Consider the following 72,089-nt stretch of genomic DNA (forward strand, 5'->3'; position numbering starts at 1 on the left):
CAGGTATTATTTACCCTATTTCTGACAGTCCTTAGGTAAGTCCTGTGCAGGTAGTTCCCAAGAAAGGAGGGATGATAGTGATCAAGAATGAAAAGAATGAGTTTATTCCTACAAGAACAATCACAGGATGGAGAATGTGTATAGACTACAGGAAGCTTAACACTGCTATAAGGAAGGATCATTTCTCCTTGCCTTTCATTGATCAAATGCTTGAGAGGTTAGCTGGTCATTGATAAACCCCATTTTTAGGGTTTATCTTGTATTGAATTTAGAGTGTTTTGATAACCTTTTGTCACATTTAGCCTATGAATTAGCATGGTTTTGTTATCTCTCCCATATTTGTGCTTAAGTGTAAAAACATGCTTTTTAAGCCTTATTTTGATGAATTCTAATTCCTCCTTGATTCCATAAGATGCCTTGATGTGTTTGCTAGTAATTCCAGGATTGAAATAGGCTAGGCATGGATCAAAGGAGCAAGGAAGGAAGCATGCAAATGGAGAGAAGCACAAAAGACAAAAGAATTGATCTCAGCCAAGCACGCGCACGCGCACAAGGCGCTCGCGCGCACATTGCAGAATCGGCCAGGGACGCGCACGCGTACCGTGCGCGCACGCGTCGATGACCGCACATGACTTCATTAATGCAACACGTGCCTGGCGATTTGAGAGGGTTTCTGAACCCATTTTGGCGCCAAATGCTGATAGAAAGGAATAAAAGAATCAAGGATTGAGGGGAAGGCATCATTATTGAATCTAGGGAATCATATAGCATAATTAGGATTAGTTTAGAGTTAGTTTTTAGAGAGAGAAGCTCTCACTTCTCTCTAGAATTAGGATTAGGTTTAGGTTAATCTCTCTTCTTCTTAGATCTAGGTTTAATTCATGCTTTGATTCACTTTTCATTTACCAAATTCTTAATCTTCTCCTCCTCCTCTTTCTAGTTATGTGCTTTAATAATTGTAATTCTTCATTTTGTTTTGGATAGATTGTTGTTCTTTTATTTTCTTTCAATAATGAAATTTGAGGTAATTCATGATAATTGTGATTTCCTTGATTGTTGTTGTTAATTCTTTGCAATAATTGTTGTTAGATTCTATTTTTGTTCTCAATTTACTATGCTTTTCTTTTGTACCTTCCAAGTATTTGATGAAATGCTTGGTTGGATTTTAGTGTAGGTTTTGTTCCTCTTGGTCTAGGTAGAGTAATTAGTGACTCTTGAGTTATCTAATTCCTTTGTTGATTGATAATTAGAAGTTGCTAATTGATTTGAATGCCTCTAAAGCTAGTCTTTCCTTTAGGAGTTGATTAGAACTTGAGGAATCAAATTGATTCATCCACTTGACTTTCCTCCATGGTTAGAGGTTGACTAAGTGGGAGTAATACACAATTCTCATCACAATTGAGAAGGATAACTAGGATAGGACTTCTAGTTCTCATATCTTGCCAAGAGATCTATTAGTTGTTAGTTTATTTTCATTGCCATTTATTTTCATGCCTCTTATCAAAATCCTAAAATAACTCACAACCAATAACAAGACACTTTATTGTAAATCCTAGGGAGAACGACCCGAGGTCCAATACTTCGGTTTATAAATTTAGGGGTTTGTACTTGTGACAAACAACTTTTTTGTATAAAAGGATTATTGTTTGGTTTAGAAACTATACTTTACAACGAGATTTTATTAATGAAATTCTAAACCGTCAAAAATCCAATCATCAGTCATGCTTTTTATTATTTTCTAGATGGATATTCTGGATATAATCAAATTGCAGTGGACCCTCAAGATCAAGAGAAGATAGCATTCACATGCCCCTTTGGAGTATTTGCCTACAGAAGAATGCCATTTGGACTTTGTAATGCTCCAACAACTTTTCAAAGGTGTATGCTTTCAATTTTTGCTGACATGGTTGAAAAGTTTATTGAGGTAGTTATGGATGACTTTTCTGTTTTTGGTAATTCTTTTGAATCCTGCCTTAAGCATTTATTTCTTGTCTTGAAACGGTGTCAAGAATCAAACCTTGTTTTGAATTGGGAAAAATGTCATTTTATGGTCACAGAAGGTATTGTTCTTGGACACCGGATTTCAAGTAAGGGGATTGAGGTTGATAGAGCAAAGGTGGAGGTAATTGAAAAATTACCACCACCAGCTAATGTTAAGACAGTTAGGAGTTTCTTGGGCCATGCAGGCTTTTATAGGAGATTTATAAAGAACTTTTCTAAAATTGCTAAACCATTGAGCAACCTGTTGGTTATAAATGTCTGCATGCTTTTGAAACTCTGAAAGCAAACCTTACCTCTGCTCTCATTATAGCTCCCCCTGACTGGGATTTACCATTTAAATTGATGTGTGATGCCAGTGACTTTGCTATAGGAGCTATTTTAGGACAGAGGTATGGCAAGCTTGTACATGTCATTTATTATGCTAGCCGTGTGTTAAACGATGCTCAAAATAATTACACAACTATAGAAAAAGAATTATTAATTATTGTGTATGCTGTTGATAAGTTTAGGTCCTATTTAATTGGTTCTAAGGTTATTGTTTATACTGATCATGTTACTTTGAAGTACCTTCTAACCAAATAGGATTCTAAACCAAGATTAATCATATGGGTGTTGCTCCTTCAAGAGTTTGATATTGAGATAAAAGACAGGAAAGGGTCAGAAAATCAAGCAGCTGACCATCTCTCCAAAATTGAGCCTGAAGCAGGAGTACAACCACCCACAGCTGTGACTGAGACATTTCCGGATGAGCAATTGTTCCTCATTCAGCAGGCTCCATGGTTTGCAGACATTGCAAATTACAAGGCCATGAGTTTTATCCCAAAGGAGTACAGTAGGCAACAAGTAAAGAAGTTATTGACTGATGCGAAGTACTACATTTGGGAGGAACCATACCTTTTTAAAAGTGTTCAGATGGTATCATCCGGAGATGTGTCTCAGATGAAGAAACACAACAGATTCTTTGGCACTGTCATGGTTTTGATTATGGAGGCCACTTTGGTGGTGAAAAGACATCTACAAAAGTCCTTCAGAGTGGGTTTTACTGGTCGACTCTCTTCAGGGACGCAAGAGCGTTTGTGAAGCACTGTGACAGATGTGAAAGAGCCACGAATCTCCCTACCAACCATGAAATGCCACAGCAGGGAATTCTTGAGGTTGAGTTGTTTGATGTGTGGGGTATTGATTTCATAGGACCTTTTCCACCCTCACATTCAAACAACTATATTCTAGTGGCAGTTGACTATGTGTCCAAGTGAGTGGAAGCTGTGGCTTTACCCACCAATGATGACAAGGTGGTAATGAGCTTTCTTCAGAGATATATCTTTAGCCGATTTGGTGTCCCAAGGACACTCATTAGTGATGGAAGAAGCCACTTCTTCAACAGACAGCTGGACTCTCTTCTACAGAGATATGGAGTCCTTCATAAAGTGGCAACCCCCTATCACCCTCAGACAAGTGGACAGGTTGAAGTTTCCAACAGGGAACTCAAAAGGATTCTAGAGAAGACCGTCAGTGTTTCAAGAAGGGACTGGTCTAGGAAGCTTGATGATGCTCTCTGGGCATACCGAACAGCTTACGAGACTCCCATTGACATGTTCCCTTATCAGTTGGTCTATGGCAAAGCCTGTCACTTGCCAGTTGAGCTGGAACATAAAGCTTACTATGCAATCAGGTATCTAAATCATGATTCAGAAGCTGCAGGAATTAAGCGAATGCTTCAGTTAAATGAGCTTGATGAATTCAGATACTCATCCTATGAGAATGCCAAGCTCTATAAAGAGAGAACCAAGTTATTGCATGACAAGAAAATTGCCATCAGAGTCTTTGAGCCAGAACAGAGAGTGCTTCTGTATAATTCAAGGCTCAAATTCTTTCCCGGGAAGCTGAAATCCCGGTGGTCAGGACCGTTTGGGGTTACCAAAGCTTTACCATATGGTCATGTGGAAATATAGGAAGAGAATTATGACAGAAAATTTACAGTGAATGGCCAGAGGTTGAAGTACTGTCTTGGAGGCGAGATCGATCGCCAGAGGTCCGCTCATCTGCTGAATTAGCAGAACTGACCGTCAAGCTAGTGACGTTAAAGAAGCGCTTGTCGGGAAACAACCCAATAATTTCGTATCCTTAGTTATTTTCGTAGAAGTAGTTTTCTTATTTATTTGATTTTTATTGAGTTTTATCTTATCATGCAGCTATTTCAGAACAGGAACCGAAAAAAAAAGGGGGGAAGGAGGAGGAAACTTACCCGAGAGATGAGCAAGAATGGCGCTGGAACTATGCTTTGTGCACAAACAAGACCACGTGTACGCGTACCTCACGCGTGCGCATTGTTTGCGCCTTTAGCCATCCACGTGCGCGCGTCCCAGACGCGTACGCGTGACCTTGAAAATCGGCGTAAATAGGTGTTTTTGGCAAAGAGTTGTGCTGGCTTGGGGTTGGAAGTGTGTTAGACGCACAAACTTGTTCACACGTACACGTCCCTCACGCGTACGCGTCGCTTGCACTTTCAGCAGTCCACTCGTACGCGTCCCTGACGCGTACGCGTCGCCCTAGAAATTGGCGTAAATGGGTGCACGACCGAGAGTTGTTCTGGCCCCGTGCTGGTACTGTGCTAGCCGCGTAATTTAGACCACGTGTACGCGTCGCCCTCACCATATGGCCACCCACGCCGCCCTGTTTTTCATTCTTTCCCTTTCAAATCCTAATTCTCTCTTGTTCTTTTATCTTTTTCTTCTTCTTTCATCATAATATTCTTTTCTTCTTGTTTTTAGTTCTTTTTTTCTTGAGGACAAGCAAACCTTTAAGTTTGGTGTTGACGCTTCGCTTATGGCTTTTCTGTTTAGCACCAATGGGGGATGAATGTTCTTCATGGAGGAATGAGATGACCACCAGCATAACTGAGGTGGTTGAATTTCTTTCATTCTATTTCTCTTTCATTCCTATTTTGTTGTCCTCTATTTTCTGTTGCTTTGATTGCCTGCATGATCTTTAGTACTTTTAGTTCTTAGATTTAGATTTAATTATAATAAATTATCTCATGTACCACTCACTAAGCTTGAATCTAAAAAGAAAAGAATTTTAGTGATGTATTGCATGAGAAATTGAGTTATATTTAAGAGTAGTCTTATTTACTTAAATGTGGTGGTATTATTTGTGATTTTGAATGCATGATATGAACAGTGCATAGTTGAATTTGAATTAAAGGATGTTGATGTACAAGGAATAGAAATCTAGAAAGTTATTATGAATTCTCTGAAATAAGTAAAAGTTTAATCCTTGAAACAAAAGAAACAGCAAAATAATAATAATAATAATAATAATAATAATAATAATAATAATAATAATAATAATAATAATAATAATAAAAATAATAAAGAAGCAAGGTTCAAGACTCTGAGCATCAATGACTAGGAAAGTCAGACATGATTAAAAGCTCAAAGAGTTATTTCCTTAGTCATATGCTTGTGGTGTAATTGTGTCAAGTAATCCTTGAGACAGAACACTTAGAGTCGAGACCAAGTGCGTTTAACAGAGTATGCTAAAGGCTTTGAGCACTACTGTCTGGGAGTAACCGAAAGAAAAATCTGAACTTAAAGAGAGTTCCCAAGTTAAGTGCTTGTGGTGTTTCTGTATCAAGTAACCCTTGAGACAAAACATTTAAAGTCACAGCTAGGCTCAAGGTGCAAAGCACCAAAGAAAAAATAAATTAAAGAAAATTATGCTGTGTTCAAGGATTAAATTGGAGTATAAAGATCAGAGAATTCATAATATGATCCAGATTATAATTTCGAATAACATTGACATCCTTCTGATTCAAAGGAGAGTGAGATGTCAAAACTGTTTAAAATTGCAGTTGTAAACCCCACTATAAGAAGAGACATGAGCTTAATCGAACTCTCATTCTCATGCAAATTCACATCCTACGCCTATACTATTTTGGTTGCTTGAGGACAAGCAACAATTCAAGTTTGGTGTTGTGATGCGTGAGCATCTTTCCTATCTTTTTCTAGTGAATTTGCATTTAATTTGTTAAGTTTAATCAAGAATTAATTGTCTTTTAGCCACTATGAATGCTATTTTGAGTCTCGTACAATTCTGTTTATTTTAGGTAGCATTCGGTTCGATTTGATGGAGTTTCTGCAGCACAAGAATTAAAGGAGATGACAAAGAGGATCGACGCGTGCACGTACTTGACGCGTGCGCGTGATTTGGAGCTTTCCATGGTGACGCGTGCGTGTTCCTGACGCGTACGCGTGAAAAGCAAGGTTACACAGCGACGCGTGCGCATAATTGACGCGTAAGCGTGATTGACGTGTACGCGTGACATGCGCCACGTGCAGAAAACGCTGGGGGCGATTTCTGGGCTGTTTTTGACCCAATTTTCAGCCAAGAAAGCACAGATCAGAGGCTGCAGAATGGAGGAATCAGGGGAACACTTCTTATTACTTCCCAAGTTAGGCGTGGGTCCTACGAAGCAAGTGATCCCCATCCATCACTTGAAGACTTGCTGATTGCTATAATTAATTCTGATTTAAATTTAAATATTATAGGAAAAGATATTATTTTAGAAATTGGATTTTAAATTAATTAGGAGTAGATATAAAAAGAAAAACTTTTCTTTTAGGATTAATTCGATTCTATGCCAATTTACATTCCGTACTTTACAGTTTACCTGAATCCTTGTTTTCTCTCTGAACCATGAGCAACTAAACCTCCACTGTTAAGGTTAGGAGCTCTGTCTATTGTATGGATTAATACTATTATTTTTCTATTTTAATTCATGTTTTGATTTATATTTTAAGAATTGTTTTCGTTCTTTATTTTATGAATTTGGGTGAAAAAGAAGTATGACTCATGTTCTAATCGAGTTCTTGCATAACTTGGAAAAGCTCTTTACCTAAACAACAGTTTGAAAACAATTTCTCCTAAATTTTAATTATTTGGATTTAACGGGATACGTGACATATAATACTCTTATTTTTGGATAATTAGAATTTTTGTGGCATACAAATTGGAATTTGATCATCACCCTCTAATTGGAATTAATTGACCAAGGAATTGGCAGTTAATGAATTTTAGAGGAGACTAGGAATGTCTAAGGAATTAGGGTCTAATCACATATAGTTTGCCATGAATTAAATCTCACATGATTAAAATAATTTAATAAGAAAAGTCAATCCAGAAAATAGATATCTCTGAAACCTTAACTGTTTCTCTATATATATATTTCACAACTTATTTACTGCTTGCTTTCTGAAATTCTTAATTACTATTTAATGCAATTAAACTCTCAAACACTATTTTTTGTTTGCCTAACTAAGTAAGTCATTTAACCATTGTTGCTTAGTCCATCAATCCTCGTGGGATCGACCCTCACTCACCTGAGGTATTACTTGGGACGACCCGATGCACTTGCCAGTTAGTTTGTGGACTTTAAATTCCGCACCAAAGACCAAAGAAGAAGAAGATCAAGAAGAGGAGGGAGAGTGAGAGAAAAAAAAAGCAACATATATTTACAGACCTGGCTCAACCTTTGATGACTACTACTACAGCAGGTAATAGCTCTCGGTAGAATACTAACTGATGCACTATTTCGTTTCACTTCAATTCCATCATCACTATTTATAGCCCTTTGTTTCTTTGTCCATCTTTAAAAGGAGCTCTCATAAAAGAAAAAAAGTTGCTAACAAATTAAGCCCTCGAATGATTTTTTTTCTCAAAACAAATACTTGTCACGTACGAATTATAGTAAAACAATGCATCTTTTTCTTGCTAAAATTAAACCACACCTAACCACAAATAACAACTCCTGTTTTGTATTTACATTTTCATTTTGTTTACTAATATGCCTCTCTATAAAATCTATTATCCTTTTCAATCTAAAATTTGCCTAGAAAAATCATTCTAAAATATCTACTAAAGTAACATTTACGCAGCTTTATAGTTGTATTTTTCATTTTACAAACAAATAAAAATGAAAAAATAATCAATTTGTCAGAAATGGTATGTACTAATTGATTTTCATTTTTCAAAGCCTTTGGGGTTGTATATATGAATGTATGAGTATGATGTTATCTTCTTCATTCCTCAGTGTGGTACACTTACTTTTGACCCTTCAAAAGTAAGGGTAGATGTCGTCACTTGCCCCATTCGCTTCCCTCCTTGAATGGCTCCTTCTATATTCCTCCGTATAATGGGGTTCACAAAGAATTGAACTCTTGACCTTTCAGATCTAGAGCTCTGATATCATGTCATGATACTACTCATCCCAAAAGTTTGAGCTGATGGGAAACGGTAACACTAATGGTTATATCTCTAATACTACATCCCTAAACCTTCATTGTACACATTGTATAAATATTCCATTGGCTACCTATACTTCTTCATAAAATAAAATAAAATTTGCATGCAATAATACTCTATAGTTAAAATAGATAATTAAAAACTGTTAGATAATAATTTAGTTAAATTTTAAATTATCTGATAATTTATAATTATAAATTTTATATAAAGGCAATCTGTTTCAGAATCTGAGTCGATGTAGACCACCTCGGATAAGCAGCATTTTTTGGGTGCTGGATTTGGAGTATTTGCATCTAGAAATGTTACAACAGGCAGTTGGAGATTTTCGACCTAAGTAAATTGTTTGGATCACAGTAGTTGTAGTTGTAATTATCCAGGCTTGTTTGAGAAGATCATATTCCGAAGTCAACTTGGAGAGGCACTGTGTTGTTTTCACTCTATGTGCATGTGCCATTTATACTCCTCTAGAGATAGTATAAAAAAGAAAAAAAGGGTGAAAACTTGAAATATATCAATAAAAATACTATGTACAAAATATGCTGTAAAGATCTTCAAAAAGTAAGCAAGCAAACAATGATTTATTTGCTCCAACAATAAAACAGAACTCTAACTCTTCATTTCAAGAAAAATAAAAAAAGAAGACCAAAGAAAAAGAAGAAGCTCAAGAAGAGGAGGGAGAGCGAGAGAAAGAAAAAGCAACATATATTACGGACATGACTCAACCCTTGATGACTACTACTACAGCAGGCAATAGCTCTCGGTAGAATACTAACTGATGCATGAGTTAGTATTCTACCGAGAGCTATTGCTTGCTGTAGTAGTAATTATCAAAGGTTGAGCCAGGTCTGTAATATATGTTGCTTTTTCTTTCTCTCGCTCTCCCTCCTCTTCTTGATCTTCTTCTTTTTCTTTGGTCTTCTTTTTTTATTTTTCTTGAAATGAAGAGTTAGGGTTCTCTTTTATTGTTGGAGCAAATAAATCATTGATTGCTTGCTTATTTTTCCAAGATCTTTACAGCATATTTTATACATAGTATTTTTATTGATATATTTCAAGTTTTCACCTTTTTTTTTCTTTTTTATACTATCTCTAGAAGAGTATAAATGACACATGCACATCGAATAAAAACAACCCAGCGTCTCCCCAAAGTGACTTCAGAATATGATCTTAAACAAGCATGGATAATTACAACTACAACTACTGTTATCCAAACAATTAACTTAGGTCAAGACATTTCTAGATGCAAATACTCCAAATCCAGCGCCTAAAAAACGCTGCTTATCCGAAGTGATCTACGTCAACTCAGATTCTCCAATAGTTCTAGCAACGAGGAAGAGGATCCAATGAAGGAAGACCTAGAAAAAGACTCGGAAGAGGATCTGGAAGAGAAATCCCATGCAAAAGTATTGGAAGAAGATGGCAGATATTCCATATTTTGTTAAAAAATTGATTAAAATGGAGTATTCTAATTTTATAATCTGTTAATGTTTTTTAGTAAAATAATTAATGTAATTTTGTACCTCCGTTCTCAGCCTTTGTTTCCACACACACACACACACATATATATATATATATATATATATATATATATATATATATATATATATATATATATATTAATTTTTTAGATATATATAATGTGTCCTTAGTGACTCTGCTAAATGTTTATCAATAAATTTCGAAGAAATAGCTATACCAATAATTTTATTTATCGGATAACCTGTTTTAACTTTATTCGTTTAGGCTGTTTAAATTTGTAGAATAAGACGGAATAGAAGGAGAGGAAATAAATGTATTTTAGACTTGAATTCGGGGGCTTCAGAATTGACCTTTTTTACTATAACTAGTTGGCCATTTTTTAGAACTTTAGATTGAATAAAAATTAAATGTATATAATGGAAAGTCTCTCTTTATTTTGGACTTGATAATCGAAAGTCTAAATGATATATTCTTCTCTTCAGGAGGCTAGGTTAGCATGTGGGCCCAGTGGCCCAACTGGAAGACTTTGGTCTGTTCACAACTTTAAAGAGGACAATATATAAGCCCAGTTATGTATGTTACCAGAGTCGAGAAAAGAGTAGTATCAAAAAACAATTATCAAATTAGGGTATATACGGAGTCGGGTGAAGTCGGATTCATTTTGATCCAATCTGATACTAAATAATAATCGGATCTATTTTTAAAACTCTTATCCGATTTTAAATTTAGTGAAATTACGAAATTCTCATCTGATTTTAAATCTGGTAAAATCACACTACTTTCAGGTCACACTAAAATCGGGTCTAGCCCAGTGAAGTCCGGGTCTTAATATATTTTATGTCAAAAAATTATTATGCATTTATTTATAAAGAAGAAAAAAACATACTTATTATCGAAAAGTTAATATCTATATTTGAATTTGAATTTGTCCATAAATTTTAATTTCATGCTTCTTTGATGTATTTTCTAATTCAATAAATATGATTAAAAATAAAACAATAAACTTATAATTAACATAACATAATATTATAATTAATTCAAAAATATATATTTTTTAGTTCTTTTAAGGTGCACATGAAATCGGATGAAGCCGAGTTTACCTTGACCCGGTCCCGACCATAATAACTGGATCTATTTTTGAAACCCTTATCCGACCCTAAATTCGATAAAATTACACTAAATTAGCCCAAAAAATATTCGGAGCGAATTTTCGGACCGGATCATGTTCACCTCTTCATCAAATAACACTGATATTAAAAACGAAGGCTTTGTTTGCTAACATGTATGTAGATATATATACATGTGAAAAAAATTTATTAATAGAAGTTTTTTATTTTTTTAATAGATACATAATATATACATAAAAAATTTTAAATTTTATCACTTTTTCTATGTAATTTTTTTCTTTAATAATTTCAACATCTATCTTAAAGAAACATATCAGCTTAACCTTTAAAACTATAATACCTTTAAATGCAAAAGCAAACTCAATAAATCTTGAGACACCTTGTGCATACTCAAGAGAATTTCGTGGTCTCTTAATCCACGATTTATCCAGAACTTCCATAGCTTTAAAGTAATTTGTTCTGGTTTAAAGCCATGTGCACCATTTAGTAATAACTATGTAAATATATATTTTTTTAAAAATACTAATCTACCAACCATAGGAAAAGAGATGTTACTTACTTGTTTTTCAAAAAAAAAAAAATCAGCAGATAAGTAAAATGGAATAGGTAGGTATGTTACTTCCAAACAAAACAGCATTCACTGCGAAAGAAAAATAAAAAAATAAGAATCAGAATTAGAATCAGAAAAATGAATTAACATGGATGAAAGATAGTAGCTACGTAGGTTGGCAAAACCCACAAGAGGTTGGATTGTTATCCTCCCAAATGCACATCAAAAATACAATTCCAAAAACCAGCTCAAATCATAGTTTTCCCCTGCCCCCTCCCCCTCTCCTAAAATAATAAAATTTGGATGTCATTGCATGCATTTACCGCACCTACGGGTTGGACTAAATATTCTTGTACATAGCACCAATTTTAGACCTAAAACGCAGCAGTTCCAGATGCAGTTGCATTTGCAGTTTCACAAAGAAAGTAAGAGAGAGATGGTACTACTCTTAAGTCTTAACTGTTAATGCCTCATCACTATTTACTGTACGTTCTCCATTCTTTCAATTCCATAAAAAAAAAGTTCATAATTAGTTAGCTAGCTATGCACTCAAAACTAGACAATTTAACTTCAAGACCATCTTAACAACAAAATAAATATCTCTATAGTAAATGCATGAAAATATGATCAGAATAAACGCACGTCCGGTGTTGTTTACAGCAAGTAAAACTAAATAACCGCATACCACGGAGAACACACTAATGAATGATTATGTAAATTAATTTATGATCTAGAGTTGTTATGCAAGTTGACTAATTTTTACGATCCATTACCAGGCTATCTGTCATGTTTAGAAGTTAGGTACTCATTCGGATTTACCTTTAATTAAGTACTAATTATATTCAAAACTAGTGTGAAGTCCTTATTCAACCATATAAGAAGTAATTTTACTCATTGAGCTCTCATTCATGAAAAGTCCTAATGTAAAAGTCTACAAAAATGTCAATGATAACACTACGTGTGACTTTTAAATAGACACAAATCTATTGCACAAAATAGCCCAAAGCATGCTTCAACTATTGAATTCCTGATCTACTTCTTTATTCCAAGAAATGCCCTTGATATCTTTGTTTCTCAATTAAGGACCACTCATCTTCAATTTAATACTAATAAAATAATAAGTGAATCAATCTTAAAAATAAAAAATACTATTTCTCTTTTATTTCTAGTATTCTCTAGCTAAATCTTTAATTTTTCCCTAACAAATATAATAATAAATAAAAAATAATTTAACTAATATATACTTTAAGAACACTTGATAAAATTACTAATTAAAACAGTTTATAAAAAAAAACAATAGGGTAATCCCCATCACCAACCAACTTTGATGAGTATGTCTCCATTAAACTTCGCAGTTAGCATAATACTAATTGTTTTAGTCATATTCGCTATGTAAAGTTGAATGGTCTATGCTTCAATAGAGTAATGCTTATTGTTCTCTGCATGGAGTCTCTGCATCATATGATCTATTGAAGCATATAGTAAAATGTCAATAAAAAAGGTGCAGAACAGAGAACATGGAAGAGAAGTACGATAGGAAATCAGCAGTTTTAAGTTTATATAAAGAACTAATTTCATCCATCTTATTTGAGTATTCATGAACTATTTAGTTTATAAAAGTTTGTAAAAGCTAAATGACTCACATATGTATATATAAAGAGGCACAAAACTAACAAATAACTGTATAATGAATCAAGCCTTTTGGACCTCTAAATGTGTGTGCATGTGTTCTGTTTCTAATCAAAGAAGAGCATGTAAAGTAATAATAAAAAAATCAGGTTAACTTATTCTTTAGCTTGCACTTATGTCCAATTCCTTCTCTTGGGTTGTTTTAGTTGTCAATTAGTTTAAATCCTGAAATCTTCCCTAAGACCTTTTTTGGTTTCAGCTGAAGACAGCAGCAGATGCATGTGACATCAACAAAAAACAGAAGCAATGATGTTTCATCCATGGACATAAATCTCTTATCTTTGCCATTTATCAAGTTTTTAACTGTTGATGGTAGTATAAATTATTATCTTAAAGGAGAATTTTGTTTAAATTGCCCAGTTTTTCTTTTTTTTTTTTTAAATTTACAGAAATAGAGAAGGGATAAACTAGAGAAGCTATCAGGCTGTAGGCAATTCTCATAACACGTGTTCATTTCATTTTTTTTAACACTTGTTTTTGTGTCATGGTTTGGATACTGTTTTCTTCAAGTATCTCTCACAATTTTCTATTACAGCGTGATGCAATGCAAGGCTCTCAGGTTTGATAAATAAATAAAAATATTGGGACCCTTAATATCAAGCACTAGTGGTGTGGATAAGTATAGAATATAGATACATTATAGTACAGCTTTAATTTACCAAAGTTTTACCAAGTATAGACGAGACAAATACAAAGGGATAGTATTGGCACTTGGCAGTAGCTATTTGACTATAGAAGTATGAATACATCAATACCAAACAAGGCTAGCATTCATAATAAAATAAATAATCCAATTTTGCTAACTTTAATTATCAATATTCATCAACAAAATATGACAAATCTAAAAATACTAATAATTATTACCTGTGCCAAAGTTGGTCTTGACTCAATTTGGCTCCCTTTGCTAAGAATATAGACCAGAAAGGATAACTATTTCAGATTAAAAACCTGCAAAACCCAATTAATCAAACACTTTAAATACCTCTCTGATATGCATGCGTGGTGGTTTCTTTGGAGTTTTATTATTCCATTGTAGTCAGATTCTACCTGCAATCAGTTTTGGGTCCATTTCTTCTTGTGTTTTGTATCTCAGATTTTTCTTCTTTTTTTATTTGTCATGATTATTGTTCTCTGCAGAATTTTTACTTTGCTCACAAATAAACAAACACACCCTCCCTTCTTCTCTTAGTTGCTCATTTTACTTCATAATTTAGACCTCAATTGAGAACTAATTTAAACAGAAAATATTATCAAATATGCAATTCCGATCGCAATGATGAATTCATCAATGAAATTAGACTGATTGAATACAAATCAAATCACATAAATTGTTCTTCAAGCGCAATACTTCATCGGACAATTTCCCATTATTAGTTTCAAGCTAGATTGTCTTTTAATTAATTAAGTAATAAGTACGAATTCATTCTAATACCAAAAAAAGAAAGTACGAATTTCTCTTTACAATTTATATCCAATAAACCCTAAATTCCTAATAGTAGAGAAAGAGACAGAGTAACCTTAAATTGCAGAAATTTGCACTTCCAGGAGAGAAATTCGTGCGTTCAGAGCGATGAACAAGAAGGAGAAACAACTAGAGAATAAGATAATCATCTATCAGTGATTGTTAACTAGAAGAAGCATAACATTGAATCAGAAAAGAACAAAGAAAAACACGATTAGCTTACCAGGGACAAGAACAAATGCGTATAATTTTGCTAATCAATGATTTGTTGCAGACTTTCGTTTTGAACGAAGATTTTCTTTTCACTGCACTTGGGGTTCTGGGCGCGCTAGGTTTGGGAAGAACGAAAAATTGGGGTCATGGCAGATAGTAGTGGGTAGTGGAGCTAGCGAGAAGTGCGAAGGAAAGAGAAATTAGGCGGTCTGAGCAAGTAATGGCGCGAATTCATGAACCGCCGTGGAACGAGCGTGATGGCTGCCGCTGGATTTGTGCTTCAGAGGCGGTTGTGTTTCACCGCTGGTATGTGAATGTAGGGATTGCAGCAACGGCGGTTTTGAATGACCGCTTCCCCCAAATGGTCATCTAAATTAGGTTTTGTTGTAGTGATGGCACTCTCTAGTATGAACAGTATAGGTTAGAATAGAATTGTTTTTGAAAACTGGTTTAAAGAATCTAACTAATTATGGTAATGAATAAAATCACACATGATAATTCAACATAGAGCATAGGTTTTAATTAGTATATACTGTGCTACAAATTCCTTCGTCTTCAACTCTAATTATTATACGTGCCTATATCAGCTTATTTCATATTAAATGCATTGGTCACTATTAAGTATTAACAGTTCTTTTTAATAGACAAACGACAAGGAGTCACATGTGCGCCACCATATAGAAACAAAATGCCAATATTTTTGACATTTTTCAAAAGCAAGCAAGCTACGCATCCCTATATAACAAAGTATTTTATTGATGAAAATTTTTTTTGCATGATTTTATATAATGCTTTTAATATGTAAGTTAATATAACATTTCATGATTCCAATCAATTACTTTTATGTATAGTATTTAAATTTTTATATAATAAATCTTTTTCAGTTTTTTGAAATTCAGAAAATAAAAGTTATAGAAACATAAATCGTGACATATAAAAATAATATTCATTTGAACATATTAATATTAATGAGGTTGAAAAAAAATTTAGATAGTAACAGGTTATTATTTATTTAGTATACATATGAAAGAGAAGCAAGCATATTTTAGAATACTATTAGATTAGATAATACCACGTTAAATAAGACATGACAATAGACTAATTAAGGGTGCATTTGGTAAATTGCATTTATTTTAAAAGTTGTAATAGTCATATTTGTTCAAACAAAATAAAAATAATTTTTAATAATAAGCACAGGTGGCAACAGTAGTATTTGATGAAATTGTTTTTAAAATTTAAAATAATTTTAATAGACATTAAGTAATAGAGAATAGTTTAAAATTAAATTTAAATATTAATTGATATAATATATATATATATATATATATATATATATATATATATATATATATATAAGACTTTTTATTTAAAAAAAAACAAATCACCTTTAAAAATATAGATATTTTTAAAAATACCCAAATTATTTTTAAAAGCTATAAATACAAATAAATTTTTTAAATAAATAAAATAAATATTTTAATTACAAATATATTTTAATTTGAGAGTATTTACAAAAGTGACTTATCTTGTCTACAGTGTAAACGAGTTAAATTTGGTCATATCCCTTTTACACAGTAAACGAGATATGACTAAATTTATCTGGTTTACACTGTAAACCATATACATGGGAATAAAAAAAATATTTACACAATAAACGAGATAGAATAGGACAAAAATCAATCCCTTATAAAAGGATTAAAAAATCGTTGGTATTTCTTAGAAATCTATCAATTCTTCTTTCTCTTTCATTTTTCTTCGAAAAACTTAACAAAAATGTCTAGTGCCAGTGGTTTCTTTGTTGTGATGGTGTATCCTAACTGTCAGATGAGAAACAGTGCAACAGGGTTATATTTGAGTGTGAGAATCCTACGTTGTTTCGAACTCAAAGAGTAATTTTGTTGTCAGAGTTAAAGAGCATGATATTGACGCACGTGGGCGGTGGTGAGAGAAAAGAGGCTGATAGGTTTGGGTATAGGACGCTAGCATCGATGGGAAACAGTGTATTTCGGTTTCGTCTATTCTGCCTCAATAGCGATGAGCATGTGCGCCTAATGTTTGATGTGCACGGCAGAATTATGGTAGAACAAGTGATGGAGTTTCCTACGGAGGTTCGAGGTGTTGGTGGTGGTGGTAGTGGATCGAATTTTGTACCAGATGACCCTCTGCTCGCACCATCACTGTTGCACTGTGCTAGTCCAGTGTAGGACATGGAGGTTGAGGACAAGGGATTCGACGAAGAGTATGTTGTGATAGCCACGAAAGTGGTTCCTCTGATGATGACGACGATGATGAGTTCATACTTGAGACTCTTGTTGGTGGATCAGTTCGATACTTTTTGTCTGCTCCGCCTCAAATTTCAGAGTTATCATTTGTACCCAGCCACTACCATACATTGGATTTGGATGCGATGCATAAGGAAACTTTGTATTCAAATATGGGGACCGATGATTATAACACCGACGATAGTGTGGAGTTTCGGGTTGGTCACAGATTCAGGAGTAGAGAGGCAGTGCTGCATGGCGTGAAGAATTACCAAGGTTCTGAATATCGGAACGGACCGATCGGTTCAATCAGGTTAACCGAAAACCGGTCACCTAACCGGTCATGTTGAATGTCAGAACCGTTCTGCAAAAACTCGATGAAAAAATCGGCCGAACCGACGGTTAATCGGTGAACTGGACGGGTTTTTTTGAGTTCGTGTTTCTTAACACTCCCCAAAACGGTGTCGTTTTCGACGCTGAATAAAAACAAAAAGTCACTCCCCTACCTAACCCAAGGAAGTCACCACGCCTCCCAGCCCTCCCTCAACCCTAATTTCCCTTTCCTTCAACAAGCAGAACTGCAGAAGCCAGAAGGAACTCCACATCCCTAGCCCAATCAACACCGGCAATGACCACCAGCGGTTGCCATCGTCGCAGTTCGAAGCTTCAATCGGCGTATAGTCGTCGTCTGTTCGTTTAAACTCTGAAGCTTTTGTCGTCGGAAGCACGGTTTGAAGATTCTGTCGTCGTCGGCGGCGGCTGGTCGGTTAGAACTTCGAAGCTTCTGTCGTCGGCCACCTCTATCCTACCGAGCATCTGTTCTGCCGCCGTGGACTTTGGACCTTCTTTCTTCTCTCTAACGCAATGAGTTCTATAATTTTTTAATTAAAATTTTTTTATTTTATTAACTATATGAAGCTGCAATGAGTTCTTCAGTTTTTTATTTCAGTTAATTTTTTATTTTGTTAATTATATAAATTTTTGTAGAGTTCTTTAGTTCTTCAGTTTTTTAGTTTGTTAATTTTGTAATGCTGAATAGAATTTTGATATAATTTTGGATTTTGAACTGTTGTAATTGTGAATGTTACTGGAATTGCTGTAAACATTGAATCTTTTTATGCTTATGAATTTGATCATGTACAATGTTTATCTTAGTTACTGTGAAGAGGGGTGAGGGAGAGAAGATGGGATATTGTTGGTTCATTATTCTGATCATCTAGGGAGTTTCTAGCTAGTACTGGAATTGTGGATAAAATTATTGCAAAATTTTCTCATGTGAATGGTTCTGATTGAAGCTTGTAATGGAAATGTGATAATGGTTATTGTTTGCTTTCTTGATAATAGAAATCCCAGTAAATCAGTTTTCAAATACCTGATTTATAGTGGTTCTAGTAAGTAAAAATGAGCTGCCATAAATTGGGTGAAAAAGCTATTTAATTAGAGATAAGATTTAAGAGTGAAAGTGCATAAAAGGTAGGGGGTGAGAAAGGCACTAACTCTCTTGAATCAACCATGAGTATAAATGCTTATGAGAAGCACATAGTTTTTATTGTATAACAAAGCTTGGCAGCAAACCTTCTTGTGTATGTAAGATTCAACTGATAATACCTTTTGAGTTTAGGGTTTTAAATTGCATTATACATGCAATTGAGGCCTATAGTGGTTTTAGAAGTCTTTGCAACTGCTACGAATCTACAGCTATCAGTATAAACTGCCTTTTTTTGCTATTGTTTGTAATTTCATCAATTGCAATGTAAACCACAATGGAAGTTGTATACTTTGAATTTTATTAAGTTAGAAATTATTGAAATTATATATTAAATTTTTAATAATTTTATTTAATATTTAATTAAACCGGTTGAATCCCGATTAATCTCCGGTCGAATCAGTGAACCAGTAATCTTACCGGTTTATTGATTGGTCCAGTTCTCGCAACCTTGGTTACAAGTGGTTGACTCAGTGCAAGTTCGGTTGGGATGAGTGTGGGAATTGGTTATAGCTGTAGTAGTTACAAATTCTGGAAAAAATCAAATTCCTGGTTTGCTTTGCCTTCATGATGTGGTTCCAATTGTAGAATTTCGATTTAAGAAAAACTTTGCAACTTTCAATCTTTGTCTGAGGTGTCAGTCTACACCAGAAACCATTCTGCATTGCTTTAGGTGCTGCCGAAAGACCAGAAACATTTGGAAGAAGTTGAATTTTGATCTACAGTGCTTGGACCTGGTTTTTTGGATTAATAATTGTTAGAGTACTAATGTATTCCTATTTTTTACTTGCCTTTGGTGGATTTGGAGGGATATGAATAATGATATGTTCAATTCTAATGAAGTCTGGTCTGTTGATAAAGTGGTGGGTCTTATCTATCTTTATACTTTGAGCTTCAGAATATTTTTTCAAATAAGGTTCTTCACGCTGCTCACTCCATCAGCTTTACTTGGACTCCTCCTCAAGATTTGATTAAGGTTAATTGTTATGCAAGTGTTTTTTTATGATAGTTGTAAGGCGGGATTTGGCTGTTTTATTAGAAATTCAGATGGTTTATGTAACACCCTATCACACTAAGCTTCACCCTATAGCCGTGAAGCAAAGGCGATAAAGCATGACGACAGTTCTAAAGCTCCATACAATAATATGTAATCAAGAAATAATATAACTAGAAGCCCGATGAAAAGAATAAAGGATTCAAGACACATAGAATAGAGATACAATGTGTGAAACGTTCACACATGATAACTAAACGTGTTGGCACAAAATGTAGCAAACATAATATATAAAACCTTATAGATAGTTTTAGGATACACAAGGTAATAATTAAAGCAAATAAGCTATATATATATATATATATATATATATATATATATATATATATATATATATATATATATATATATATATATATATATGTACAATATACAAAAGAGAACTAGTTACAGCCTGCAAAGTTTAGGCCGGCCAGCTCAAACTGAAATACAACAGAACTTTGAAGTTTAAAATAGCAACATCCTATCTCTCAAAGTTAAGCATCTAAGGCAATGAGTACAATATACAAAAAGTGAGAGAACACCAAAGCAAAATAAACAAAATACAAAAGATAAAAGCAATCCTCTGCTCTATCACCATCCTGCAAAGTCACTGAGGTGGGTTACGACTTGCATCTGAAAAATAACAACAACATATGGTATGAGAACCGGAGGTTCTCATTATGATAACAGTGCCCAATAGATAAGATATATGGTTTCGAAAAGCCAAAGGCAATCCTAGAACTTCAAGTTTAAAGAATTATATAAATTCAACCATATACAAGATAATCTAACTTAAGGGATTTCTAACTAATACTAGTTACCGCCGTCCGGCAGCCTTCACTAACCTATCCTCCATGTGATCCCATCGCCATCGCCTACCGAGCCTCTTCAATCCCAGCAGAAAACACAGGTAATGCAAACAAATAAAGCACAAATAATATACATATACAACAAGTAAAACAAATAGCAAGTAGGCATGTGATTTATTTAGACATAACAGAAGTTAAGCAAAGGAAACAAACATATAGAAGATGCATATAATTCACATTGTCGGTTCAAAGTTGCCAATCCGACACATCCTTTCGGATGTAGACTTTCTGCCACGCCAGGGATATAGTGTCCTACACACTCTTGTGCACCTAGGGACATAGTGCCCTGCACACTATCGTTCCAGGGATATAGTGTCCGGCACACTATAATGCGAATCCCAGGGATATAGTGCCCTGCGCACTCTTGCGGCAGAGAAGGTTATGCGAGCAGGATACTACTTCAACCCTCACATCTGAACGTAGGCGAGAGACTGCCACAATCCCTATGCTAGCATCGCTATCTCGACAACCGAGATTCACCACCGTCCTTGCTCGAGGCGCATAGCGACTCACCAGAACAATTAATCACCATAATTTATCATTCAGAGATCACTTTTAATATCCAATAAGTCCACTATTCTTTTCCAAGTTCCAAAATCATCATCAGTGCTCCATTTCTCGAATTCATCATCAATCTAGCGCTCCATCAATTCACATAACTAATCCATCCACATTATATCCCAAGCCTAAGTCACCATCTTCTAAACTCATAATAGAAAATATCTAATTTAAGTCACCTAACCCATCCTCACTAGTCTTAAAGCCTAATCACTAGCTAATAGTCCTAAATAGACATTAAAGGAATTTAGAAAACTAGAGGAACCATTCAAATTTTAAAAAAACAAGTTTTTAGAAAAACAGGAATCATGCGTACGCGTGCCCGTTCTCACGTACTCATGAGTGTCAAATTGCCAAGGTCGCGTACGCGTATGCGAACACTTGAAACAGTAAGGGTTGCCATGTCGCATGTTACAAGTCATGTGGCATGCCTGTAAAAACGACATTCTCGCGTACGCATGTCAGTGTCGCGTACGCATGCCTCAAAATCTTTGAAAAAGTTAAAAAGCTGCAGTATTCAGAATTTTATCCCAAACTTCAAATGCGCATAACTTTCTCATTTTAAAACATTTTTCATCCATTCTTCGAACGTATTAAACCTCTCAGATCCAAATTTCACTTATATCAAGTTTCATCAAAATTAAAGATTTGGAGGCCAAGTTATACCTCATCAAAGTCATAAAAAACAAGGTTTTATAAAAAATTGCAAGGTTATCTAGTTTTCCAAAACTTTCAACCAAACCAAATTCAAACACACTCAAATCCAATCTTACACTTTCCTACACATTACCAATTACAATTTTATCATTGTTCAACCCTACAACACCTAAGCATTTAGTTCCAAAATCAACCATTATTTATACAATTTTCACGCATACATCACCACTCTCCACAATTACCAATTCAAACCTTCACAAATCATTATTCATCAATTTCATCATTGTCAAAATCCTTAATCCGCATCATTTATCAACAACAATCAATATTCATCATCAATCATCAACAATCATCAATAACTAATATCAATTCAATCCTATCCTAAGGTCCACTAGCCTAAGTTTCACAAAACATTACATATTAACTAAAGAAAACTGAAACCATACTTTGGCTGATTCTCAACACGCACAAAACACCCAAAAATGGTTTCAAACAGGCTTCCACAAAGCTTCAGCAACCAAGGTACAATCCAATAGCCAAAAACCAACTCCACTAATCACCAAATTCAAGCTATACACAATTAATTTATTATAATCAATATCTAAGGCTCACAAATACACCAAACCACAAGGGTTTCGAAGCGACTTACCTTATTCGACGGTATTAGGGACAAAATCCAACAATAACCTAATGCTAGATCACCCCTAAACAACCAAAATCAAAGAATCTACTCAATAAATAAAACCAAAATGTGAAATCTATTAGGGCAGAAAACTGGAGTATGAATTTCGAGTTCTTACCAACTTTGTTTAGGTAAAAATGACGGACTCAGCAAGAGCTACGCGTGATCACAAATGGCACGCAAATCGGAGTATCGTAGCTCAAGTTATGAGCAAATGAAGAGAGGAGTGAATAGTAAACCCTCTTCTCCTCTCCCTCAACTCAGCTGTTGTGTTTCGTGTTGTTATGAGGTTGAAGGCTTCATTTTTTTGTGTATTTATATGTTGGAATTTGGCCCAACTTAGGTCTGGTCTAACCGCTTAGTATTTTAGGTTCGTTTGGCCCAACTTTGAACTAAAAATTTTAAAATTAGCGCCTGATTTTTAATTCTAAATATTTTTCTGAACTTTTCTACTATTTTTATTACTCTTATATAGTACCAGACAAGTTTAAGCCGGTACTGTGAACTAATTTACCGGTACACGTTTTTACGCAAATTTTTCACAGAAAATTACATTTTTCAAGTTAAAATAATTTATTGAATTCGAATCTCATCTTTAACTTTTTAAATTAAGATGTCTAAATTTTTGAATCTATTACGGACAATTAATTTATTATTTTATCTTATTTTAAACTGCTATTAAATTTTTGGTTCTTACAGTTTATGGTTGAGAGGCTACATGGGAGCTCTCCCTTATGCGAGTGTACGACAATCTGAATTATTTGCAATTTGGCAAAGATTACTATTATCGTGGGAGGCTGGCCATAGAGAAGTAACTTGTGAAACAGATTACTTAAAAGCTTTTAATTTGATTGGTGATCAAAACATGGGAGCTCATTGTTTGGACAAGGATTTGGTTAGCAAAATCCAAGAGATCTTGAAGTGGAGATGGAAAGCTACTGTTGATCTTATTTAGCAAACTGTCAATACATTACTGACGCCATAGCGAGATGTCCTGCTCTAAACATGAGCCCCCCAAGTTGAGCTCTTGTAGCCTTTGAGAAAGCTTGGAGATCTTCTCCAGCGAGATATATCTTAATTCTGTTCTAGCTTTATCTTTTGTTTTTCTTTATTTTCTTGTCACCAAAAAAATATAACCAAACGCAGAACTCTCCTCTTGTTCTTTGTTGTGTCTCATTTCTTCGAACATTCTCATACTCTCTTCCTCTGGTTCCTTAGCTCAAGCTCTTCTTTTACGAGTCTTGTTCTTCTTCGTTTCTTATTTCTTCCTACATTCTTCTCATATTCTCTATCTCTTATCCTTCCATTCTTCATAAGTTCTTCTTTTTTTTTCTGTTTTTAAAAATCATAGTTTGATTTAGTATTTTCAATTTGAGTAGAAAAAGTAAATGATAGAGTTATGTTAAAAGTATATTATCATGGTCAGATGTTGTTACAAACATATGAAGGAGTGAAATTTGTTTATGAGAATCGATTAGATATTATTATTCCATTCGCACTCTCATTTGAAGAACTAAAAGGTGTAATTTGTGAGAATATAGATTCTTAAATACCAAGAAGAGTGTCATGTATTTCATACAGGTATCCTATGTCAATATCTGGTGGGTTCATTTAATTTCAAACTAAATATATAACCGATGAAACGAGCATGCAAGAAATGTTTTTAATATATATTGAAACTCGCTCCCAGATGTTGTTCATCGAGTTGTATATTGAGTTTGAACAATCTAAAGCCAACCAAAATATTGAATCAAAAGATTACAATATTGATAGCTTAGAGGAGTTTGAAAGCAACTACGAGGTCGTTGATCCAGATGAAGATGAAGATCAAGTTGATGACACTCTGAAGTCATATGTGTCGGAAGTGGTAAATACACTAGCAAACCAGCATTTGTTTGAGGTGCCATCTTTTATATGCATATTAGATTTAGAGGCCATGCATGCATTGAAATTTCCTAAATATATGAATGTAGGTATGAATAAAGATATTTGTATATATAATAGATTAATATTGTAGATTTAGTTAATTTTAGAATAATTACTTGACTAGTCTAAAAAGAAATAATATTTTGTCAATTGTGAATCTATGAGTAACATGTGATCTGTGTTTTATAATTTATTAAATAATATTTGATTATTTATTTACTTAGTTAAAGTCTAGGATAATCACCTGATTTTGGTAACCTTTTAGTTAAAATTTTGGATAGTTAGTGATGGTGAATAAATATATATTTATATTTATATTAATTATTAAGTATTTATTTATTAAATATTTATTTAAATATATATTAATTGTTAATTTATATGTAAATTAATTTACATTAATTTGTTAAATATATATTTATATGTAAATTAATTTATTAAATTTATATTAATTTAAGAAAATATATTTAAATAAGCATTTAAATATATATTTATTATTTATGTAATTTAATTTACATATTTAAATATTTATTTATAATGTATAGTTGTTAATCGATTTTAGAAATATAAATTCAGAAATATTTGTTTATAATTGATAGATAACTTATAATTTTAAAAAGTATATTTATTAGTTATTTATTAAATATATATTTTGTAGCAGAACCTCCTGTTATGGTGGACAGTAAATTCGTCGTGAGAATGAAATTCAGTTTCAGGGAGATTGTGATTATGGCTATCAAAGATTGTATCATCTGTAGAGGTGTAGACTATCGAGTGTATGAGTCGAAACTGGTGACATTTTACGCCAAATGTACACAATATGACACAAGTTATAATTGGCTGATTGAAACTAGCATAATGCACAAAACATACTGTTGGGAGATAAAGAGGTATAATAGTAATCACAATTGAAAGATAAGGTTTACCGGTTGCTTTCCTACACATGGTAGGATTAGGACGTAAACATATACCATGGCTTCTTAGAAGTCAACCTTGTACACTTTGAACACAGTCTATTGTGTGTACATCGGATCAACATATGTTTTTCACTCGACACTTGCGGTGGCACAAGCAGCAAGTGCATGACAACATAGGAAAATAAAGTGACAAAAAACCCCACAATCACATGTGCCCATATTTAATTGAATACGAAATGAATTTTGAGACCAACCCTTAAAAGCTTTAACTATTGTACCATAAATACTATAAATACTGAGGCCCTCTTGTCGCAGTGTGTAACACGTATCTTGGAAATTTTTTTCCTGTCCTTCTCAACAATAGCTAGTAGCTACTCAGAAAACCAATTACCGACTGTTATTTGTGCCTGTGTCTCTCTACCCTTTCTAACGAATAACTGCTACAACCTCTCATAAATACATCTAACAATGGCTGAAATCGATAAATACTGCGTACAGAAGCATTAAGCTCTCTTGATTTTCAAGAATATCACTTATATTGGTATTAGCCACATGGATGCAAAAGGTTAGACACACCACAAGTTTGGTATGCGGAACCAAAATTTCTTCAACACTGTCCGAATCTACAAAGAAGATATATCAGTAAAAAAGTTTGTACAGTCTATGGCATCAACATCATAAACCAAACACCATTGCCATATAGTATCCAAAGATAAACCAAATATATAAACAGACCATTGAAATCTCAAATCTTTCTTAAAATTTCTATCTATAGTTTTTCTTCCTTTTGCTACTAATTATTGGAGTACCCTCCATTAGTCATAAACTATCTAATGAGTAAAAAGAATTGCAACATATAAATGAAGATCTAGAACTTGTCATCACTTGTTTTTGCAGTATCACCGGCCAAAGGTTGCTGGCTAGATTCCAGGGCGCTGACTTGGTCATATCAAGCAACAAAGGAAATACCATATTCAAGAAATCTGGATTGCCAAACGCTTTTATAACCTGGTAAAGTATACTAAAATTAATCAAGATTTGATACTAGTTATCCTCCACTATTTTATAGTAAAAACACTAAATTACTGAAATAGTTATCCTCTGCTGTTTTTAATAAATTCAATACTAGGCACAAACCTGTTCATATAGCCTGGGAAGACTGCAGGTACAACAGAAAATTTGTGAATGTTTGAACGAAAATAACTCAGATGAAATAAAGTTTAAATCAATCCAACAGCTAGGGCAGAAGAAAATCACTTACTTTTCTTTTACTTGCCTATGATGATGATGACATGCCTCACAAATAAGGGAAACAATTTCACCTAAGTACCAAGTTAAGGGTGACTCATTCCCCACTGGTATATTCTTCCCATAGTTCTTCAAATATGTTGGAAACACTTTTATCATCTTCAAACCTGCATGAGAATTTTTTGGTATTCATGCAGTACTTTTATTATCACCATGAAATTGTCTTAGGTGAGCTGTGAGCATATTCAGTAAAACAATTTAAAATTCAGATGCCTGAACCAATTTACACCCAGGTATATTCATTACATAATCTCACCAGTGCATATTCAACCAATACAGCACTCCACGTAAAAGGTACAGCTTTTAGCAACTGTTGGTCCTCAAATGGCATTAAAATCAAAGCATGATCTACAGAGGCCCGTTTTGTCATTTATCTAAATAATTATAACTGCAGCACGACATATGTTGCAGTGAGATGTGTCCACCTTACAATCTAAAGTGACCTAGAGTTGGACACGTTTCAGCTATATTCTTAAAATTCTTTTTATTAAAACAGGAAAGATATTTCTCAAACTGCCAAGTGATAAGTATAAAGTGAAACATATCAAGGGTGACATCAAGTTTTAAGAAATATAATGAAGCAGCTACTTCTAAAACATAGTATAATTGGAATTGATGAATTTTTGTTTCTCCTACTTCAACAACAAACAAATCTTTACTAGTACAAAGATATGCAAGTTTTGGGTGAAAACCTCCACAATAAGAATTAAAAAAAAGCATAGAATGAGGACAATCTAAATATCGAAACAACAATTCTTGAGAACCAAAGTATCATGATGATCATCATATTTATCACCGAAATTGTATTTTATTTATTTGAGAAATATACATTATGGAAAACATGATGCATCTACACAATTTGCACACTCCTTTCTACTAAACCCCCAAAATCCTATCTACAAATCCCTATCTGAATTGACAGAAGCTTCTCAAAAGCATACCTGGTATTGGACCCACCCCAGAACGCACTAAATGAGCAAGTCGAGGTATCAATGTGTTCAATGATTCTGCATCAACAACTCTTATGCACAAGTCCAAAGTCTCCCACATAGGAGAGCCTTTAGTAATGAAAATTCTCAATTTTCAAGCTTATCTGACTGTATTCTGACATTTGCTGTGAAGCTATAAGAGATAAAACATATGAATGAACAAGCCTTAGTGAGTAAATTATGCAAAAATATGAATGTATCACTTAAACAAACCTCAATGTAATTGAGCCCTTGGTCTTCTAGGCTTGATAAACTTTCGAGCATGCAGCAAATCAGATCAGCCATATGTGGACGGATTGCAGTTCCAGCATGCTGAAAAGGAACCATTCTATTTCAAGATAAAGAAATTTTTACAACAACATAGTATAGCTTCTTAAAAAACAGATCACTTATTAATTGAATATAATGAGTCGATACCATTGGATAAATTCCTAACCATTGTAAGCTTCATTACAACTCCAATTGAAGCCTTCCAAACACTGTCAACCTTACTTAGTATACCTTCTGTAAGCAAAAGGGGTAAAACTATATTCAATTCTTTGTGTGCATCTGATATATCAGTTAGAGAGACATCACAAATCCTTGTTGTCAGTGTGGCTACGGCACGACATAATCTTTCACCAGAAATTCTAACAGTTTCCTTTATATCATCCATTGAACGAAATGCAACAGTCCATAATCCTATTAAATGCTTTCAACCTGTGGATGGAAAAAGATAAATGAAAAGCATAAGAACTGGTCATGTTATAATTGCTAATATGGTGATAGTTTCTCCCTTTTCACCTCTTCTTTAGCATTATATTTTTCTCGCTTAAAGATTACCAAAGGAAGAACATCCAATAAAAATGTGACGCATGCCACCTTTGGAGTATGCTGACCATAGAAGTTGACTTTGTGAACCACGGTAAAAATGCTAATGAAGGTAGGGTAATTGTTTTGGCTCTGTGCTAAATGTTAATTACGAAGTTAATTAGAGAAACAGGTGATACGATGTAGTTGAAAGTCGTTTTAGGGTTTATTGTTCTTAAAGGAGGGTTCCTTCTCCTAGCGACGGCGGAAAATCGATAACAGCGATTGTGTACCACAAATCGAGCAGAGCGTAAAGGAAGACGTACCGGCATAGCAAGTGAGGAAGGGATTTGCATCGATGATAGAGTGGCATAGTGAGATCGATATCAAATCCGTCGTGGGTGGCTTGGAGGCTTCACAAATCAAGTAAGAGCCTTGGTAAACACATTTGAAATTTCCTTTTGAACATGCTATGTTAATGGGGTTCAACACAAATGTAATGCAACAAGAAATACTGTGGGTACAGGACATTCATTACCGGGAAGCATTGTGGGCGAAAAGTGGGGTTTCAGGGGAAATGAGACATTCATTTACTCCATTTTTTCAATTGAAGTATTTTGGTTGTGCCAAGAGATGAGAAATTTCCAGAAAATCATGATCTCTTCAGTTGTGTTTGTACTAGAATCATAATCTATTACTTGTTTTCTCGATATTTGGTTTTGATTTTTTTTTCTTTTTTTGAATTTTCAGATTAAGGTTGAATTTATTTTTTTTTTTGTTATTTTAAAAAGATATTTTAGTCACAAATATAGAAAAAGATAATGCAGTCTGATACCAGAAATCGTAATGGTATATATTAATATATGTCTACTTTTAATTATTTATAAAAGTATTTTACTGTATATATTGACATAATATATTTTGAAACAATAAATTTCAGGTTTCAGCTAAGAAATAAATTTCGAAAAAAAAAAAGACTACAGCTCATAAGTTGTTTATTTGGCTACAAATAAAAATATTGTCTTAACAAAAGTTGATTAATAATGAAAACGTAAATTATGAATAAAATTGATTAACAAATAAATTAAAAAAATTTAAAATTACAAATAATTAAATTATCCAAACTAATATATTATAAATTAATATTTTTAACTAATATTAATTTAAATAAGATTAAATTTCTTAAATCAATGCTAAATTATTTTTTTTCAAAATCTTCATTTTACAGTAGATTTTATTCAAAAAAATCATAAATGTATAAAATTTTTTGGACTAAGGATAAAATAATTAGCTATAAAAATTGATAAATTAAAATATAAATCTTAAAAAAAAACATTATTAAACAATTATATCAATTATAAAAAAAATTATCTCATAAAATTCGAATTATTTCATACAAGTGTTACTAACAACACATAAAGAAATTTGACGTCTTCACGTGATTTGATAAAAACATCAATAATCTAAAAAAGAATTTAAGTAAAATAATTTTATACGCATATCTAATTAGGTAACGTCACATTATTAAAAATAACTATTGTTTTTATTGACTGTGACGTTGTATGAAACTATGAATGGTCATCCAAAGGACAAATGTAATTGCACTTGTTTTATACGTATATTTAATTACATAATGTTACATTAGCAAAAACGATTATTTTTTATATTGATAATGTGAATAGTTATAAAAAAATAGATATAATTTAAAATCAAATATCATTATGTTGTAAAGTTATTTTATTTTTCAATCCAAAAAAATTTCATCTTTTGTCCATCCACATTTTTGGATACCCAATCATTTTTGGACTACCAACACCCTGGTCCATATGAAATCCATATTTTTTTATGTCAAAATCTCTCAAATGTCTCTGCGGTAAACCACACATTGTTACTGCACTTACAATAACTTTCACGTTTGACTTAAGTTTCATGCACTCATTAGATACACTAACCACTCTACAGGTGTCATATGGCAGTTGGACAGTCAAATATAAGCCATCCTATCTCCATGCCACCGTAGAACCCGCTTATATATAATGAAATATAAGAGAAAAATCCAAAACTGCCACTAGCAATTACCTCAAAAGACAACGAAGTCTTTGACAAAAAAAAATACCAACCCGGCTCCTGAACTTTATTTTTATGGGACGGATTAGCCTCTATGCCAAAAAAAGTCAATGTTATTTTTTTGGCACAGGGGCTAATCAGTCCCAAAAAAATATCAGGAGCCGAATTGGGTGTTTTTTTTTTCTTGGGGGTCTCATTGTCCTTTCGAGATAATTGTCAGGGTCCGGGTGGGGTATTCACTCAATATATAAATATGGATAGAAGGACATAATTTTAAGCATCTTTTTTCTATAATACTATATGTTAGAAACAAGAGACTAAACTGAAGAAAAGATTGTGTATTATTCAGAGTTATGTCTAAAGTACAATGTATAAGAGGTATATATAGTCGTTAGAAGAATCAAAGTAATAAAAGTACAGAATCTTACAATTAATATACAAATATGCTATATAAATATAAATGATATAATTGATTCTAATGATTTTCTAACATCCCCCCTCAAACTTAAGTGGGAGCTAAGGACACCATCTTGAGTTTGGACACCAGAGTCCGAAAACGAGTCGGATGATAAGTTTTCATGAAGATATCAGCAGTCTGGTCCAGTGTTCCAATAGCGATGAGACGAACAACATTAACAAGGATACGTTATGAATAAAATGACAATCAATCTCAATGTGTTTGGTGCGTTCATGAAACACATCATTATGGGCAATATGAATAGCATTGTGGTTGTCACAAAAAATATTAGTAGGGGATGATTGAGGAGTACCCAAATCTTCGAGAAGCCAACGAATTGAGACAACCTCAGCAGTTGTGTCAGCGAGAGCACGGTACTCAGCTTCTGTGCTTGATCGAGCAGTGAACGTTTACTTCTTAGCACGCCAAGAAATGAGAGCATCGCCAAAAAACAAACAGTAACCAGTAGTAAAATGACGATCAGTGGGATCACCAGCCCAATCAGCATCGGAGTATGCTTGAAGGGACAAAGATGAATGGACAGAAAATAAAGGCCATGAAATAGGGTGCCTTTGATGTAGCGAAGAATGCGAAGAACTACCGCATAGTGAGTAGTACGAGGAGCAGATAAGAATTGGCTAAGCACATGAACTGAATAGGTGATGTCTGGTCGAGTGACAGTCAAGTAGATGAGACCTCCAACTAATTGTCAATAGAGAGTAGGATTATCCAAAACAGTGCCATCTATAGGGGTAAATCGAACATTAGGCTCAAGGGGAGTCAACTCAGTGTGACTATCTATAATTCTGGCACGAGCAAGAAGATCTGAAGCATAGTTTGCCTGAGAGAGATAGACGCCATCATCTGTGGATATGACCTTGAGACCAAGAAAATAGCTGAGGAAACCAAGATCTTTCATCTCAAAGGTATGGTGAAGGGAGGCTTTGAGATCAGCAATACCATCAACATTATTGCCAATAATGATCATGTCATCAACATACAAAAGTAGAAGAACAACTCCATGTTTACTTTTAGGAATAAAAAGCGCATTCTCATGAGGGTTGTAAGTGAAACCGAGATTGCAGATAGTGGTGTTGAATTTGTCAAATCATTCACGAGGAGCTTGCTTAAGACCATAAAGTGCCTTGCGAAGGAGACAGACTTTGCTAGAAGGACAAGGATAACCTGGAGGTGGTTTCATATAGACCTTCCTTTTCAAATCTCCATTAAGAAATGCATTTTTTATGTCCATCTGACTAAGAGCATTTTTTAACCACAGCTGATGAGCGGATATTTTATACGCTTTTTGGCATCATTTTCATATAGTTTTTATTATGTTTTGTTTAAGTTTTATTATATTTTCATAGGTTTTAGTGCAAAATTCATATTTTTGGATTTTACTTTGAGTTTGTGTTTTATGGTGATTTCAGGTAAATTCTGGCTGAAATTGAGGAGCTTGAGCAAAAGTTTGATTTAGAGACAGAGAAAGGACTGTAGATACTGTTAGGATCTGATCTTCGTCTACTCGAAGGAGCTTTTCTGGAGCTAAAAAAGTCCAAATAGCGCGCTCTTAATGGCTGTGGAAAGCTAACATACAGGGCTTTCCAATAATATATAATAGTCCATACTTTGCTTTGGAAATAAAGGCCCAAAACTGGTGTTCAACGCCAGCCACCTGCTCTATTCCTGGCGTTGGACACCCAAAAGGGAGCAGCTGGCGTCCAACATCCAAAATAGAGCCCCTAGCCAGCGTTTAACGCCCCTAAGGGGTATTGGCTCGTAGAGACACCCTTGGCTTAGCCCAAACACTCACCAAGTGGGTTCGGAAAGTGGATTTTTGCTCTACAAGACTAGTTTATATTATTTCTGTAATTCTTAGTTAGCAGATTAGTATATATAGGAGGAGATCACCTTTGTTTAGGATCTTCTTCCTCCCCCACTTTTATTCGAACACTATTATTGTACAGTATGAGTCATTAACCTCCTAAGGTTAAGGTTAGGAGCTCTGCTGATTCTTATGAATTAATAATATCACTATTCTACTTCAACCTATGCTTGATTCTGTTCTAAGATGTATCTTCATTCTTCAACCTTATGAATCGGATGACCATGACAATCATCCTCATTCTACATGAGTTCTTGCGAGTTCTTGACGGGATAGCACTTAACCACAAGCTTGATTATACATCTCTTAGACAGGTAATCAACGACTTCGTTGGAGACTTCTCGAGACATCAGTTCAGCCGAGGTGCGGGGAAATTAGGGCCTTTGTGGTATATGCTAGAACCCAAGGAGCAGCGTTCTCTGATCTGGAAGATCCGACCTTGTCTGTGGTGTTTTGAGTAGGATCACCAAGGGAATAGATTGCTTGAGCTTCACCCCCATTCAGATTGGATGACCGCTGACCTGGCGTTTGATCTGAGGTAGAGGAGATTAATGACCGCTAACCCGGCGTTAATCATATACAGCCTGCCATGGAAATGAATCAATCAGAAGTTGGAGTAGATGGTAAGAAAAGTTGATCCAGAAGGAAGAAGCATCTCCGAAGCCTCAACCGTTCTCATACTATTGATTTCACACCTATCTAGTAACGTTCTATTTATTTATCTATTTTATGTGTTTTTCGTGACAAACTATATTTTCTATCCGCCTGACTAAGATTTTCAAGATAACCATTGCTTGCTCAAACCAACAATCTCTGTGGGATCGACCCTCACTCACCTGAGGTATTACTTGGACGACCCAGTATACTTGCCGGTCTATCTGTTCAAAACGTTCGGAGCTAGTTTCGTGCAGCAACAGCAATGGCAAGAAGAGCTCAAACAGATGTGAGACGAGCAACAGGAGCAAAAGTCTCTTCATAGTTAATACCATACTCTTGCATACAACCTTGAGCAACTGAGCGTGCCTTATAATGGTCAATAGAGCCATTGGAGTGGGTCTTGATCTTGTATACCCATATACTATCCACAACTTCCTAATTATAAGGAAGATCAACCAAATCCCAAGTGTGTGATTTTTCAAATGCCTGTATTTCTTCCTACATTGCTTGCTGCCAATTTGGATTTGTGGAGGCTTCTCTGAATGACTTAGGTTCATGTTGATGAAGAATAGTAGAAAAGCAATGATAATCAAGAAGATGGGGAGGTGGATTTCTTACTTTGGAAGAGCGAGTGGTAGGAGAAGGTATGACGGTAGGAGCAGGATCGGCATCCGATCTAAAATCATCGGGAGATGGAGAAGGCGGAAGAGCAGGAGGCTGTAAAGAGTGACCCGAGATAGAACCTGTGGAATCATCACTAGGAAAAAGGTTAACATTGGGGTTAGTGAAGAAAGGTGACTGAGTCGAAGGAATGGACTCGAAGGAGGAAAATCGAGAAAACATGTGATGCTTCCAGAAGACAACATGACGCGATATATGAATACATTTAGAGAGAGGATCCCAACAACGATAATGCTTGTGTTCAGTGTCATAACCAAGAAAACAACATATGCGAGCTCGAGGTTCAATTTCACTATGTTCATGAGGCTGAAGAAAAACGAAACAGACACAATCGAAAACTCGAAGAGAACTGTAATCTGGAGAGGTATGATAAAGACGCTCAAAGAGAGTAACATTACCAAGAACAGAAGAAGGAAGTCTATTGATAACATGAACAGCAGTAAGAACAGCTTCACCCCAAGTACGCTCAAGACACGAAGAAGAAAGAAGCATTACATGAACAAAGCTAAGAAGGTAACGGTGTTTGCGTTAAGCTCAATGCCATTTTATTGAGAGGTACCAGGGTAAGAAAACTCATACAAAGTACCCTGTTCTGCAAGAAAGACTAAAAGTTTGGAATCACAGTATTCCATAGCATTATCGCGTCAAAAAAACTTTAATGACCTTGGAAAACTGAGTTTTAATTATAGTGGCAAAGTTAATATAAATCTGAGGTAACTCATGGCGATTAGCCATCAAATAAACCCAAGCATAGCGTGAATAGTCATTAATGAAAATGACAAAGTATCGAGCTTCTCCCATAGAAGTGGTGGGAGCAGGGTCCCAAACATCAGAGTGAATAAGATCAAAAGGAGAGCAAGCAAGAGAGGGATTATTATGAAAAGATAAAGCAGATTATTTGGTAGTTTGACAAGAAATGCAATCAAAAGATTTATTAGGAACCTGACCCAAAATACCCTGAGACATAAGAGGACGTAATTTTCATAAGGAGCTGTGGGCAAGACGTTGATGTCATAAGTGAAAGGTAGATGGAGAAGAAGCAGCACAGAGATTTAGCATAGGAGGAATATGAAGATTCTCGAGTTCGAACCACCTTTCAACCTTACGTCCAATCCCGATGATTTGTCCCGTCAGACGATCCTGTACACAACAACCAGAAATGAAAAAAGTGACATCAAAACTGAGATCAACAAGTTGACCAACAGAAATAAGGTTAAAGTTCAACTTGGGAATATAATAAGTATCAGGAAGATTAAGAGTTGACTGGAAAATAAAATCTTTGTGTGTTGCGTGCAAGAGGGAACCATTAGCAGTATTGACAGAAGGTGTATTTGTAGTGGTAGACAAAGACGAGAAGAGATGACGCAAAGGTGACATGTGATTAAAGCAACCGAAATCAAAGTACCATGTAGAATTACCTGGAAGAGTCGAAAAAGTAACAAGAGTATTACCAGAAAGGGAGAGAAAATGCTTACGAAAAGACGCAATATCAGAGAGAGAGACAGGAGATGGGTTGAGAGGAGCAGCAATGGTAGATTCAGTAGTAGCAGACACATTCTTAGAGAAGTTGGGATGACAAACATGCTTGAGGTGATCAGGACATGGTGGGCGAGTGATAAACTCCAATTTTTTGGTTTATCTTGTATTGAATTCAGAGCATTTTGATAACCTTTCCTCACATTTATTCAATGAATGAGCATAGTTTTGTGATTGTCTCCTTATTTGTGCTTAGGTGTGAAAACATGCTTTTTAGGCCTTTAACTTGATGATTTTAATCTCCTTTTGATTCCACTAGATGCCTTGATGTGTTTGTTAGTGATCTCAGATTGAAAAGGCTAGGAGTGGATCAAAGGAGTAAAGAGGAAAGCATGCAAAGTGGAGAAATCATGAAAAGCCAAAGAATTGGAAAACGCCATGGGCGCGCGGGCACACTGCACGCCTCCGCGCGGATTGCAAACTGACTCATGGACGCGCACGTGCACTGTGCGTGTCCGCCGAAGACGTGATTTTTAGATAGAAAACATGCCCAGCGATTTTTGGGAAGCTGTGGGCCTAATTACAACCAATTTTGGCGCCAAAGTGCTTTAAAGGACCAAGGATTGAAAGGGAAGGCATCATCTTTGGCATTCTTGTATCTTGAGTTCATTCATTCACAATAGGGATTAGTTTATAGTTAGTTTCTAGAGAGAGAAGCTCTCACTTCTCTCTAGAATTAGGATTAGGTTTAGGTTAATCTCTCCTCTTAGATCTAGGTTTAATCCATACTTTGATTTACTATTCCCTTATCAATTCTTACTCCTCTATTCTTCATCTCTCTAATTTGTACTTTAATCCTTGTAATTCTTTACTTTGTTGTGGATCTACTTTATGTTCTTCTATTTTCTTTTAGTGCAATTTGAGGTAATTCATGTAGATCTTGTTCTCTTTGTTTGTTGTTGTTGATTCTTTGCATTTGATTGTTGTTAGAATTCATTCTTGTTGTGATTTACTATGCTTTTCTTTTGTACCTTCCAAGTGTTTGGTGAAATACTTGGAAGGATGTTAGAGTAGAATTTTATGTTCTTGGCTTGGGAAGGTAATTTAGGAACTCTTGAGTTACTAATGTCCAAGTGATTGATAGTTGATAGCCATTGACTCTAGCCTTCATTAATTCTATTAATGGAAAGCTAAGATTTATGGACTTGGATTGATATAACTCACTTGACCTTCCTTGCTACTTGTTAGAGTATGGCTTAGTGGGATTGTTCCTTGCAACTATCATAATTTTGGTTAGTGATAAGGATAGAGACCCTTGACAACCAACCTTTGCCAAGACCATTTTGTTATTAGAATTTCATTACCATTTACTTGTCATGTTTCTTATTCAAAACTCCAAAATATACAAGTCCATAACCAATAACAAGAATACTACCCTTCAAGTCCTTTGAGAGATGACCCGAGGTTTAAATACTTCGGTTTATAGATTTTAGGAGTTTGTACTAGTGACAAAAAAAAATTTTGTATGAAAAGATTATTGTTGGTTTGGAGACTATACTTTACAACGAGATTTCATTAGTGAAATTCTAAACCGTCAAAAATCCAATCATCAGTAAGTAGGACAGGAAGTAATCAAATGTCCCCGAGAGCTTGCAATAATGAAAGATCAAAATAGTTTTGACTAGAGAAGCTTTTCCAGTTCAAAATTACCAAAGATCCCAATATCAAATATTATTAGTAAAATTAACCAACAAACTAAATTCTAATTTTTATCCTATTCTAACAAATACAATTAATAAAGCTATAAAATAAATCTAATTTTTATTAAGATACTAATTGTTATCACTAACATAAACTAACTAGTTATATAACTAATATTTGTCTACACACAATATAATATATTCTAATACTACCATTTAATTACTATAAATAACATTAAATCATAAATATTATTTTATATTTATGCTTAAAAAAATTTAAAAAATTACTTACATAATTAGGTTGACTAAGATAATTAACAATATGAAATTTAAGACAATCAATTTCTTTAACTTTTTTCTTCTTAGACATTATGTAATTTGGCTAAATTCAAAAATTTGATTTCTGGTAGTACTTAGAGTATGAAGGTAGTTTAAAAAGTGTTGAAATATTGAGAGTGAAGGAAATTATGAGAGGGATCAGCGCAAGAGAGAAGAAAGAAAGGAGCCTTGTCGACACCTGTACAACGGTGTGCAAATCTGAGACTCAGATTTGCGGAACACCTCCTCACTATCCGATTTTATTATATTCAACCATGTGCATCCAATTAGTCAAGGTGACAAATTTAAAGCTCATATTTGTAGAGATGATTCTATTCGTCTAATCTCCATCATTTTAAAGATGGCCGTTCGATTGATGCACACATTTTTCTACCAAACGCAAATATAAAGGTTTGACTTGCTCGGACTACTAACCCTCCGATTTTTAGTGAGTTAAATTTGACCTTTCAATTTGTTCTCCGTCCTCTTCCACACACAAGGATAACACACCAAGTTTTAATATCGATGAAAAATACCACCGTCATTACAACATAAAAATTGAAAAGTGTAATTTTTGCTTCTTGATTTACTTTATAGTAAGTACAGTTGGTCCAAAATTTTAAAATTTTTTCATGCTCAAGAAAAAATTAGGGTTAAGTACGATTTTGGTCTCTAAGGTATAGGCCAAAAAAATTTTTCGTCTCTAACTTTTTTTTGTATACAAAATCGTCTCTAAGGTTTAAAACCAAGTTTTAAAATTATCTTTTTTACTTAAATCTTAAAATTTTGAACCAAATTACCCATAACAAAAAATTTATAAAATAAAAAAATAAAAATAAGAGAAGGAGAGTATTTCTACTCCTGTGAAGGAGAAAGGGAAGAAGAAAAATAGGAAGGGAAGAAGAAGAAGAAGCACTGTCGCTGCTTTCGTCGCCAAAAATTTAAAACCAAGTTAAATTTTAGAGACGATTTTAAAATCAAGTTAAATCTTAAAGATCATTTTGTATGCAAAAAAAGATTAAGAATAAAAAAAATTCGTCCTATGACTTTGGACCCAAAATCGTACTTAACTCTTTTAATTATTATGATTAATAATGATAAGAATATCAACATTTTATACAACTAAATACATTTTCATACTAAACTAATAGTAAGGAACTTTTAATAATATACTTCAAATAAAATTTATACACTCTACATTTTTCACTCTACATTTTTCACTTATAACTTCTTATTATAGTTCTATACTCATGTTTGTTTCTAAATTTTTTCACTTTTACATTCTTTAGTATTTCTGTCTCCGTTTAATGAGTACTTAAATTTGTATGATAACAGTAATAATTCTACTCTTATTTGCATGGTACTATGTTCAAATTAATGATTATGGTAATTCTTATTATTTTTTCGTATGACTTATCTTATATGTGTACAGTGTACATTCATATTTTCATAATTGATTTAGAATATAAAACCTTATATCCTTAATATAATTGAAATTTATCTTTGTTAATCTAATAATGATAAATATCATTGCTCTTATAATATAGATTTAAATTTTAAAATTGAGATTACATGATTAAAGAAAGGTGGAGGTAAAAGACATCATGGTAAAATTGGTGAACGGTGATGATAGCAATGATAGAAGAACCATGGTGATATTAATAGTGATGGAACTATGATAGATTATGTATTCCTATTAAATTAGAAAAATTTTCTTCTATTTTTTATCTTTTTAATCAATATGATTAAACTGAAGAATAAGAATATTGGGTCTCAATATATTAAGTGTAAACTTTTGAACTATTGAATGCGCGCATCATGTTTGATAAAATATCACAGATCATTTAGAACAACCTCTTAACTATATAATATAAAATTGCCACAAAATGATGATTATTCTGTGAGTTGAAAATGAAAGGCTCTGTGGTATTTTTGTGATTAGGAACTTATATGATTTTGAAATTGCCTACATTATTACTTCAGCTATTAGCATGAGGTGTGTTCTTTGACTAATTATACGGATTCTTCTTTTGTTTTGTCATATTTCCTTGCCTCTACTTTACTTTTCCTACATTTAATCAAGGAATGCTAATGCCAAGTTAATTGTACTTCACCTCTTTGTACTTTACTTCAAGGACGTGTTAGGTCTCTAATTAAAAGTGTATAAATTGAACCCTTAAACATTTTAAGGTGTGTAAATTAGGCCTGATGGTAATTATTCTATTGATTAGTTATAAAAGTAACACATGTTTAGGGTATAATAGTTGCAAACTTAGGGAAGCTCAAAAGAGCAATTTGCACATAATTAAAAGTTTAAAGAGGTGTAATGCACATATATTGGATAATTTGTATATTTTAATAAGTTTAAGGGACTCAAAAATTTTACATTTTTTATTTAGGAATTGTGTTAGAATTTAAGATCATTGTTTCTTGTGATGGGGTGTGAAATATTTATTTATTTTTGGTCGACTTGTGGAACAAGCTATCATTTTAATATTTAAAGATTGATTAATTTGCTCACGAAATAAAAATTAAAATGTCCAGTTCTTGGTTTATGGATATCCATTTTTTTCTGAAATGGAATTTATTTTATTTCTTTGCTTAGATATAGAATAGGGTAACTATTTTTGTATTTTCTTTTTTCACTTTGTTAAGCCATGATGAAAAAGTATGGTCTGTATGCATATACCCACTCTTGATGATGATATCGCCTTTCCTATTTGGTATGAGTTAGATCAAGAAATACCATTTAATAACATATTTTATATTTTATGCAAGCAGTTTGATGGTGATGACATTAAAATTATTATTGTTATTACTATTGTTACTATTTTATTGTTATATTCTGTTTTTATTTCTTTAAAATTTGTATTTTCTTATAGTATTCTCTAGATCTTGAATAATGGAAAGTAATTATGTTTTTAAGATTATTATTTTTTATTCTATTTTAATTTTAAATTGATTTGTAAATATATTACAAGAGGTCATATTTCCTGATTTACATTTAAATTCCAATGATCTTCAATCTTTTGGTTTGGTTCTACACCTTGAATGAAATTGCATTACTATTGTTCGTAGAGAGATGTGATTTCCACCTACTCTTATCATAGTTTTGTTTTGTAATTTGATTTGTTTTTCAGTTTGGTGAATAAAATATAAATCCTACTTTATGATTTGTTAATTATAGTATGCCATTAGTTACATAATGATTATTACCAAATTCATCCTGCTTCTGACTTCTTTTGTATAGTATCATTTTTATTGCTCAATATTTTTACAATGATCAATTAGTGATGTTTTGTTCAATGATGTAATTGTAATTGTAGATCTTGCAATGATGACCAGAGTATTTAGGAGTGGACTTCATCAATTAGGCTTTAATTTTGATGATAGATTGACTAACTTTGATAAAGTTGATATGTAGTTGATTAACTATTGTATATTATCTAATTCAAAATAATTGTTTATTTAGATAAATTGATATCTATTAAGCTGGAAAACTCTATGAGCTAAATGCCATATGGAGTTCTCTTAGAATTGTGAATTTTTTTTAGATTGATGATGAAAATGGTGTCCATATTTCTATAAGTTTTTATAATTTTGTCGATAGATCCAGGTTAAAAGTTACTATGTGTTTGGATAATGTTTAGGTTTAGGGATTGAATTTTATGTAACGTCAGACAATTGAAGTTTTGCTATTTTTGTTATGGTTTTTGAAGAATTTTGTATTTTGACTTTTGAGCTTTTGTTTTGTGTTGGTTATTTTTTTTAAATTGTTTTAATTCATTGAGAATATAAAATATAGAGTACATAAATTAAAATAAATAAGAATAAATAAAAAATTTAAAATAGTAAGGTGTTTAAAAAAATTCATTTTTTTAGAGAATGTTGATATTTATTTTTAATAAGGTATTTGTTTTTTTTTTTGTTAAAATAAAAATTGGTAGTCATCTTAGATTAGTAGTGTCTTAAATTTAAATTATACACATCGAGTATAACTTATAGTTGTTAGATAACAGATATTATACTGTTATATGTTTGAGTTTTTTCTATTGCTACAACGATAATTTTTATATCATTATATTTTTTTGTCCTTTTTTTAATCATATTCCTTTGTTAAACATCAAATTTCAAGATATATACAATTTTTACTTGATATTATTTAATACAATTCATATTTTTTTTAAATTAATCTTATCTTTTTCAAATCTAAACAATAACATATATTGCCGTGCGAATGCACGGACTATTCTATTGGTATATTTCACGCTTAGTCACATATATATTATTTTTATTGCATTATTAAATAAATATGCATGTTAGAATAACAATATACATCAATATCTATATATCTATATCTATATATATATATATATATATATATATATATATATATATATATATCTAAATCTATCTATACGATATATAATGGAAATACATTAGAACATAACTCTTTTTTTAGATACTTTTTATTATATATAATTTTTTTAAAAATATTGTATTTTTTAAGACTTAAATCGAAATTTTCTTACTTGGAATATAAAAGATTTACTATATTAACCAACCTCTCACACACACATATATATATTTTGTGACTATCTAACCTCACACATATAAATAGTTAAATACACTAGTGTTAACATAAATAGAAAGTAAAATGTTACAGTAGGAAATAGTATAATAGAAACCCGGAAAAATATATCTAAACACAATTAACATATTAAGTATATATTAAAATTAGATATTAAGATAAAATATAATTAAAATACAAAATACATCTTTAAATTTTAAGTTATATATCTATTAGATTAAGATCTGTACGATAAACATAGAGTAAACTGATTATATTATATAATATATATTTAAAATGTTATATTTTTTAAAAATAAATTAGATAATATGTAAATTAATATTAAATTTGAAAGTAAATTTATAAAAAATATTGTACAATATATTTATTTGGTAATTTATATATGATTCAATATTATAGGTGCGCAAATAGCATTGTTAAAATATTGTTTTTGTCTTTTTTTCTGCCTGTTTATGAAGTACGGAATTGTTGTGTCTACGTGTTGGACACATTTCGGACGCGACACTCGTCTGATACGCGTGTCTGCCATATCCAACCGTGTCTTAATAAAAAATAAAAAATTCTTTTCCGAACACACATAGACACACCTAAATGTTATCACATGTTAGCGTATCCAGTCTTATTCTTAACATGTATTCTTAGAATAATTTTAGAAATAAAAATATTTTAAATACTTTTATATAGTTAAAAGAAGACATTAAAGTCGATTAAAAAAATTATTTTATATTTTAATATTAATAAAATATTAAAAATTCATTGTAATGTATCTAAAAAATACTTTATTTTTTATATATATTGTGTTTCCGTATCTTATAAGATTTTAAAATTTATGTGTTCGTATCGGTCTTGTGTCCGTATCCGTGCATCATAGCTGCCTGCAGTATTAGAAACAAACCAAAACAATATATATGCATGTATGTTTATCATGAAATGTTGCGTTGTTCCTTCACGAAACAAAATTAATTTCATCCAAAACCTCTTTTTTTATTATTATTTTATTTGTGATAGAACAATGCTTCTAATTCCATCGAGATAACGTATACCAAAAAAAGAAACAGTAAACAGAAACTATTCTCAACACCTCTATCCTTTTGCATCCCATTGTTAAAAAAATAAAAATAAAAAAATTGTTATCTTTTTCTTCTTTCTTTTCTTATTTTTTCCTTTAGAATGGAGGCATTAGGGTGAAGATGTTCTGCAAAGGGATGGAGGGTGTCATAGATGGTCAACTATACATATATTGCACTCAATCATTAAACAATAACAAAAAATAAAAAAGGAAAAAAATATTAAATACAATAGTGAAGTTTAAGGCCATCAATGTCAAACGTTTTCTAACTTGGACGTCCATCTGAAGATCTGTATGAAGGTGCAATTCCAGAATGTGGAGGAGAACTATTTGAAGAAAAATCAAGAGTGCTATTTCCTTCAAATTGCTTCCACCTTTGAAGTGCTTCTGGCAATGTCATGTTAAAGTTTATTCCATATATTTCATCAACATCTGGTTCCGTAGGCTTCCACACCTCAATAAGAGGCGAAAGCACATTCACCACATGGCTCATGTCAGGCCTTTGGTGTGGCTCCCTTGCACAGCAATGGCCTGCTAATTCTGCAACTGTATTGATGCTACTCAAGGTTTCCTCATCAGCTTCAATTGTCGAGTCGATGATGGTTCGAAATGAATCTTTGTCAAGTAGCATTCGACGAAACCATGAAACTAGGTGGAAATTCTCTTCTGGTCTACTTTCATCAAGTGCTTTCCTTCCAGTTATGAGCTCCATCAGAATTACCCCAAAACTATACACATCAACCTTTGTTGTAAGTCTTCCGGTGGCTGCATCATTTGTGAAATAAGACATATAAATACATATGTAGCTGTCTTAAGTTGATAGTTAAAAATTATTAGATGGCAATTTAGTCAAACATCTAACTATTCTTGTCTATCACTTGACATGAAGACATCTGCACTTGAATTTTCACCATATAATGCGTCATAAATTAAATCTGGTGGCTAGTATAGTATAGAAAAAAAAAGCATTTAATATGTACCTACCTGCATACTCTGGTGCTAGATATCCAAAAGTTCCGGCAAGTCTGGTCTGAAAGGAGGCTTTTCCTTGCGGAGCAAGGCGAACTAATCCAAAGTCAGCAACTTTAGCTCGCATATCATCGCCGAGCAAAATATTAGATGGTTTGAGATCCCTATGGATAAAAGTTTGTTGGGCTAAACCATGAAGATATTCGACACCTCTAGCAACATCCAAAGCAATAATGAGTCTTGTCTTCCATTCAAGTGGTTTTAACCCTTCATTTTCCCAGTGGAATAGATGTCTACTAAGAGTACCTTGAGGCATGTATTCATAAACAAGAAGTCTCTCATTTTCATCCAAGCAATACCCCATGAGATTAACCAAATTCCTGTGTCGAATCGTGACCACTGCCGTTTCAGCCATGAACTCATCCACTCCCTTCTCTGCCACTATTCCTGATTGCATCCTTTTAACTGCAATCCTTGTCCCATCATGCAATTTCCCTTTATATACAGTGCCAAAGCCACCTTTTCCCAGCACATTTTCTTCAGCAAAATTATTAGTCACTGCTTTCAAAACGTCAATTGAGATCAAAAGATTACCACTGGATTCAACTTGGTAAGCATTATTAGAAGGACTGAATACTTCTGCTCCTCCACCATGAACACCAGCACTTGCTATCTTTAACATGGCATTTCTATCACCAGAATGATTAGGGTGTATCACAATTGCGGTTGGATGTTGAAACTTTCTTGCATGCTTAGGTTTTTTGCGGCACAAGAACATATATATCAAAATCCCTGGAACAAGTAAGATAAAAATCCCCAGCAAAACTCCTACAATAACGTAATTAGTAGTGTTGTTCTTATTATTATTATTATCATTATTATTATTATTCTCATCATCTTCAGAATCTGAGGAGCTGGAAGAACTGGGTCTATCCTTTCCAATATCAGGATTCCCATCTAATTTAAGAACTACACCATCCCGGAATTTAGGTACATTACCATATAAATTATTATTGGAAACATCTAATTCCTGCAAATGAGGCATAGTGGTAAGTTCAGTTGGTATTTTACTAGTAAGATTATTGTTTGAAAGAACCAACTTTGTGACAGATGTAAGGGTAGCAAAACTAGGAGAAATGGCACCTGACAAACCCATGCCTTGAAAGTTAACAACTGAAATGTTCCCACCTGAGCAAATTATCCCAAGCCATTTATTACCACATGGATCATTACCCCACCAAGTCTTAGCAAAAATTAGAGGATAACCCAAGGGCTCAATAGCAGATAGTAAAGCATTGACAACGCTACTGCATGGTTCCCCAGGAATGGGTGTGCAGTATTGATTTCTCCCTTTATCCAAGTAATTGTCAACTCCAACACCATCTTTGAACTTGGGAGGGGACCCTTGAAAGAGATTGTTAGTTAAATTCACAACTTTCAAACTTGGAAGAGTGGTAAGTGAGAGTGGAATAACACCAGTCAACTGGTTGTCCCTTAAGTTTATATCATAGAGATGATTATGGTTAGACATGTCTGGTATAGGACCGGTAAATGCATTACCATGAGCCCAGAATTGCTTAAGGGATGTCATGGTTTTCAACACAGAAATGGTACCGTTGAGCCTAGAGTTACCGTTGACCAAAACGGTCTCAATTGAACTAGTAGCAAGGCTTGGAGGCAAAGGACCTTCAAGAGAATTACCAGAAAGCCCCAAGAAAATCAAACCTGGGAAATGACCATTCTTGCCAAACAAGTCAGGGATTGTGCCAACAAAGCCAACTCTCTGAGCAGTGAAAGTTCGGAGTGCAACACAGTCAGCAAGGCTTTGAGGAATCTGCCATGGAGGGAAAGGGATGTCGTCCATGTTCACTTCTTGCAAACTACCCAGCCCTTTGAAGATGTCATTGGGTATGCTGTTGAATTTGTTGTCATGAATGATCAACTTTTGCACCGATTTGGGAAGATAAGGGAACGATCCTGTGAGACTGTTACCTTGGCACTCCAAGTTTTGCAATGCTGACAGCTTCTCAAGCTCCTTGGGGAGAGTGCCTTGAAGATTCTGGTTTCCAATTTGTATGGCAGTGACGCGTTTCGCCGAATCACATTGAATGCGCCTCCATTTGCATACGTCAGGGTCCGTCCATTGAAAGCTCATTGGAGCATTGATGCTGCTTTTCAGAATCCGAATCACATCTGCATCACTACCACTACTCTGACACCGACCCACACCAACCACCGTAAGAAGCGCTATGATGATGATCAATCCCCCTGCACCTTTCTGCATTGTGAAATCAAAACAATGGAAACCGAGAACGATCCCCAAAGGGTTTAAGAATAAAGTTTATTACATTGCATTGAACGAGGGGAAAACTCCCCCGAACAACAAGAAAAAGCTGGAATTTTTTCTTTGTTGAGGGAAGAGAAAGGTCAGAGAAGGTGCAATTGGAAGAAGAGGCAGAGAAAGAGAGAAGGAACGAATTGAACATTTTTTCCTTGTTTGATTGGGAAGAGAGATCGAAAATGGTGGAAATTGATGGCTTGCATTGCATGTTGTAAATCTCTGTCTTCGGAGGACAGTGCACGTAAATTTATTATATTGGATAATAACAAATGGAAAAGTATAAGGAACTAAAAATTTATCAGCCAAAAACTAAACAAAATTATTTTAATTTATATCAATAATTAATTAATTTTAAATTTTTTAAATTTAAAATTTAAAAAATTTTAAATTGATTAAATAAAGCTAACTAAAACTTATAAAAACTTTTCTCTTTTTTCTCACATTAATCTATCAATTTCTAACAATCACAAATTCGAAAAATATATAAAAAAACATCCATTTAATATGAAAAAGAAACATTCTAATACTTAGTAGAAGAAACATCCATATATATTAACTCGTAAAAATTTTGAATTCATCCAAAGATATTTGGCTGGGTTTTGGCTGATATGCTTTTGGTTCCCTAGCTTTACTCATAACAAATTAATTACTGAAACAAATAGTTGTTAACTCATAATAATGTTATATTACTTCGCAAAAATATACCTTTCCCCCAATTTGTAATACTAGTGATGCCCCGCGCACGGTCTTGTACATGATATGAAAAATAAATAATTTGATATTTTAATTAAAATAAATAAATATAATTAGTTAAAATAGAACGCGCATGTTATTTTATACATTTATAAATAAAAAAATAAATATAAGAAAATGCATACATATTAAAAAAATAATGAGTGAAAGATATGTTAAATAAAATAGAGATAGAATAAAAAAAAAGTAAGAAATTAAAAGAAAAAAGAAGAAAAAGAAGAGAAAAGATAAAAAATTAAAACAAAAGGATGAAAAATAGTAAAGTGTAAGTTTAGTAATATGCATCCTATGAATTTTTTTTATAAATTCAAAGATCATTTAACTTTTTTAATTTGGTCAAAATTTAAAAAGTGTGAAAAAAATTATATGTGAACATGTAATCTATTAATTTACTATTGTTTATAATTATCTTTTTTATTGTGAATATATTATACTATAATATTTTAAAATATTTTTCAATTCTCTTTTAGCAATTTTCCATAAAAATATAAATGAAAAATAAAATAGATAGAGAATCAAAATTAAAAGGTAATAATAATTGGTGGAGGGTGGCTGCTCTTTTTTCTCTGATGTTGAGGTTAGAGTAGGCTTAGAATTTCAGGATTAGTAAATTATTAATTTGAAGAAATTTTTTTTGTTAATTATTTATTAATTTATTAATTATTAATATTAATTGTTATACATATTGGTAAGAATTTGTTTATTTAATGTTAAAAAAATGTGCATTGATATTATGAAATTAATAGTAAAATATAAAAATAATTATTAAAAATTTTTTGGTAAAATTAGAATTTAATAAATAAAAAATTATGGATGAGTATATTAAATATTTTACCAATTAAAAAAAATTTTAAAGATATTTTCGTAAAAATACAATTTAGTAAATAAAAAAAAATACTTTGTTAAAACGTATTTGAATAAACTGAATCTTATAAAATAGGTTAATATTTTAATTTATCTTTATATTTAATATAATAGAGCAGTATCATTACAAAAAATAACCACCACATAAAATAACATTAATATAAAAACAAAACAAAATAAATTATAAAATATTATCAAATACTTCTTTAAATACGATATTTTGAGTTAAAGTAGAATCATTATTTTCCTCGCCAGATACCAAAATTCTTAAACCATCTTTACTCTTCACTCGAGAAATAGCGATATAGAGTTGACCATGAAAAAATTTCGGTCGATGCAAGAACAGTCTAACACTGGATAAAGTTTGACCTTGACTTTTATTGATAGTCATTGCAAAACACAAGTTTATAGAAAATTGTTTCCGTTGAAATTTGAAAGGTATCCCAGCATCACTCGGAATTAAATTCATCCGAGAAATGAAAACTTTATCTCCAATGTGACTCCCTGAGACCATTTCAGCTCCAATCACATTTGTCCCTAGATCTCTAACAATAAGGCGAGTATCATTGCATAAGCCACCAGCTGGATCAATATTTTTCAACAAAATAATAGGCACGCATTTTTTCAATTTCAATGAGTGGTTTGGTAACCCTGAACATTTTATTTGATTCAAAAATTTAGTATTTATCCAGTCAACATCAACGTCACAATAAGCATCACTATCACATATAGAATCAACATTTATATACTCTTTTTCTATCCCAGGTAGCAATTAAACAATGTGATCATTGATTTCTTCAACAATCTCTACTGTTAGAGCTAATATGGCTCTGTCTTAGAAAAAATCAGTATCATCAAAATTTTTAACTATGTCAGAATAAATTGCATTTATAGTATCATCAACTGGATTATCAGAAAAAAAAAATCAGAAACTCATTTGAAATTTGAACAAAAGGCTTTTCGTTAATTATTGTCTCAATATGCCCTTTTTCAATCTGAAGAATCCAATCAGAAAAACTTTTCAATTCTTTCAGATTTGATTGATTTCTAGCACTTTCTAACCGCATATTTGTTATCAACGTCAACACTTCAAAGTGCTTCCAAAGAATTGATTGATGCCATAACAATCTCAGCACAAGAAGCTTTAGGAATAACAGGCAAAATCTGTCGAAAATCATCTCCAAGAACAATTATTTTTCTTCCAAAAGGTAGATCTTTGTAAGACACCGAAATCGACGTTATTATGTCTTGAAAACTTCTGTCTAAAGCTTCAAATGCCAGCTTGTTAGTCATTGGAGCTTCATCCCAAATAATCAGCTCAGCAAGCCGAATTAAATCAGCCTTAGGACTATCTTTCGGAATTCTACAAATAGTATCTTCATTCAATTCAAGTGGGATACAAAACATAGAATGAGCTGTCTTACCACCAGGTAACAATAATGAAGCAACTCCACTTGAAACAATATTAATAACAATTTTTCTTTGAGAACGCAATTTGGTAGATAAGAGTCTATACAAAAAAAATTTTCCAATCCCACCAAACCCATAAATGAGAAACAACCCATGTTCCTTGTTAGTAACACAATGTATAATCCTATTATAGATTGACTTCTGTTCTTCATTCAGCTTTGAAAAATTTGAATCGTGTTCTTCAAGCACCACATAAATGTCATATTCCAATTCACGCAACACCATAGAATTACTAAATTATGAGACCAAATCAATATTAGGAAGAGACATACCAGCAAAATCTTTTATGATTTTCCATTGGCCTGTAGTAATTTCTCTATTTCTATTAGGCAAAATGTTTGTAACTCTTCGTCAGTCATTGTTATTCTTGCAATTTTTTTTTTCAGTTAGTAAATTCATCAAGATATCAAAAATTTATCAAAAATTTGTATTGTTTGAAATTTTTTCCTATCATGCTATGTATGTACTCCAAACTTTGTGCATATCATTTTCTATTTATTTATTGTTAAGATTTTTTCTTAATCCTATAAATAAAAAAGATGAGTAAATATCCATTTTGGTTCTCAAAGAATTTTAAATCAGACATTTTAGTTTCCAACTAAAATTAATTACTCGATTAGTCGTCTCTAACAATTAATTCCGTCAGTCACTTAGGTCCTTGGCTTCGGTAACTCTAACGGAAGGCAAAATAGTTTCTGAAAACTCTAACATGGGACAAAATGATCCCTGACAACTCTAACAAGGGACAAAATAATCCCTGACCCCTTTATTCAAAAATAACACTTCCTAAATCTTTGTGACTGGTACATCCACTTCTTCTGCACTTCACCCACCAAAAGCATCCACTTCCACGTCTTTGATAACATCACCTCCAACCCCGACAACGTCCACGACATCCTCAAGACCAAGTTCCACAACTACTTTAAGGGCACGCATTTCTCCACTCTCCAGCAAGCAATATAGATTGTTGGACATTAAGACATCATGAGAAGATTCTCCTTCGACATCATATGCAAATTCTCATTTGAAATAGATATCGAATACTTCATTCTTTCTTTCCCGGAATCCAAATTGGCAGACAGTTTCGACCTCACATCCAAACTATTACAATGAGCAATGTCGTCGTTGCCGCTCAAACGGATTTTTGTGTTTTTGCTATTTAGTTCTACTTTATGTAACTTCATATCTTGCAAAATTAATCTGAGTTATGGGTTTATGGTTGAAAAATTTACACCGAAGACAAAATACATCTTATATTTGGGTTTGGAAGATACATACACCATAGACATAGAGTCTCTCTGTTACTAAATGATTTAAGATTGTCATATATTGTGCAGGGTGGTGTTTTGTGGTTCTAGAATTTAAGTATTTAACAGATCTCTCTCAACATTATTCAGGCTTCATATTTTCGATTCTGATTGCTGGTCTGCACTATATTAATGTTCAGGAATGAATTCTTTATTCATATCCAATAAGTATTTAACCATAGACTAATATTATGATTATCATCGCTTGTTTCACCGTTGTCTCCTTTCCTAAAGCCATTCACAAAACTTGAAGCAGAATTTTTTCTACTTTCTTGTTAATTATTTCTACTTTCTTGTTTTAAATTAACAAGAATGGAGATACCTAAAGTATTCGCAACGGAATTGTTAATCTCAAATTCTCAATGCATGACCATCTTTACCTTAAGGTCAGCATAACATTTTAATTCACACCTGTTAATTTCTTTGAAAAATTACTTCAACCTCGCTCACAAAATTAGTTTTAAAATTTGTCAGCATATTAATAACTGTATATTAGCAATATATTTAAATAGTGTGACCAAAATCTTACATAGTAGTATAGTACATAACTACATAAGTATAAATTTTTGTTTCCTAACTTGGTTTTATAAGTTCCTTCTAATTGTAACTTGAATATTATGCCAGCAAAATTGCAACCTACGATGATCCAACCATATATATTGTATGTATTCTTTTTCATTTAATAATGTTCATAAAAATGAATAAAGGGGGGTTGAGAGAACTACATTTACATTGTATTCAACATTTCTTTTCTCATCCTATTAATGAAAGGGTAAAAGAAATCCAAACAATGATGAATCTATCTTCAACTTCTTTCATTCCTTCTCTTCAATCCATTAGTTTGTATCTTTTCTCTTGAACACCTGTAGCTCCCAAGTTAATCTCTATTATGGTATGTAACGGCATCTGCAAATGCACAAACTTCACATTAGAATTCCAAAGTAATAAAGAGGAATGTATAATCTACCTTAAAAAATTAATAAAAATAAAATGACATATTTTAGATAGGTATCTCACTATCTATCGAAGAGAATCTTCATTCTCTTCACCACTTTTCCTCTCTACTATATAGCATGCACCAAAATGCAGATATAATAGTTTACATGTACTTATTTTGTACAAAAGGACTAGTATCACCGGTTTCAAATAGCGAGGGACGAACTTGTTATTTTAAAATCTAGTGAGACGTTGAATCCAAAAGGAAAAGTATAGGTAGACAATAAGTTTAGTGAACAATGCAGTTACGCATTCGGTAACCTCCCTTCTTCATTTGTGATTTCCGTAGGGGTGTAGTGTGTTTTTTACTTTATTAGGTCAATTTTAAAGTCCATTGTTCACATTGTTTACGAAAGTCATTGTCTACCTAGCAAAACCGAATCCAAAATAAGCTTATACAAGACCAGACACCTCTATTTACACCCAAGCATGATAAAATAGTAAAAGTCACAAATTTTCTAAGACCAAAATAACCATACTTGAGGTAGCTCTTAAATATTAGCAATGAACTCAATATATGAGTGTCTCAGTGAAATATGAATTCGGACTTTCATAGGTTACCTCAATATGTGGAATTTCTTTCAATGGTCTATCTGTAAAATAAGCATATAATGCCCTCAATATTGCCTGCAATGAGAAGAACAATGAAGAACGTCAAGGATTAAAAACTAGACAGCCATGAGGCCTGAATAATAAACATGCATAAATTTACACTTCGAAGAGAAAAACCTGGTGAGATACAACAACAACAGGCGCTCGTTGTCGCTCAAGCTCGATAATTACGGGCTCTAACCTGCATTGTTGTTGAAACTTGAGTTATATATATAAGAAAGTCGCGGTTAGGAGGTAAATAATGATGAAAGATGCATTGTATCAACCTCTGAATGACATCTAAGTAGGACTCCCCACGAGGATACCGGTACCTAAGCTTGTCCTTTTTACGTGCTCTGCAATGAGAGAAGCAAAAGGTGGAAATGGTTATAGGTAGCTGTGGATTTTAAAACCAAAAGTATCAAGCTACTAGTTTGTGACATACTCATACTCCTGTGGCATGTTCTTCTTGATTTCTTCATATGTCATACCATCACACACGCCGGCATCTATCTCGTCGAGTGCTCGCCATTGTATCTAACAAACAAATAGAGATAGTAAGGGAAGGAACGATGTTAATATGCAATATTGTCAAATGCTTCAATAGTTTGATGTCATGATTGCATGCAGCCATGAGTTTAAGGATGGTACTGACCTTTGGAAGTCCAATGATTGGAGCTGCTGTCAGAATTGTGCGCTGCAGCGTACTAGTCCATATCTATACACCAAGCATCAACTTCTTAATTAGAATTGGATTCCACGGTAAAAACAAGCAGATATTGAATCTATACAAGTGATAAAATCTTACCGATGCAGCTCTTTCCGCTTTGAGACGCTTTTCTATAAATTTTGCAAGCTTCTGTTTATAAAGTTCTCCAGTCTTACTGATGAAGCAAATTGCATTGTGTTCCAATTAGTCATTAATTTTGACATCAAACGGAATAGGAACAAAAGAGGCCAAATATGAGATTATGAGAATATACCTTAATGCAGGATCTCCTCCAATTCTTCCTCTCACATTATCCTCACTTTCTCCATGCCGAGTAAGTAAAATTGGGCGTGATGTAAGATGTGTATTTACCTGCAACAATACAACAAATCGACAAGAAAGTTATGCTTGATCAAGTAGCATCTGCAGGGTGCAATTATCATTAATCTTCTGATATATATAAGATGCATATATTAATATTACCTTATTTTCAAATTTCAACATCTTCCCTAGATTCCTCAACTCATTATATGGTGCAATATATAAGTGAGTAGGGAGCTTCTTAATCTTAAAAGCATAAAAGACTAGAGAGGTCCCCCTAGCGTTCCCCAATTCGAGAGTTATGGAAATGCACCAAACTGAAGCAGATGTTGTATTGATTCTTTGTAGAAGTTTGAGACTAATCAAAATATGGTCCAAGATTATAAAGCACACCAAATGATCCCCAAAAATAAAATGCCAGACAAAAAGTTCCATAATGCATTAGCATTAGAAGTGTTATACTGTTATGCAATGAAAAGAAACATAAAAGCTCGAGTTTGAACCACAAACACATTATTAATTATTAATTAACTTAATCAATTGCTTTGATTGCCTTTGTGTAAGAAGCTTTGATAATAATCATATACTTTGAAAGAAACATACCAAGAAAAAGACAATTCGACCTGGAAGGTAGCCACCAATATTATTCACCTACACAAAAAGATAGAACCTGAGGAACCACACAATATACCATAGGTCTACATGGCTAGAGAAAATGATACTGGAGTTATCAAAATTTTGAACTGCAAGGTTTTACGTCTAGTTTAACCATTAGAATCTCTCACTTTACTAACCCAAATACAGACAACAAAAATTCATATCTTTCTTAATACAGCTAAAATGACAACAAAAAGGGCAGTCCAGTGCACAAGCATCCTGTATGAACGCCGGGTTCGGGAAAGGGTTGCACCCAAAGGGTGTAATGTAGGATGCCTTAACCTGACAATTACATTAGTGACTGATTCTACGGCATGAACCTGTGACCTTGAGATCACACGGAGACAACTCAACCGTTAACCGGAGCTAAAATGGCAAGAACTATGTAAAAACAAATAGCATAATTAATGGCTAAACTTACTTGTATCTGCCCACCACGCCCACTGGCCATGTCAATCATTTTTATGTAAGATCCTTCTTCCACCGTCTCATAAACCTGACGTGAAATCAACATTACTTGACACAATAGATCAACATTGAACAATCATTAAAAAAGTACATATGAAAGACTTGCCTTCTCATAATTGGCTACACGATTTTTAAAGTCTCGCAGTCCAGCCTCAAAATCTGACCTGCAAAAAAAAATCTTATTGCATATCTAGCCACACAGTCATCAAGATACAATGTAAGTGATTGTAAAAGAAGCATTACACTTCTGCATAGTCAGGACTTTGCTGAATTTTAAGACGTATATTCCTTTCAATTATGTCTACATCATTGCATATCGTCTCCAAGAAGATAATCTGTTTGAACAATGAACACAAACGTGAAAGGGTCCGTAAATACTAGTATCAGAAAAATGGAGAAAAAGAAAGCAATTGAACGACAAAAGAACAAGAACACTAGCAGTGCAGTGCTATTCCCTTCCCACTGTAATATTGTATTCAAAACTGGAAAAACTATAATGTCTAAGAGCAACTGGGTGTTTTCGAGGAACATAACAGACACTATCCTTGCTCCCTCGGCAACATGCCCCCTCCTGCCCCACATTTCTTTCCTTATCATTTTCATATCTTATAATTAACAATTCCAATGTTATTAAGTACCTTGCATCTTCCTTCAGCCAATTTCATCAGCATTTTTCTACGTTCCTTGTTACTGTTTGTGGCATCAAATATCCCAACCTATATATCCCAGTTAAAACTTTATGAATAAATAAATAAATAAGGCATAAAATTAACTAATTTCTTCTACAAGAATGCACTTACCTGACCACCGTCTTCAAACCAAGATATCATATCTTCAAATGCCAGCTTTGCTACCTAGTGGTAAATGATATAGAACCAGAATCATCCACGACAAACCAAATATTAAAAATATAAGAGTAAAACACTTTTAAGGTTGATGCATATATTTTCTTTTGGATGTTCTGTTCTTCATTTGCTGATGCTAGGATCAACAACACCATTCAAGAAAAACCAAATGTTTAGAAGTAGCTTTCCTAATGAGAGAAACGGTCTTTACTAGACAATGTCTGCCAATGTAAATTTTACTTTGGATTCTTATTTTATTTTCATGGATCATAAACTAATCTTTGTTGGCATTCTATAAGGCTGCGTTTGGAAGAGAGACAGAGAGGAGAGACATAGACTAAATTAAGTCTCTATATTATGTTTGTTGTAAAATATACATGACTGAGTTATGTCTCAATATCATGTTTAATTTAAGATAAATATAGAGATTGACGGGTAGATTTAGAATTTGAAAATTTAAATAAGAGTATTTTTGGAAAGAAATGTTATTAAAGTTTCAGTTACCGTCCGTAAAAATTTCAGTCCGCTGTGTCTCCACTTTCTGGAGGTACTGAAGGGACTGAAATTTTAGTTCTAATCTCTGATCACCAAACATAATGCTCAGTCCTAGTCCCTCAGTCTCAATCTTAGGAAACAAGCACAGCCGTAGACTCTACTCCACAGAACAAAGTGTTGAACTGAGTATTAATCCATCTCCCACCATCCATTTCCATCTTTTTGAGTTCTTTAATTGCAGTATTAGAAATCTCTTAAAATCTCAAGCTAGAGCAATATAATTATTTTCCAAGACACAGCCCCTTATATGATTCAGAAACAATACAATAATAAAGGTCATCATCCATCAATCACAAAATAATTCTACCTCAAAAGATAATAAATGGTAGCTAAACAAAAATGAAAAATTGGCAAGTTTGGATACCTTAAAGTATAGTTTAGTTGAAATTAATACAATTCTACAAATTATAGAAGTTATGTATCGAAATTCTTACTAAGAATGAACAGTAACAGGCCAATAATATGCAACCAACAGATTTTACTCCCATGTTTAATGTTCTGAAATATATAAATATAACTAGCCAGTTACCTCATTCCGTGCCTCCATGCCTTGTGGATTGTCAGCTCGAAAGAAATCAGCAGACTGCATGTGCATGGTAAAATATGACATGAATTTAAAGTTTCCTCAAACAAACATGACAGCCTAGAGTAATATAATTCAAGAATGAAAATAATGTGGCATTATGGAAATCATGTGCCCCATTTTGATCAGATAATGTAGCAAGATTTTAAAGTTGATGTCATTGTAAAGTACAAGAGATCTATCATAACATTAGTGAATGGTGATCTTAGTGTTAACAAGTTCATTCTTAGGCTCTTCTGTCTTCTCCCAGTATTCATTGACCAAGGTAGAGTTTTCTTCACGTTTCTGCTAATGAGATTTCATTTGAAGGGTGTTTTGGAATTGTAAAAGCTTTTCTCTCAGTCCTCATAACTTAATGGCATAAGCTTTGGTAAGAAAAATCTTTCCTTCAGTTTGATGAAAGAACAATGATCCAAACCCATATTAGGAACAAAATCATACCCCTGAACACAATTCTCTCCGATTGTAATGTATATCAAATTGAAGTCCTGAGCAACGTTGTTACTCTTGCATGATAAAGTTTGTCAAATCAAAGCCCTGTGTCAAATGTTTATAGAAGGGTGTCAAATCTAACATGTGACAATGGGGTGTCTTGGGCATGAATGTGTGTGGCATTACTAGTCCGGCTAGAAAGATACCATCACAAAGAATTCCTTCCCCATATACTACTCATCGAAATTGATCAATGAACATTTTCAGTTTAGTTCAATGCAACCTTATTGTATCATCATAATGAAAAATGAGTGTTTATCCCTAAATGTTGCTTGCTAGATAAATATTATAAAAACTGCAATCTCTAAATAGAGAATTGCCAACCACATAGTCTTCCTGAATATGAACCATAATAATTGTTTCTTTTTTTAATATGATAAAGAAAAATATTGTTTAGACGGAGTGAAGAACTATAACAAGCCTCAAGACATGAAGTATATATATTTCACCAAGAAACTGGGGTATATGAGATAAACATCAAGTAGAAAGAGGGGGAAAAGGGGGAAAATAAAGTAATGCACAACATGTATAGTAATAGTGCAGATAACAAGTTTCAACACTCGAGAGAAATTTTGAAACCAAAAAACAGTTACAGTTTGTAGATGATCAGTTAATGATATACCTGATTTGCTCCATGCTTAAGGCGACGATACTGCAAATCAATATGTAATTGTGTTAACATTCATACTTGACATGTTTGCCATTTTCCAATTTGAAGTATATATGTTAAGACCATTGATTTCAAAAAAGAGTCATATCTAGAATGAGACCAACCTTGCCAACATTGAAGTGTTTGGTCTCATGACCTAACCAACGAAGATATCTTGTAAGTTTACCTGCAGTGTAAGTTTTACCTCGAGCCGGTAGACTCACCTAAATAAAAGAAACTAGCTTGAAATTAGAATGATTTAATTTTGCATATCATAATTTACAACATTCGACGAACTGTAAAAGGAAAGGTAGCATTTTTAGCCAGGTACTTTCAAATTCTAAATTCTTTAGATATATTCTGTAATTTTGAATCTCAATTTTCAGCTAGAACTAACTCCAATACATAGCCACAAACAAAAATTGTGATGAAAGGGTGTTGCAAAAACCATGGATAAGAAATATGTATGAACAATTACTCCGAGAACTAGATTCATACCATGACAATTGCCAGATGTCTATCCTCTTTAGGACCCAGCATCTGATCGGCAACGGCAGCAGCTGCAACTGCTCCAGCAGCAGCTGGAATTGAATTCTATAAAAAAAAATAAAAATAAGTAAATAAAGGAAAAAAGAATAGTAAGCAATTGAGCAGAAGGAAGTATAAATTTTTGTCCACAAGAAATAACTTTGAATATCACAGAAGGAATCAAAATCCTTTATACAAACCTTGGCGTCAGTATCCAAACCAATACCAGTAGTGAAACTGCTTGAACTAGAAGATTTTATGAGTCTTCGTCTTGGAGAACCAACACCTCTATCAACAAGACCTCCCCTCTTGCCATCTTCTTTATGCATAGATGAAAGTGTTCCCATTGATTTAGATAGAACCATCCCAGGACTTTTATACAACTTAGATAAATCTTGGATGCTAAACTCCGTCTCCTAATTGGAATATAAACATAGCCGATATTAGATATGATACATTGTACAATCAACATTAATTTTACAAGTTCTTTTAACATAGAAAGAATAATAATATTCTATAGATAAATCTTTACAGTTTCATGTTGATCAGTAGGAGGATTTCCACCACCCAATGAATGCAACCCACCGCAAGGTTCACTACTGAGTGACCTAGGATCCTCTGTTAGGTTAGCAGCATACACTACATCTGGATCCACAGAATTCGAGGGAGCTGGTACAACGTAATGCTCGAGGTCAAGCTCCAAACTCGGAGAAGTAGCACTCTGAATTAAAAGAATAAAAGAAGTAAAAAATTTAGAATGAATGCCCATTGTAATGGTTTGCCAACAACTGCTGCCGAGATGAACTAATCATAACTTGAGGATTTAAATAACGGAGAGTAAATGAAAGCCATCAATCATGAATGGAAGACTCATACATGGCAACATAACGTAAGCAACAGGAATTCACTTTAGTAAAAAAAACAAAAAAAAAAACCATACTAGTCACTTGGCCCTTCACAATTATAATTCGACAACTTCAGGAGAAAAATATTGCAGCATAGCTCTATGGACAGAATGTAAGCTATAATCGAATGGCAGTAAAGAAACTCCTGAGTTCTAACAGAGCCCACACAACTAAAAGAGTGTATACATGTGCATGCGCAATGGGAGAAAGCCAGTATATGGAAGATGCCAAGATCCTAAGTCCCTCTTTGTATTTGCTCTAAATAACGTAGTAGAGCACCATGAATATCTATGCCATAATATATGAAATGAAAATAAAAAGGAAAGTGTGAAGGAGGAAAGATTTTGGTTTTTAAGTGCAGCTATGTTATCTAAACAAGAAAAATGAAAAACGAAGTAGATTCCATACAGAATACCTTAATCAAATATCATGCACCACAGCAAAACCACATTTTCCAGAGAAGGGGGAAAAAAATAAAGGTAACTGGTATTTAGAATCTAACCTCACCACCTGTCTGAAGTCCAGAATCTATGCTGACATCAGGTATCCCGCGTACAGCTGAACGACGAAATTGGCCCTGATAAGCCCTCCAACTAGCTGCAAGGTCATATGGGGAAACCCTGCTTGATTCAACAAGAACTCGATACTCTAGAACTTTGCCATTATCAAGCCTAAACAAAGCAAGTCTGTTTTCCTCCTGCAATTCTGCCCCAATGAGTAGGCGACTTGGACCCTCCTCAACAAAGCAAGGTGTATCGATGTGCTTGGGTTTAAGGAGGAATTTAAAATCAAAGGCTTCTGAAAATCTCAAAAAACCAAATGTGCAAGTTACAATGCGGTCCAGAACACTAAAAAGAACATAGTATTACAGATTAGAGAAAGAGATGATGAAAATAAAACATGCTGTGTATTGCTGATATAGAGCTGAATTCCGTGAGGAATAAGCCCAGGATCATGATGCATAAAAGCTAGAAAAATAAAATTTTAAAATTACAAAAGAACAGTCTATGGACAACTCAAGGCACATCGAAACCCCCCTAAGTCCTCACACCCAAAGAGGATTCTCCACCCACTTCTTGTGCACAGCCTCTTCCCAATATAAATATCCCCTTCATGCAGATCCTTCTAGATTTCCTCTCACTTTTGCACTTATTCCATGCCAACTTAGCAGTTAGTTATGCCGATTGCCGAGTAGGGTCCTCACCTCTTTTCCTTATCTGTCATTCCCATAGGCTTATGCTTTCCCTTCTTTTTACACACTGAAATGATCCGGGGATATTCCGCCCTCCTGAGAACTGGCCAGTGGTCACACTACCAGCTACATCATTGTTCCCTAACAACCACTCCCTTCCACTTCAGTTTAACAATTGATACGAATTGCAAGACACTTCAACAAAATATTCTCTCTACTCATGTCTCATAGTGAACCTCATAAAGCTATTGCTCAATTCTCAGACTAACTTTACATTTCCCCCCATTTTCTTAACCTCTCAATACATAATACGGTTTGCATTTAATTGGCTCATTATGGGATAAGATTCTCTTCCCACTAGCTTTTCTCAGTGGCAAAACGTCAACTCCAACATTAGTTATTGATTCTAATTCTTAAAGAACAAATGGTGAACCACTTTAACAAATTAAGCATTCGTTTTGCCTCTTTAAAAGGCACAGCAAACAAAACAAAAAAGACTAAAGCGACGTTAAACGCAAGAATTACCATGATTAGGTGGAACAACAAAGCTCAACTCCCACATTGACGCCGATTCTCGTTCCAAAGAAAGCTACCATTTTTCATACACCAAAGAAAATTCAGAAGCCAAAATTAACAACAAAAGGAAGAAGTAAGAGCAACCCAGAATAGGGAAACCGAAATGGAGAAATGGGTAGGAATCAAAATTACAGCTTTGGAAGGATCCCATGAAGAGACAAGTGGGAAGGAGCCATAGACATGAGGGAATAGGTCACCATTGTTGAGACCAGTGTTATTGCTGCTTGTTGTGTTCTCCATCTTGATTGAAACATAGAGCAGAGAACCCTGCTTCTCTTGAATGCTATCATTCTTATTATTATTCTCTCCTCCTCCTTCTTCTTCCTCCGTTCCATTATGCAAGTTTCCACCATGCCCCATTTCTTTCCACTCTCTCTTTCTCTCTATGCTTACGAAGCTGGTGCTTTAAGCAAGTTGGGTTTTCTGTTTTTTTATGGTGTTTGGTGCAAGGAATAATTCCAAAAAATATGTATAGTTACCATGGTGGGAGAGATTATAAGATAACGTTTCTGCGGGTGACGCGGATCTTGTGAAAAAACGGATAGATTTTATTTCATGCAAAGTTGAAAACTAACTTTGGATTTTGTATTTATTAAATAATGCAATGTATCAAATGGAAGGAAATGAAACCGATAGATACAAGAGTTGTTGTATCAGATATGATTGATTTCCATGTGTGTGTATGGAATGAAATTGTGATTGGCGAGTGTGTTGTTTAATATGTTTTTAGGTATCCTTTGGTTCAGTGCGAACTTGGACGTGGAAAACTCGCATAGTCTTTTATCCGAATGGATACTGTCCACTTTTTCCTTTTTTATTGTTTGGTAAAATATAATTTTTTATTTTTTAAGTTAAATTAAAAAATATTAAATGACAGAAAATTATATTTTATTAAATAATTAAAAAAATTTTAAAAAATATATTTTTTATTCTTCTCTAACTTTTTTTTAAAATATTATTTACACACTAAAAATTAGTCCAAATATAATCATTATATATAATTTAATTTATTTTTTAATATATATTTTATATTTTAATATATATCTTATATTAATAATTAATTTTAATTATTGATTTAAATATATACTTAATTTAAATTTTTTTTATTTTTTTCAATATTTTTGGATACTAAACCTCTTTAGTTTATACCAAATCGGATTGACTTCAATTTCTACAAGAATTTAATTATTGAGATTAGACTTGGAATAATAACTATTAGTATATGTATCCGTACATTAATATATATATTCAATTTTTGTTTTTATTAGTATTTTTTTAAGATTATTTTTTATTAATTTATTCAATTAGTATAAAAATAATTAAGAATCTTAACTCATCCTTTTAATTATTCTTTTATTTATAAATAAATAAAATTTTGCATTTTTTGTCTTTTTAATGTTTTAAAAAATAATATATATATATATATATATAAATTCTTGCTCATTTAAATATTAGAAAGATGAATTAAGTCTTCTCATCATTATTCATATTTTATTATTCTATATTATATGTTGTATAAATATTTTTCGGTAATTACTAAAAAGTACAAATTTATATTACATATTCATATATGATCAATAAAAATCAACATGTTAGAATGTAATATTGTAATTATAAATAAAATGACTAAAATAAAAATATTAAAAATTAAATAAGATAAAAATTTATATTATTATTTTTTTAAATAAATAAATATAAAAATATTAATTCGAATCATTATCAATTTTTTCTTCCAACCCTACTTATTATTCAAAATCTCAATTTCCATGATTCAATTTTTATTATATTTCGATTAGATTCTCTAATTAATATTAATATATATTGTTTGGTATCTCAGGTACCGGATGGTTCGGGGTGGTTCTTGGTTGATCCGATGGGATGCAGCCGGGGACCGGGTTGCGAAGGTGAGATTAGTGAGCCAACGTTCCGAGCTCTCTATGCGAAGGGGGTGTCACCTGCAAAAACACTCCGACGCCCAAGTCAGCAGAGTGTGCAAGCGAGAAAGGGGTAGAGTGGTGTATTACGTACCTTGGGGGAGGGGTAGGACCCTCCCCATATATACTTTGTCAGAAGTGGGTCCCACAAGGACATAACCCACCTTCCTCGAAGCTTCCTGGCACAGCTGTGGCAGCCAACAGTCCTAGACGCATGTTCGGGTCGGCGAATGAGTGCCTCCCACCCAACCGTTCGGGTCAGGTGGTTCGGAGGTTGGGGCGGCCCAAAGTTCGGTTTGGGCCAGGCCGTAACAGTGCCCCCAACGCGCCAACAATAATCGTGTGGGCTGTTGGTGGCGTGTTACCTCTTCTCTCACGTGTTGTCGCCAAGTCGGCCGTCCGTGGAGGGGACGTGCCTCTTGCACGCGTGTCAATTCGTTGCTGGGACGATCATTCGTCGCCTCGTTCCTCGCGCAGAGCATTAAATGCTCATAATGGGTTAAAAAACTCTGCGCGTAAAGATTGTTTTGCCCTTAGTCTTTTCGCGCTTCTTTGAGTAGCAGTTTTAAAACTGTTCTGTATTCATTCCCCTATCTTCACTTCAACTCATTCCCATATCTTCATTTCAACTATCTCCATCTTCTCTTTTTCCTGAAACTCCCAGGGTGTTGTTCTTGCCTTCCTGTGCATCCGCTTCTCTTCCTTCTTCTTCAAATCTTCAAAACCAACTCTGGTAGCAATTGTTTCTTTATTTTCGGTTTTGTGTTTGTTTTGTCTTTGCCACTGTTTCCTGTTACATGCATGCTAGTTGTTTGATCTTGTATGCCAGATTGCCCTTAGCGTCAAGTAGGTGTGTTAGGGGGTTACCATTCCAAGGTAGGCTTTGGTTAGGGTTCAGCTTTAGCCATGTTTAATTTTAGTTGCAGAATAGGTTAAGTGTGGTTTCGTCGGTTTTTCGAGCTCCCAACCTCATAGACTAATCGAGTGGTACCCCCACTGTAGGTATGCCTCGCGTTGTCACCCGGGTTTCTACCTCCGACGCGAGTTATGACCCGTACGCTTGGGTGGTTTCTGACCTCAGGGACTCCCCGAACCAGATGGGTGAGGAGGAGCTTACCGAGTTCCGTAAGCCGAATACCTGTGCGGGGGCACTGACAAGGAGGCCAACTATGATGTTTACGTTCATGCTCCTCATGAGTGGTTATACGAGCTCAACTTTCATGCACCCCGGGTTGCTGACTGGATTTGGTTTTATAAAGCCATGTTCACCCAAGTGGGGGTTCGTATCCCCTTCTCCGCCTTCCAAATGGGGCTCTTCAGTCGGATCTCCGTGGCGCCATCGCAGCTGCATCCGAATAGTTGGGCTTCAATCCGCTGTTTCGAGATGGTATGTGAGTATTTGGAGCTGCCGGTGTCCATCAACGTCTTTCTTTATTTCTTTAACCTTACGAACCCTTCCAAGGAGGGGAAGGCGAGGAAGGGGTTTATGTCCTTCCGATCTGCCCAAGGACGAAGGATATTTGGCTTGTTCGAAGATTCTTACCATGGGTTCAAGGACAAGTATTTTAAGGTACGGCCGGTTAAGGGTCGCCACCCTTTTTGGTTGTTGTTGGAGGGAGAACGCCTCATTCCGATGTATTGGAGTTTGGGGGCGGGGTCCAACGCTTTTATCAAGGTGACTTACAAGGGGATGTCGGCCGTGGACCGAAAAATTGCCGACGTGTTGTGGGCTATTTTTGGTAGAAATCATGTGAATTCTCACCTCCTTATGGGTAGCTGGGAGGTCGCCCGGGATTATATTTGTGAGTCATTTTTGTCGTGTTGTTTTTTGCATGGTTGCTTCTTTTGGTTTGGTGTGCTGATTACTGACTAACTTGTTCATTTATTGTTGTAGTGGGGATGTCTGCCGTAGTGACTGGCCTCGAAAACTTGTTCAAAACTTTCTTAGCAGAAAGTGATGGGGAGAAAGCCGACGAGCAATTAGTAGTTCCTCCCGGGAACGAGGGGGAATAAGCGGCGCCCACACCTCGTGACGTCGTCATGTCGGACAAGCTTGTCAAATCCGACGTGTGATTCCCCCATTCTTGAGGAAGTGGCTGGTACCGGGCACTCGTCTTCCGCTCAACAGGCTAAGGATGATGACTTGAGGGTTATTCCTACCCCTAAGAGGTAAAGGTCGCATTCTAGTCCCAAAAGGGTCCTTACCGTGATGGAGAGGAACTTCGATGTCGGGTCGTTTATAGACTCCCATTACTTCCTGGCACGGAGGAACACTTTCATGGTACCGACCTTACGGGGCAGGCACAATGGATGTATCGCACCCTCCTCCGCAGTGCAGTCATAGCTCGGAAGGCTGAGTTCGAGTTGTCGGGTATGGCGTCGCTGCGTAGGAAGCTCGAGACTGCCGCCACGGCCAACATTAAATTCAAGGCTCAAGTTGAAACACTTCAGGGGCAGCTAACCGAGGTGAAGGAGAAGCTTAAGACTGCCAAGGAGAAGGCCGCGTCTACTGAAGAAAAGTTGAAGACTACCGATGCCTCCGTATCTCGTCTGACTGTGCGGGAGATGACTCTGAAGAGCCAGCTGAGTGCCGCGCAAGGTCGAGTGGTCGCCTTGGAAAAAAATGGGATACGGCCGTTACGGCTGCTAAGACTGCTCATGACGAGGTTGATGGACTCAGGAAGAAGCACAAGGAGGTTAGAGAGCAAGGAAAGAGTGCGATCTTCATGACTGAGGAGGCTCTTAAAGCTCAGGTGAAGATCGTGGCTCCGGACTTCGACACATCGGTAATTGGGGTTTTCAAGACGATTAAGGACCGCAAGATTGTTGATATGCCTAGGAAGTGAGCTCTTGTACCTTGTGTTTTTCGTGGCCTTGTTGTAGAACTTTTGAAACTTTTTGTCATACTCTATTAGCCGTTTGGTCGGTTTGTGGATATCACATTTTTCAGTTTATCTGGTAGTGTACGTTTTGTTTTGTTTCCGTTTACCCGTTGCTCGTTTATTCGTTTACTGTTATGTTGGTATCTTTAGCGAGGCCATGTCGTGGCTTTATTATTATTGTGGCCGTTTGTTATGGCTTTTTGACTTGGTTGGCTCCCGGGGTGATCAATCCCAGGGTGCCGTGTCGTTATCCTGTTCACCGTTTGTTATGAGAAACATTTTGTTGTGTAGTTGAGGAAAAGCAAAAGGAGAAATTTGTTAAGTAAATATTAATCGGCAATAAAATAGGTCTATAGCCATGGTAAGAGTTTTAGGAACAGTGAATTACTAAACCCATCGAACCACCTGCCCGGCGCGCTCGAGCTATGAATAAAATCTCCTCAAGTTACTCGCATTCCATGTTCTCGGTATCTCCTTGCCGTCGAGCTTCTCCAATTTGTAGGCGCCTTTGCCGAGCGCCTCTTTGACCCTATAGGGGCCTTCCTAATTTGTCGCTAATTTTTCTTCCCCTCGGGTCGGTAGCCTATGTCGTTGCGTCACAAGACCAGGTCATTTTTCCTGAACTCCCTCTTGAGCACTTTGGTGTTGTAATGCAGGGCCATTATCTGCTTCAGCGCTATTTCTGTCAAATGGGCCATCTCTCTGGCCTCGTTTATCAGGTCTTTCTCCACTGCTTCTTCTACTCCTTTTAGAAGTAGCCGCAGGCTCGGCTCGCCGATTTCCATGGGTATCATCGCGTCCACCCCATATGTCATGCGGAAGGGGGTTTCTCTCGTTGAGGACTGCTCAGTTGTTCGGTAAGACCAAAGGACTAAAGCGAGTTCATCGGCCCATGTACCTTTTTTGTCACCCAGCCGCTTCTTGAGGCCCTGTAAAATGACCTTATTGGCGGACTCGACTTGCCCATTCATCTGGTGGTGCTCTACTGAGGAGAACTTCTGCTTTATACCCAAGCCATTGAGGAATCCTATAAACTTTTTGTCGGTGAATTGCGTCCCGTTGTCTGAAATGACGACTTCTGGGATGCCGAATCGAGTTATCACTGCCTCCACATGAACTTTCAACAATTAGATGAGGATATGTTGGCCAGTGGTTCGGCCTCTATCCATTTGGTGTAGTAGTCAATGGCGACTATGAGATATTTGACTTGCCCTGGGCCAACTGAGAAGGGTCCTAAAAGGTCCACTCCTCATTGCGCAAAGGATCGGGAGGTCGTCAGCAGGCTAAGTTCGGAAGCCGGTGCTCTGTGAAAGTTGGCGTTCTCTTGACACTTTGCGCATTTTTTCACAAATTCTTTGGAATCTTCCATCATCGATGGCTAGTACTATCCAGCCCGGATGAGCTTTCTCGCCAGGGCTTTACCCCCGATATGGTGGCCGCAGCATCCTTCGTAGACTTCCTTAAGCACGTAATCCGTCTGCCCGGAGTGTAGGCACTTCAATAGGGGTTGGTTGAGTCCTCTCTTAAACATTTGTCCCTATATGGTCGTGTATTTGGCTGCCTCCCTTCTCAATGCTTTGGCTGTTTTCTCGTCATCAGGGAGTTTGCTGCTTTCAAGAAAATCGACGATAGGGTCCAACCAAGAGGGATTTATCTTTGTCAGGTGGAGGGTGACTACTGGTTCCTTCAGCATACCTTGGATGAGAGATCGGTTGCCTACCCCTGGTTTTGTGCTTGCTAGCTTGGATAGGAGGTCTGCTTGTGTGTTCCTTTTCCTTGGGACATGTTGAATCGTGACCTCCTCGAACTGATTGCTCAATTCTCTAACCTTTTCCAGATACTTTTGCAGCAACGAGTCTCTGGCTTGGTAGCTCCCATTTACTTGCGAGGTGACGACCTGCGAGTCGCTGCACACCTCCAATCTCGTTGCCTCGACTTCACGAGCTATGGTCAGGCCCCCCAAGAAGGCCACATATTCTGCTTGGTTGTTTGATACTGGGAACTCAAATTTGATCAATTGCTCGTATACGACTCCGGTAGGACTTTCCAAGATGACCCCGGCTCCTCTGGACTTTTGGTTGGAGGCTCCGTCTACGTGGAGTCTCCACCATATGCCCGTTTCCTCAGTGGGGTCCCCCGTTACTTCTACCAAGAAGTCGGCCATTGCTTGTGCCTTAATTGCATGTCGGGGCTCATACCGCAGGTCGTACTGGGAGAGTTCAATGGCCTAAGTCATCATCCTTCCCGCTAAATCGGGTTTTTGGAGTACTTGACGGATTTTATGATCCGTTCTCACGACTGTCTGGTGGCCTTGGATGTATTGGCTTAGTCTGCGGGAGGAGGTCAAGAGTGCCAGTGCCAGTTTTTTCAGTTTGCTATACCACGGTTCTGCTCCTTGTAGCGCTCTACTCACGAAGTAGATCGGCTGTTGAGCCTTTCCTTCTTACCGCACCAGGACTGCCGCGAGCGCCTCCTCCATTATGGCCAGGTATAGGTAAAATGGTTCTTCGACCTTGGGCTTCCCGAGTACGGAGGGTGCTGCCAGGATCTCTTTGAAGTGTTGGAACGCCTCCTCGCACGCAGGGGTCCATTCAAACGCTATCTCTTTCCTCATCAGATTGAAGAAGGGTAGAGCTTTTGCCGCTAATGCTCTAAGGAAGCAAGACAGCGCGGTGAGTCTTCCTGCCAGCCTCTGGACGTCTTTGATGCAGCCTGGACTCTTCATTTGTAGTATCGTTTGGCATTTTTCGGGGATGGCTTCTACCCCCCCCTTTTGGTGATCATAAATCCCAGGAATTTTCTGGCCTCCATGGCAAAGGCACACTTGAGCGGGTTGAGCCTCAGGCCGTGTTGTCGGAGGGACGCGAATACGTTCCTCAAGTCGCTTAGGAGATCATCTGGTCGGGTGGTCTTTGCGAGGATGTCGTCTACATAGACTTCCACCGTCTTGCCTATGAGATCCCTGAATATTTTGTTCATCAATCTCTGGTATGTGGCCCCCGCGTTTTTCAGGCCAAAGGGCATCACCTTATAGCAGTAGATTCCTGTCAGTGTTATGAATGCTGTTTTGTCCTCGTCAGGCCGGCGCATCGGTATCTGATTGTAGCCGGAGTAAGCATCCATAAAGCTAAGATACCGGTACCCTGCCGCCGCATCGACAAGCGCGTCAATGTTGGGAAGGGGGTAGCAGTCCTTGGGGCATGCTTTGTTAAGATCGGAGTAATCTACACACATTCTCCATCTCCCATTGTGCTTTTTTACCAGGACTACATTCGACAACCAGGTCGAGTAGTCTAGTTCTCGGATAAAACCTGCTTCTAGGAGGCTAGCCGTTTGCCTGGCCACCTCCTCTGCTCTTTCCTGCGACATCTTCTTTCTCCTCTAGGCCACTGGTCAGGCTTCAAGCTTGACGGCCAGGCGGTGTGACATGAGATGAGGGTCTATGCCCGGCATGTCGGCTGGGGTCCAGGCGAACAGATCACCATTGGCCCTGATCATTTCTATCAAGGGCTCTTTCAATTCATGGGGGAGGTTTCTATTTACGAATATGAACTTTTCCTCCGTGTCCCCGACCCTAAACTTCTCCAGGTCCCCCTCTGGCTCGGGTTTGGGCTTGTCGTCGACCCTAACATCCAGGTCAGCGAGGAACACTCCTGATGCTTCTTTGGATTTTTTGCTCAAGGAGAGGCTGGCGTTGTCGCAAGCAACTGCCGTTTCTAATTCTCCTTTAATGGATCCCACAAATCCGTCATCCGTGACAAACTTCATCACTAGCAGCTTTGTACTGATTACTGCCCCAACATCGTTGATGGTCTTCCTTCCTAGGATGATGTTGTAAGCCGTGGAGTCCCTCAGAACTACGAACTCAGCCATTACCGATCTCCTTCCCTGTCCTTGTCCCACGAAGATCGGTAGGGAGATTATCCCGTCTGGCTTGATGAAGTGATCGCCTAGCCCTACGACACCGTCCTGGTGAGACGTTAGGTCAGCATCCCGCAGGCCTAGCGCGTTGAACACGTTGCGGAACATAATATTCGAGTCTGCCCCTGTGTCTATAAGGATTCATTTGACGAGACCGGTTCCGACCCTGGCTGTGATGACCATGGGGGGACTTTCCAGGATCTCGTCGAACCATTGGTCTTCCGGACCGAAAGAAATGGGTGGGGCTCTTTTGGGGGTTCGCGAAGATGAGGAGGAGATCACCAGTACTTTGGCGTCTTTTTTGTGCGCCAATCTCGACCTTGGGGCCGTGTTTCTCGCGGTTACTACATTTACTACAGTAAGGCTGTGGTCGTCGTCCCTTGGCTCCTACCGTTGCTTCACCATTCGGGTCTTGTCTTCCCCATCGTGGTCGCGATTTCGTCTTCTCGGCTTAGGGATGGCAAAAATCCCCGGCGGGACGGGTATCCGTGAGGATTTACCCGTCGGGGAGCAGGTATGAAGGGTAATTTTTACCCGCGGGGACAGGGGATGGGGCCCCGTATAATAAACGGGGCGGGGGCGGGGGTAAAGGTCCCCACCCCGTGGAGACCCGTTAAATCTCCATTTATATGAAAATACCAAAATGCCTTGATATATATATGTGTGTGTGTGTGTGTGTGTGTGTGTGTGTGTGTGTGTGTGTGTGTGTGTGTGTTAGCCATTTGAATGTAACCCTAGCCGTCACACTCCCCTATCCGTCAATCCGTCACACTCCCCTATCCCTCAATCCTTGCTTGGCTGCTTCAGACTTCAGAGAGACAGAGAATGAGAACTGAACTGAGATTCTCGTCTCCACTCCTCCTCTTCAAACCCTCTGCCCCTCCTGTCTCCTTCCCGCTGACCGCCGACCGCCACCCGCCGCCTTCCCCCCTCTGGTCCCTCAGCCCGCCTCCCACCCTAGACCCCTTGAGTGGCTCGGTCGCTCAAGCTCACCGTCGCGGGCTCGCAGCAACGTCGTCTTTTTTCTCCTGGTCGCAGCAGACTCGGGAACGTCGTCGTCTTCTCCTGGTCGCGGCAGACTTGTCCCCGGTCGTTATCTTCTCCTCTTCGCATCGTCGGTCTTCGCTGGTCTTCCTTCCCCTTTTCTCCATCAGGTTCAGGGAAGTCAGCCCTGGTCTTCGCTGGTCTTCCATCCCCTTCGCTGAATTTAGATTTCTGAATTAGGGTAAGGAATTTCTGTGTTTTGAATTAATTAGATTCCGATTAATCTGAATTTCTATGTTTTATATTTCTGAATTAGATTGATATGAATTTGATTTCTGATTCTGATTAATATTTCAAAGTTAATATTGAGTTGATCTGAAGTTAGGTTAATCTGATTCTGATTATGAATTTCTGGTGTTGTAATTTATATTTCTGAGTTAGGTTGATATGATTTTGATTTCTGATTCTGATTTATATTTAGGGTTGATTTGATTCTGAATTTTTGAATTAGGGTAATTAGGTTCTGAGTTTTGAATTTTCTAATTCTGATTTCTAATTAGGGTTGATTTGATTCTGAATTACTGATTTAGGATAATTAGATTATGAGTTCTGAATTTTTAATTTTTAACTTTTAATTTATATTTTTTAATTATTGACTTGTTGATAACTCAATAAACAATTTTACACGGTTTTCATTCAATATTTGAATTATGGAATTGATAAGTTTAACAGTCGCGCTGATATACTTTTAGATTTCATGGAATTCTGTGATTCGATATATGTAGAGGCTTATTTGCCAATTTCATTTCCCTTTATTGATAATTTGAGTACGTTTAATGTCTAATGTAGGTCATGAAAAATGTGTCTCAGTGTGGAATTTTTGGTTTGAAGGAGGATGGCAATTTCATGGATTAGACTGAAAGTCAAAACTTGAACTCAAATTCTTAATCCGCATTGTACCAATGAGGAAAACAAAACCCCTTTGGTTTTGGGGAGCCAATGATAAAAATGGTTCATTGTCTGATTCATTCGACAAAAGCTTTTGCATACATAATCTTAATTTTTTGTCAATTTTTTTATTTTTTTTTAATTTTTATTAATTTTTAAAAAAATCCGCAGATATCCGCGGAGACCCAGGTCCCCGGCGGATACGGGGTCCCCGTTACCCGTCATGGGGACGGGGCGGGGACGGGGACAGATATTGGGGGCGGGGGACGGGGGCGGGGGGCATGTCTCCGCCCTATGGGGACTCGTTGCCATCCCTATCTCGGCTCTCTGATGAGGTGGGAGAATTCGGCTAGTTTTTCGTCCCTGATTGCTTGTTCTTGTGCGTCCTTCAGGTCAAAGCAATCCTGCGTTTTGTGTCCATAGCCCTTATGGTAAACACAGCAGAAGCT

General features: G+C 35.2%; 5 protein-coding genes and 1 long non-coding RNA gene across 12 annotated transcripts in view; all 6 read right to left on the reverse strand.

The window, feature by feature from the left end:
* Positions 1-11,270: 11,270 nt before the first annotated feature.
* LOC112702794 (uncharacterized) lies at positions 11,271-15,437 on the reverse strand. Its single transcript, XR_003154273.3, has 4 exons — positions 14,835-15,437; positions 14,667-14,740; positions 14,014-14,097; positions 11,271-11,550 (listed from the first exon to the last, which is right to left on the reverse strand). It is a non-coding gene; the product is annotated as an uncharacterized lncRNA (long non-coding RNA).
* Positions 15,438-25,730: 10,293 nt separating this feature from the next.
* On the reverse strand, positions 25,731-29,129 carry LOC112702795 (uncharacterized). 7 transcript variants are annotated; one of them, XM_072199288.1, is made up of 8 exons: positions 28,838-29,124; positions 28,626-28,712; positions 27,947-28,209; positions 27,724-27,822; positions 27,463-27,643; positions 26,475-26,628; positions 26,351-26,372; positions 25,731-26,221 (listed from the first exon to the last, which is right to left on the reverse strand). In XM_072199288.1, exons 5-8 carry the CDS (start codon positions 27,569-27,571, stop codon positions 26,033-26,035), a joined length of 474 nt encoding a protein of 157 aa, XP_072055389.1. In that variant the 5' UTR covers positions 27,572-27,643; positions 27,724-27,822; positions 27,947-28,209; positions 28,626-28,712; positions 28,838-29,124; the 3' UTR covers positions 25,731-26,032. The 7 variants fall into 7 exon arrangements, 5 of the variants coding, with proteins under 5 accessions (XP_072055389.1, XP_072055388.1, XP_029143771.1 ...); XM_072199287.1 differs by having other exon boundaries at positions 27,928-28,209; positions 28,838-28,987; XM_029287938.2 differs by having other exon boundaries at positions 27,928-28,209; positions 28,626-29,129.
* Positions 29,130-43,316: 14,187 nt separating this feature from the next.
* LOC112702797 (receptor protein kinase TMK1-like) lies at positions 43,317-46,619 on the reverse strand. The gene is made up of 2 exons (XM_025753974.3): positions 44,185-46,619; positions 43,317-43,965 (listed from the first exon to the last, which is right to left on the reverse strand). Exons 1-2 carry the CDS (start codon positions 46,451-46,453, stop codon positions 43,466-43,468), a joined length of 2,769 nt encoding a protein of 922 aa, XP_025609759.1. The 5' UTR covers positions 46,454-46,619; the 3' UTR covers positions 43,317-43,465.
* Positions 46,620-49,216: 2,597 nt separating this feature from the next.
* Positions 49,217-49,822, reverse strand: LOC140174322 (uncharacterized). Its single transcript, XM_072198758.1, has one exon. It carries the CDS (start codon positions 49,820-49,822, stop codon positions 49,217-49,219), a length of 606 nt encoding a protein of 201 aa, XP_072054859.1.
* Positions 49,823-51,546: 1,724 nt separating this feature from the next.
* LOC112702798 (6-phosphofructo-2-kinase/fructose-2,6-bisphosphatase) lies at positions 51,547-61,757 on the reverse strand. The gene is made up of 23 exons (XM_025753975.3): positions 61,104-61,757; positions 60,921-60,984; positions 59,706-60,001; positions 58,831-59,019; positions 58,499-58,714; positions 58,269-58,364; positions 57,896-57,994; positions 57,744-57,773; positions 56,576-56,629; positions 55,447-55,500; positions 55,285-55,362; positions 54,890-54,981; positions 54,753-54,810; positions 54,600-54,674; positions 54,125-54,172; positions 53,475-53,572; positions 53,300-53,375; positions 53,147-53,209; positions 52,937-53,028; positions 52,779-52,847; positions 52,630-52,693; positions 52,462-52,527; positions 51,547-51,810 (listed from the first exon to the last, which is right to left on the reverse strand). The coding sequence occupies exons 1-23, from the start codon at positions 61,329-61,331 to the stop codon at positions 51,733-51,735; spliced, it is 2,283 nt and encodes a 760-aa protein (XP_025609760.1). The 5' UTR covers positions 61,332-61,757; the 3' UTR covers positions 51,547-51,732.
* Positions 61,758-71,954: 10,197 nt separating this feature from the next.
* Positions 71,955-72,089, reverse strand: part of LOC112701284 (uncharacterized) — an 852-nt gene continuing 717 nt past the window's right edge. The window contains exon 1 of the mRNA XM_025752063.1: positions 71,955-72,089. This exon is cut by the window's right edge and continues 717 nt beyond it. Coding sequence (XP_025607848.1) covers positions 71,955-72,089 — 135 coding nt within the window.

This window comes from Arachis hypogaea, chromosome 7, assembly GCF_003086295.3.
Source record: "Arachis hypogaea cultivar Tifrunner chromosome 7, arahy.Tifrunner.gnm2.J5K5, whole genome shotgun sequence".
Lineage (NCBI taxonomy): Eukaryota > Viridiplantae > Streptophyta > Magnoliopsida > Fabales > Fabaceae > Arachis > Arachis hypogaea.

Excerpts from the sequence above, each read along its gene's own strand:
- LOC112702798 (XM_025753975.3), bottom strand. The coding sequence starts at position 61,331 with ATGGGGCATGGTGGAAACTTGCATAATGGAACGGAGGAAGAAGAAGGA. Across the intron at positions 54,173-54,599 it reads GGCGTGGTGGGCAGATACAA|GTGAATAATATTGGTGGCTA; the intron begins GTAAGTTTAGCC and ends CTTTTTGTGTAG. Across the intron at positions 51,811-52,461 it reads AAGAAATTCCACATATTGAG|ATGCCGTTACATACCATAAT; the intron begins GTAACCTATGAA and ends GTGCATTTGCAG.
- LOC140174322 (XM_072198758.1), bottom strand. The coding sequence starts at position 49,822 with ATGGTGTTGCGTGAATTGGAATATGACATTTATGTGGTGCTTGAAGAA.
- LOC112702795 (XM_029287938.2), bottom strand. The coding sequence starts at position 27,571 with ATGTGGGAGACTTTGGACTTGTGCATAAGAGTTGTTGATGCAGAATCA. Across the intron at positions 26,629-27,462 it reads TGGGGTGGGTCCAATACCAG|GTTTGAAGATGATAAAAGTG; the intron begins GTATGCTTTTGA and ends ATTCTCATGCAG. Across the intron at positions 26,373-26,474 it reads CATAGGCAAGTAAAAGAAAA|TCTTCCCAGGCTATATGAAC; the intron begins GTAAGTGATTTT and ends TTGTACCTGCAG.
- LOC112702797 (XM_025753974.3), bottom strand. The coding sequence starts at position 46,453 with ATGCAGAAAGGTGCAGGGGGATTGATCATCATCATAGCGCTTCTTACG. Across the intron at positions 43,966-44,184 it reads TCTAGCACCAGAGTATGCAG|CCACCGGAAGACTTACAACA; the intron begins GTAGGTACATAT and ends CAAATGATGCAG.